This window comes from Pan troglodytes, chromosome 17 (assembly GCF_028858775.2).
Source record: "Pan troglodytes isolate AG18354 chromosome 17, NHGRI_mPanTro3-v2.0_pri, whole genome shotgun sequence".
NCBI classification, from domain to species: Eukaryota; Metazoa; Chordata; class Mammalia; order Primates; family Hominidae; genus Pan; species Pan troglodytes.
In genome coordinates this window covers 13,457,929-13,530,017 of record NC_072415.2, presented here as the reverse complement: position 1 = coordinate 13,530,017, position 72,089 = coordinate 13,457,929, and the positions used below count along the sequence as shown (strand labels likewise).

At 38.8% G+C, this 72,089-nt stretch overlaps 1 protein-coding gene across 8 annotated transcripts; it reads left to right on the top strand.

The window, feature by feature from the left end:
• Positions 1-24,721: 24,721 nt before the first annotated feature.
• On the top strand, positions 24,722-65,192 carry LOC129137936 (protein FRG1B-like). Of its 8 annotated transcripts, none has more exons than XR_010152150.1 (10): positions 24,722-24,895; positions 25,677-25,859; positions 27,061-27,130; positions 39,915-40,085; positions 41,358-41,483; positions 44,103-44,216; positions 49,790-49,881; positions 50,475-50,977; positions 58,800-62,798; positions 63,826-65,192. XR_010152150.1 is itself a non-coding variant. In XM_063796159.1 (6 exons), the coding sequence occupies exons 4-6, from the start codon at positions 41,418-41,420 to the stop codon at positions 49,901-49,903; spliced, it is 285 nt and encodes a 94-aa protein (XP_063652229.1). In that variant the 5' UTR covers positions 24,722-24,895; positions 25,677-25,859; positions 27,061-27,130; positions 41,358-41,417; the 3' UTR covers positions 49,904-50,458. The 8 variants fall into 8 exon arrangements, 2 of the variants coding, with proteins under 2 accessions (XP_063652229.1, XP_063652228.1); XR_010152148.1 differs by lacking the exon at positions 44,103-44,216 and adding an exon at positions 42,265-42,322 and having other exon boundaries at positions 63,897-65,192; XR_010152147.1 differs by lacking the exon at positions 44,103-44,216 and adding an exon at positions 42,265-42,322.
• Positions 65,193-72,089: the final 6,897 nt, after the last annotated feature.

The following is a 72,089-nucleotide window of genomic DNA, read 5'->3' as shown; positions in this document are numbered from 1 at the left end:
TTTTGGTCTGTTCTATTTCTTTTTTGTTCCATTTTGGTGGATTGCATCTTTCTAAGAATTTATCCATTTCTTCTAGGTTATCCAATTTATTGGCATATAATCGCTTAATTGTCCTTTATAATCATTTGTATTCCTGTACATTTCCTATAATGTCTCCATTTTCATTTCTGATTATATTTACTTGAGTTTCTCTTTTTTACTTAGTGTAGCTAAGGGTTTGTTATTTTTGTTTGTATTTCCAAAAATTCAACTCTAGCTTTTTTGATTTTTCTATTGTTTTCTATTTTATAGTTATTTTATTTATATTCTAATCTTTATTATTTACTTCATTATGCTAACTTTGGGTTTAGTTAGTTTCTCTTTTTCTAATTGTTTATTTTTAAAGTTAGGTTGTTCGAGTTAGATCTTTCTTATTTTTTAATGTAGGTATTTATCACTGCAACATTTCCCTCTTAGCACTTCTTTTGCTGCATCCTGTAAGTTTTGTTGAATTGTGTGTTCATTTTTATTTGTCTCAAGATATTTTTAAAATTCCCTTTTAATTTCTTCTTTTACCCAATGGTTGTTCAGGCATGTGTTGTTTAGTTTCTGCATTTTTGTAAATGTTTCTGTTTTCTTTGTTATTGACTTCTAATTTTATTCCATTGTGGAATGAGAAGATACTTGGCATTATATCAAACTTCTTAAATTTGTAGTATGCCTTGTGACCTAAGATTTGATCTATCTCAGAGAAGATTCTGTGTGCACTTGAGAAGAATGTATATTCTGCTGCTGTTGGATGGAAAGTTGTGTATCTGTCAGTGTTTAATATATTGTGTTGTTCAAGTCAGCTGTTTCCTCTTTTTTTATTCCTGCCTAGATATTCTATCCATTATTGAATTTGGGGTACTGAAGTTGGCTACTATTATTTTAGTGTTACTGATTTCTCCCCTTAGCTTTGTTGATATTAACTTTATATATTTAGGTGTTCTAATGTTGGGTGGATATATATTTTCAATCTTCCCATTGAAGTGAACTTTTATCATTATATAACGACCTTCCTAGTCTCTAGTGACAGTTTTTGATTTCAAGTCTATTTTTTCTGATCTAAATATAGATACCCTTGCTCTTTTTTGTTTACCATTTGCATAGAGTATTTTTTCCCATCCCTTCACTTTGAGCCTCTATGTATCTTTATATCTAAAGTGACTCCCTTATAAATATGTACTGATGAGTATCTTTTATGCATTGTGCCACTCTATGTCTTTTAATTAGATAGTTTAATCCTTTCACATTTAAAGTCATTGTTGATGGGTAAGGAGTAACTTGCGTTTCGTTAATTGTTTTTCATATGTTTTGCAGTTCTTTTTTTTTCCTCTCTTGCTGTCTTCTTAGTTTGGTTATTTCTTGTAGTGGTTTGGTTTCATTTATTTTTCTTCACATTCTGTGTAGCTCCTATAAGCTTTTAATTTGTGGTTGCAAATTTACATCTTCTATAAACAGATGTCTTAATGTTATCAGCTTTTTTGGAATCATTTTCTTTCTCTTCCCTCTTCAGACATATTTGCAAATACTCTGTTTTTCAAGACACAAGTAAATAGGGCTCTGGTTAGAAATTTATCAATACAAAAAAAAGATCCTCTGAGTCTTTTGATAAGTTAGAAAATAAGGATAGACTGCGGTAGAATGTCATGTATTTCAAGTTCTGTCATCTATGTTACTCTGCAATATATTTTCTGTATTAGTCAGTTATATATTTATAAGGTAAATCCGTAAAGCATACATTCTAGAATGCCCTAACTGAAGTCCTTAAGAGATATGCTCCTTAAAGCCTTCTTGGCACTCCTGAAGTGTTAAATATTTCCATTGAAGAAGGTTGTATATGGCTTCTGAGATGAAGTCTAGACAGGTTAAGGTTATTTTTTGCTCCTTTTGCCCACACAGCACCCACTGTCCCCTCCCTTTGTTATTAGCCATTATCTGATACCCTAGATGAAGCCACCTTCTATCCTTCAGTTTTGGCGTGGTGGCTGATTTCACTCCCAGTTTCAGGAATAAGCACAGGACAGCTACTAACAAGTATGTTGTTCACTCAAGGAAGAAACCCAGCTAAGGGAGAAAGGGGGGTTGAAATCCAGCCTGCATGCTCTTCTCCAAGCCACATGCCCTGATACAGGGCTGCATCTAACTGGAGAAAGGGGAGCCATTTTCTAATACTTGCAAAGGCACTGTGTGGACAGTGGAAACCCTGTATGTGCTCGTGATACAGGCCTGGCCAATGAATATACTTCTAATCCTGGCACAGATGAAACTAGAAATGGACATGAAATCCAAGCCTCACACCCAAAGTCAATCTCTAGTCTCTTATTGAAACTATTAGAAGTGTTTCTGTTTTTTCTTTATTCTGGGGCTGTGGAACTAAGGAAATGTAAACTGGAGGAGTGATGATGGCCACATTGCAGCACAAAGGGAAAACTTGTCTGAGAATAAAATCAATGGGGAAGAAAAAGCAAGGAAGCTGAGAGGAACCAAGTCCTGAGTCCCTACGTTCAGCCATTCTGAAGCTACACCCTGGATTTTTCCATTATACGAGTCCACAAATTAATATATATTTTTTTGGCTTAGGCCAGTTTGAGTTTGAATTCTATTATTTATAACCAAAGGAGTCCTACCATATTATCTTAGCCGGATTTTCATAAACACGGTATATGTTGAGCAACAAACTTCCTAAATGTTTCAAGTTCATTCCAAACAGTGTGGGGAAAAAAGAAAGAAGAGGAAGAAAATAGTTACTTATCATCCACAGTAGTCAAGGAAGCTGCAGAAGCATCAAGCAAAAGCAGCAGAAGTTAGCTTTGTACTGCCACAAACCCTGCTCTGAAGTAATCCGCCTAGTGGCCCACAGCAGAAGCTGCATTTCTAAAATCTTTAAAAAGACAGAAAAGGAATCACCACTTACCCTGGGAAACCTAACAGGGGAGCAGGCCACATGGGAATATGTCCCATTGGTTTGAGGTCGATAAGTCCATTTTCAAAGCTTTAGTAATTCCAGAAACAAGAACATATTTATTTTGCTTTGATCACACAATGCCTAGTTATATTAAAAGTAAGGAGACATTCAATAAATACCTTTTATGGAAATAAAAACAGACAATTTAGGAGAAAATTATCGATGCATTATTTTCAAAGGTAAAGAACAAAGAAATTATTCTGAACACACAAAACTATTTTATCAAGTATCATGGTAAATTATCATTACATACTAGGTCATTTAATAAATTTCCAGAGATGATTGGAAAGAGTTTCCACAATAGATTTTGTTTCACCCCAGGAAGAATTTTCACAAAAAGTTAGTTACTTATCTCCATTGTTACTAGTACCAAACTAATCCTATCATTCTGAGTCAAATTACAAATAACGTCCACAGTTTTCTCCAGTGAGATCAGAGGAGATGCCTAAGTGGAGTGTGTTTTAATGTGAGGGGATAATTGGTTTATATTTTTCACTGAAAATAACAAATTCTAGACAGCTTAAGCAAAATAGGAATTCGATGGAAGGATATTGAATAGTTCACAAAATCATTGAAGATGCTGGAGAAGCAAGGTAAGAACTGAGGGAAACTCAGCACAGCCAAGTTCATTCGACGGAAGCAGATCTTGGGATGCCACCACTAGGATGTTGCCATTTGACACTTGTCACCATGTAGCTGGGCTCTGCTGAACCTAGGCACTTGCTACCACATTCCTGGACCTGCATCTCATCTCTGCTCAATTTCTCAGAATCATCTCTGATTATTTCAGGTATTTTGCATCATTTCATCGGGTTCCAAGTTCTAATAAAGAGACATCAGTTGGCTGGGCCTAGATATGTGCCCACACGTGAGTGGCCAAGAAACTGGAAAAAGGATCATGCCCTCCTTTCAGCTTTTGTAATGGAAGGTGGGGCCTGTCCTCGTATTTCGCTTGGGGTTCAAAAAACTAGGAAGAGTGTTTTGTTGAAATGAAACACAAAACTATAGCTATCCATTTATAGCACCTTATTTGTACAGGAAGAAACCATGAGACAAAATGTATAAAAGTGCATGGGAAGTCTAAACATATGAGGGGGTTTCTGAGGAGAGAAAGATCATACTTGATTGGTGCTGTGGTTTCACTGTGCCTCCTCCGAGATTCAGCGTTGACAATGTGATAGTGTTGAGGTGGAGCCTACAGGAAGTGATTAGGCCATCAGGACTCCTACCTCAGGAATGGGTTTAGGAGCCCTCATGAAAGGGCTCCATGGAGGGCGTTCATCCCTCTTGCCCTCCCGCCTTCCACCATGTGAGGACACAGTGTTCCCTGTCTCTGGAAGATGCAGCATCAAAACGCCATCTTGAACGGAGAGAACAGCCCTTGCCAGACATCAGACCTGCCAATGCCTTGATCTTGGACTTCCTAGTCTCCAGAACTATGACAGATAAACGTCTGGTTTTCATAAATTGCCTAGTCTGTGTTATTTTGTTGTAAGAGTATAAATTGACTAAGACAATTGGGGATTAGAAAAAGTTTTTTGAAGTGGCATTTGAGAAGGGCTTGATAGGTAAGATCTCTACAAATAGAAATAGAGAGATGGTTTGAAATCACCCAGGTGAAAGGAGTAACACAGCCATGTTCAGTCTGAATGCAAAATGGAGATGGTAAAAAGTACATAGGATTCCACCACCAGTGGGAGGACAGAATTGCAATGTGGCAGCAATCTGTAAATATAATACTTATCACTCATTCACATTTATTTAGAGTCTAATGTGTTCTAGGCTCAGAAATTAAGCAAAGAAAATCTAGATATGCATAAGTCCAAGACTTTGCCTTTGTGACAGTCAAAATAATGACCCCATAAAGATGTTCTAGTCCCTGGAATCTGTGACCATATTACTTTACATGGGGCAAAAGGGACTTTGGAGATGTGATTAACTCTTGAGTTGGGGGATTATCCTTGATTATCTTGGGGGCCAATCTAATTGCGTGTGTCTATAAAATCAGAGAATCTTTCCTAGCTACAGTCAGAAGGTGATATGGCTACAGAACAATGGCCACAGACATCCCACATTACTGGCTTTGAAGATGGAGGGATTGTCCCATGATCCAAGGAATAGGGACAGCATCTAAAAGTTGGAAAAGGAAATTGATTCTCTCTAGAGCCTCCAGAAAGCAATACAGCCCTGACAACACCTTGACTTAAGCCCAGTAAGACCACAGTCAGAGGTTTGCCCTACAGAACTATAGGTCATAAGTCTTTGATTTAAGCCACAAAGTTGTGGTAATTTGTTATGGCAGTAATACAAAATTAATATTAAGAACTTTATTATTTGGAAGATAGGCAGGCCAGAAAATCCAAATTATAATATAATTCGATTAAAACCTATGGAGATTTGGGCTAGGTGTTTTAGAAAAGAATTGAGTATTAAGACTAACAGAAGAAATGTTCTAAAATTTACACACTAAGCACATCACATTTTTCTAATGATCACGTTGATAGAGCAACTTAGAATCCATGGTTTTAACAAACCAACAGGCTTATATACATATATATAAATATTATATATATATATAATATATGGAATAGCCCCATGGGCACGGGCAGCCCTGGGTCAAAGGGCAGCATTGTACTAGCAGCCCACACCCCACCTCACCCGCCTACCCTGAGCTGACTTGTCTGCTAAATGATAAATAAACTTGTCAACCTGTCTGGTTTAACTTAGAAGGGCCTGGATGCAACAAGCCTGAGGGCTGTGACTGGGGGAAGAGAGAGCACAGACGGAGCTCCTCCTCCTTCTGCCACTGCCCACCAACTGAAAACCACCAACTGAAGTTTGCTTAGATTCTCAACCTACACCTTGTTCCCAACAAAACACATGCAATACTTTGGCCCCCACTACAATCTCTGGAATAAAATATTCTATGGATCTGCTTTTTGAGGTGCAACTTATCTTACTAAATTCCAAGAAGCTTATGTAAGAGAAAACCACCAGATAATACAAAATTTTCAATGTGATCATCATTGCTACTTTTAACTAGAAATTATCCAGTAAATGTATTGTGAACTGCTTTGTGACTATGGTGATTTGTTTAGTCTTTCTGATCCTTGGTTTGATTATCTGAAATATATGAGTATCACCAATTTTATAAAGTTGCTCTAAAAATTAAATGAAAGAAAAATAATCCTCCTACTCCATATATTGAACACTTACAAAATTATAGGCATTGTGTCCAGGTTTTTATATACTTACCTGATAGAAGTCTCCTAACAACCCTCTCTTTTAAATTACAAGCATTTTGCCATGGTTTTTACACATGTACGTTATGGAAGCCTCGTAACAATCACATCTTTTATAGATCAGCAAACTGAGGCTCAGACAAGTTAAAACCACATTCACCATCAAATCATAATGAGGGATGGAACTGGGATTCAAATCCGGTTCTCTCTGATGCCAAAAATGGTGCAATTTAACGAGGACCAAGTTACACCCAGAACATGGAGGGATTAAAATATGTGGATTCCCTTTTCTGCCCCCTCATGTGGGAATTTCAATAGCTTTCACTGCCTCAGAGCAATCCTAAACTCCCTCCCAGGTTGCCTTGCAATGGCCCCCTTATTCATGGGGATGATTAGGAATCTGCATTTTTGGACCACAAGCATCTATAAAGAGTTGTGTTGATCAAGAAATAAAATTTTCTAGGCCATAGGTTACTGTGAATTATCTAGCTTCTCTGCAAAAAATAAAGGGGCTATTCCATGTAAAAAAACACAGGACCCACTGAATCTGTGCAGAAAGACTTAGAACTATACTGCAGGAGCATCTTACTGACAGCTGCGCCTGAAGACCAGCCGAAACACACAAAGCAAGAGCACCTCCAATGACCAGGTGTGGTGCCTATTGCCTGTCATCCCAGCAGTGTGGGAGGCTAAGGTGGGTGAATCACTTGAAGCCAGGGGTTTGAGACCAGCTTGGGCAACACAGTGAGCCTTGTCCTACAAAAAAAATCATTTTTTATTATTCGAATCAAGAAGAGTACCTCTAACCCCTTGCCGTTGCTTTAGGGTAGATAGCTCTGGTCTAGAACTCAAGATATGAAACTGTGAGTCCCAGTGTAGCTACTTAAGTTTAAATACAAGAGCTGTCAGACATCTCCTCTAAAGCAACGAAATCTGTAGCATCCATTTTGTACTTTGAAAACTTAGTTTTTGGCCAGCCTCTAGGAAGAAGAAGAGGGCTCATAACTGGGCATATGGGTAGGGAGGAGAAAAGAAACCAGCTGGATGCAACAGAGAAAGACCAAGGGATGGAGACGCCAGGCAGAGCCAGTCCTCATGCTTGGGGCCTGGGCCCAGGAAAGGAACTAGGTGAAGAAGGGAGGAGCCCCAGGCTGTGGATGTCTCTGGGGGAACCTTGGTTCAGCAACGGCCAGAGGAGCTCCTGAGGCCAAGCAGTATCTGTCACCTCCCTACCTTTGGGGGTCTTCTGGTCGCCAGTGTGCTGCAAGTCATGGCTCCGGAATCAAATTGGGCTCAAATTGTGCGAGCTCCAACGCAGTGGAGCCTGGCCCTACTCCCACCTCCTCCTCATGGATCTCAAGCTGCAGAATGACTCTGCCTTCCGCACCCTAAGCTGGCCCTGCTTGGGGCTGGCATTGGGGTACAGGATGTTCTGGGCGTTTCTGCTCCTTTCTGCTGGTGCCTGTGCCTTTGCTGGCCAACGACTCATAGATAGCAGAGCCACAGGACGGCCCCGCAGAACCACTGCGCTGGCCTTGCCGGGGGCTGGCTTTGGTGCACATGCGACCGGTCATCGTGGTCCCCATGGGGCACCTCTGCTCTTCTCGAGGCAGCTTGGGCCTTCGCTTGCCCCTACGTCTGCAGAGCTGAGCACCTACTGCCTCTCCCCAGGAAAGGCAACCAAATGCCACCAACTTAAGGCACCCACTGAAGGCCACCAACTGAAGGCCGGTTGCCCTGCCAACCTGATCGTGTCCTGCTTAGGAAGAACCAATCAGGCCTTGAGTTCCCTCCACGCGCTGCCCTTCCATTTGTGACGTGTGAGTCCAGGCACTGGCTCACAAAGCCACACCCCCCAGCGACCCCGCCCCACCTTTCATTTATTGGTAGCTGGAAGCAAATTTCAGGTTTCCTCACTGTGAATTATGAATATGAATTATGATGCAATTACTATATCCTAATGTACCTCATGCACTATCTGACAGCCAAAGTCCCCTCTTGCCCCATGGCCTCTGAGTTTTTTGGAAACTAGAAAGAAGATACATTTCTGCAGGTGCTTTCAGAAAAAAACATTGCCACGATCTAAGTTTACTCTGTGATGTCAAGTCATATTTCATATGTCATACATATTCATATTTATATTCATAATTCAAAATGCACATATTCAATCAAATTAACAGGACTAAAAAGGATATTTTCTAAAATTTATACACTAAGTACATTATATTTTTCTAATGATCACTTTGATAGAGCAAACTTAGAATCTATGGTTTCAACAAATGAAGAGGCTTATGCAAGAGAAAACCACCACCTAACACAAGATTTTCAATGTGACCATCATTGCTACTTTTCACTAGCAATTGTCCAGTCAATATATTGTGAACTGCTTTGTGACTATGGTGATTTATTTAAACTTAGTGATCCTTTGATTATCTCAAAAATATGAATAATACCAATTTTATAAACTTGTTCTAAAAATTAAATGAAAGAAAAATAATCCTCCTTCTCCATATATTGAAAACCTACAAAATTAGTAACATTGTGTCCAGATATTACACACTTACCTTACTGAAGCCTCATCACAACCCCATCTTTTAAATTACAGGGATTATTCCCAGATTTTTAAACATTTACCTTATGCAAGTCTCAAAACAATCCCATCTTTTATAGATGAGCAAACTGAGGCTCAGACGAGTTAAAAACACTTTCACCATCAAATCATAATGAGTGATGGAACTGGGATTCAAATCCAGTTCTCTCTGACACCAAAGGTGTTGCAATATAATGAAGACCAAGTTATATCCAGCACATGGAGGGATCAAAACATGTGGATTACCTTTCTCCACCCTCTTACATGTGAATCTCAATGGCTTTCACTGCCTCAGAACAATCCTAAACTCCCTCCCAGGTTGCCTTGCAGAGGATCCCTTCATTTTGGCGACGATTAGGAATCCGCATTTTTGGACCACAGGCATCTATAAAGAGTTGTGTTGATCAAGAAACAAAATTGTCTAGGCCATAAGTTACTGTGAATTGTCTAGCTTCTCTGCAAAAAATAAATGGGCTATTCTCTTTGTTTTTTACTATTCCACTATTGACAATAGCCTAGAATCAACCTAAGTGTCCAAGAAGACTTGGTTTAACCCTGAGGATTACTAATGTTTTCACTGTGGTCATTGTGGTAGATTATATTATCATTCTCCCATTATCTGGTCTTCCTACTGCAGTGACCCTATCTCCTAGAAGATTATACATTTCTGTCCTACTTAAGGAAGGGTCAGATTTAGATATGTGACCTGTTTGGCCACTGAAATGCAGGTAGAAGTGGCATGTGTAACTTGTAAGCAGAAAATTTCCTTTTTCAAGGATCTGGGAGCCATCCCTTTCAAATGTAATCCTCCAGAAAGATAATACCTTATTTCCCAGTCTCCATGAGAGAGTAAGAGCCTAATCTTGCTCCAAGTTGTAAAAATTACCTTATATCATAAAGATAAAAGAAAGTTTACTTTTCCTTTGAGAAAAGACAGTTAGCAAAGACAGGTGGCCTATGATCGCCCCCTTACCCTCACTTTCAAAAACTCCACGGCCCTTTGTATCAGGGAGCTGAGTTCAGACTAGGTCTGGCCTCTCTCCTGTATTGCAATAGCTTGAATAATATCTTCCTTACTTATTTAACTTTTTCCAGTGCAATTTTTTCTTTGACTCTTTCCTCCCTCTCTAAAACTTACATTGAAATTTTAGTAGGATTCAAGGCAGCCAATCTCGACCCTTGAATATGTAAAAAGAACCCTTTAAGATTAAAAAACCCATGTTATCTTCCATAAATTATTTCTCCAGACTATTGCCTTATTAAAAGTTTCTAGTTCTTATTTTTGCATTGAAAAGGAGAATGATGATTTTCAAATAAGTTCCTACTCACTTTTAATTTCTACTATCACAGTTTTAATGCTTTTCATGGCAATAGATTCCTCTGGTTCCACAGGAAGGCCAGAACAAGGAAGTACAGAAACATCTCAATATATCTCAAAAAGCTATTTAACAGGGACAGTGTCATTTAGTATCTTTAACATCTTTATCAAACGGATGCTATTTTTATCCCCCTTTTACAGGATATTAAAACTTACATACTGTAAATAACCAGCTGAAAGTCATATAGCATGGAAAATACAATAAGCATACAAAGAAGCAATGGCATTAGAAGTGGAGAAGGGTGAAGGATTAAAAGGCTAAACTTAGTTTGGTTAAGAAAAAAGAAAACTAGGAGGTGGCAAACTCTTGTTGCAAAGGGGAAGGATTTGGGCAGAGCAAGGTAGTGGAGTCGATCTCTCCAGTAATCATACCCCTATGGACACATCTATATGAACAACTATCCACATATGAAATTACCTTTACAAGAGCTAACGAACCCTGAATATATGAGTGAGTCTATGAAGCCCCTTTGGACTGCAAAGAGGAGTAAAACCATGCTTGGACAGTAAGGGAAACAGTACTCTGTGACTGTGATACTTCTCCCCCTGGACATAATGGTATTATATGCACAAAGTCCTCCTGAACTCACAGTTCTTACACTGAATAAAGAGAGCAGAAGTTGAATATTTTTTCCACCATACTGAGTGCCTTCACAGTAGACTCACTCCTGCATCAGCCTACAAGCAGCACCATGAGTGTCAACAGAGCTGAACCACCAGAGGCATGCTAGGGACATAGAGAAGGGATTGGGTTAGCGATACTTACTATATGAAACTTAGCAGTGGCTAGCCATTCCTACCAGAGGAAACATTATACCAGACAGGTTGTTTATGGGCACCACGTTGTGGGAAACATGATACACAGACTGTCCAGATTTGATGGCCTGACTTGTTCTCCCCCAACAGACAGCAGCCTTTCTGTGGATCACCCATGGGCCCATCCAGTTACATTGTATCAGTGGTGAAGCCCTATTGCAAGACTTATGTCTAACCTTTGCTTTGGGCACCTCCTAATGCTAAAATGGAATATCCGCACAGAATTTCTAAACAATCCCACTGAGAAACAGTCAAAAACAAACCCAGACTGAGAAGATTGAAATAAATATTTAATTCATCAATGTGTAGACAGAGATGTACATCTACAAAAAATAAGAATAGCCTAGGAAAAACCGCCTCACCAAATGGAGAAAACAAGGTGTCAGCAACTGAACCTAAAGACATGCAAATGAATGATGTGGCAGACAAAAAAATTCAAATAGCTGTTTTTTTAAAAAAAAAATCTGTGCACTTCAACAAAGTACAGAGAAACAATATGGAAATTTATGAGAAATTCAACAAAGAATTTAAAATAATGGGAAAAAATTATACCAAATCATACCAAAGAAATGTTAAAGAACAGTCTTCAAACTGAAAGAAGAGGGCACTAATTTGTAATACAAAAAATTGGAAGGTATAAATCTGCAGGTAAAAATAAATATTCAGACAAATTCAGGATGCTCTAATATAGTAATAATTGAATGCAAACCACTTACATGTTTTTAGTAAGAAGGTTAAAATACAAAACAAAAATAATAACAACTACAATAATTTGTTAAGAGATAAGTGATATAAAAGATGTAAATTAAGACATCAAAAATGCAAAATGTGGGGGAGTGATTGAGTTAAAGAGCAGAGTTATTACTTTTCCCCATTTCTTATTATCAAAATTAAGTTGTTATCCATTCAAAATTACCTATTGAAACTATAAAATATTCTTCGCATTGCCAAAAGGCAAACATTTTTATTAGATACACTAAAAATAAAAGAACAAGAAACAAAAACACACAGAGAAAATCACTTAATTACAAAGGAAGACAACAAAGGGACAAAAAGGTACAAAAATTCTAAAAGACAACAAGAAAACAGTATATGGCAGTACAAGTCCTTATCTATCAATAATTACCTTGAATGTACATAGATTAAATTATCCAGTAAGAAGACAGAGAATGGGTAAATGGATTAAAAACAAGATCTAACTATATTCTTTCTACAAGAGACTCCCATCACCCATAAATACACACATAAATTGAAAGTGATCAGATGGAAAAATATATTTTATGACAATGGAAATCAAAAGAATGCAGAAGTAGTTATATTTATATCAAATAAAATAGACTTCGAGTAAAAAAACTGTAAACACAGACAAACAAGGCCATTATGTAATAATAAAGGGGTCAGTACAACAAGAGAATACAATAATTGTAAATATATAATGCCCTCAACATTGGAGAACCTAAATATATAAAGCAAACATTAAAGATCTAAAAGGAGAGACCAAAAACTGTACAATAATAGTAAGAAACCTCGACATCCCATTTTCAGCAATGAACAGATCATTGAGAGAGAATGTCAACAAAGAAACATTTAAACTGCACTCTAGATCAAAAGAATTTAACAGTTTTTTACATAACATTTCATCCAACAATTGCATAATTCACAGTCTTTTCACCTGCATATGGAATATTGTCCATGATAGATATGTTAGAGCACAAAACAAGTCTTAGCTAATCAAAAAATCAAATCATACCACTTGTTTTTTTTGACCATATGGACTAAAGCTAGACGTAAACAACAGGAAGAACTTCAGAAATTGTTCAAATACATACAAATTAAACAACATATCCCTAAACAACCAAATGGTCAATGAAAAAAATTTAATTTTAAAACGTCTTAAGACAAATAAAAATGAAATCAGAACATATGAAAACTTATGAAATACAGCAAAACAGTTCTTAGAGGGACGTTTATAGCAATACATTTTGACATCAATAAAGAAGAAAGATAATGAACAAAGCATCTAACAATGTATTTCAAGGAACTATAAAATCAAGAACAAACTAAGACCCAAATTAGCAAAAGAATATAAAGATCAGAGCACAAATATACAAAATGAAGACAAAAAATACAAATGAGTAATTAAATGAAGGAATCTTTTTTGAAAAGGTAAAATTGACAAATGTTTTGTCAGACTAAGAAAAAAAGAGAAAATTCACATAAAATCAGAGATGAAAAAGGATATACTATGATAGACTCTAGAGAAATATAAGGAATCGTGAGTAAGAACTACAAACAATTATACGTCAATAAATTGAAAAACTTAGAAGAAATACGTATGCTCTGGACATATAACCCATCAAAATTGAAGAAAGAAGAAGTAGAAAATGTGAACACACCAGTGACAAATAATGAGATTGAAGGAGTGATTTAGGCTCTCAGTCAAGAAAAATACAAAAGACTTCACACAGTAGCTCACATCTGTAATCTCACAGTTTAGGAGCCCAAGGCAGGAGAATCACTAGAGGCCAGGAGTTCAAGATTAGCCTGGGGAACACAATGAGACTGCATCTCTAAAAATAAAAATAAAAATTCCCCAGGTATAGTGGTATGTACTTGTACTCAGGAGGCTGAGGCAGGAGGATCACATAAGACCAGGAGTTTGAGGCTGCAGTCAGCTATGACTGCACCACTGTATGCCAGCCTCAGTGATAGAGTGAGACTCTGTCTCTAAAAAAATAGAAGAAGAAAGAAAAGTTCACGACTTGGTGGTTTTTGCTGACAAATTCTACAAAACATTTTAAAAACTTATACAAATTATTTACAAACTATTTCAAAAAAATGAAAAGGAGGGAACTCTTCAAAAACTCCAGGCCAATATCATTGATAAACATAGATGCAAACATTCAAAACCAGCAGTTCTAGCAATGATAATTCAAAAGCACATTAAAAAGATTATTCACCATAATCAAGTGGTATTTACCTGGGGAGGTAAGGATAGTCTAATACATGTAAATCAATAAAATGTGATACATCGCATTAAACAAAGAAGGATAAAAAACATATAATCATTTCAATAGATGCAGAAAAAGCATTTGACAAAATTAGACATCCTTTTATGATCAAACTTTTTAACAAATTAGTTATAAAAGAACATAATAAAATAAAGACCATATGTGATAACCCACAGACAACATTATACTGAATGGTGAAAACTTTAAAGCTTTGCCTCTAGGATCTGGAACAAGACAAGGATGTTCACTTTAATCACTTTTTTCAACATAGTACTGGAAGTCCTAGTCATAACAATTATGTAAGAGAAAGAAATAAAAGGCATCCAAATTGGAAAAAAACATCAAATTGTCCCTCTTTGCAGATGACATGATCATATATGTAAAAAACCCTAAATACACCAATGAGAATCAGAAATAGTAAATGAATACAATAAGGTTTCAGGATACAAAAGCTACATAAAAAATCAGTAACATCTCTACACCAATAGCAGACTATCTGAAAAAGGAATCAAGAAAATAATCCCATTTAAAATAGCTATAAAAAAATACCTATAAGTTAATTAAGCCACAGAAAGATGAAAATTATTAAACATTGATAAAAGCAATTTAAAAAATTAAAATAAATAGAAAGATATCCCATGTTCATGGACTAGAAGAATTAATATTGTTGAAATGACCATACTACTCAAATCAATCTATAAATCCAATATAATCTCTATCAAATTTCCAACTTCATTCTTCACAGATATTAAAAAATATCTTAAAATCCATGTGAAACTACAAAACACCCCAAATAGCCAAATAAATCTTAAGCAAAAAGAGCAATGCTAGAGGTATTACACTATCTAATTTCAAAATATATTACAAAGCTATCCTAACTAAAACAGCATGGTATTGGCATAAAAACAGGCATGTAGACCAGTGGAACAAAAATAGAGAGCTCAGGCATAAATCCACATATTTACATGCAACTTATTTTTGACAAAGGTGCAAACATTCATTTGGGAAAAGACAGTCTTTTCAACAAATGGTGCTGGGAAAAGTGCATATCCACATACAAAAGAATGAAAGTAGACCCCTATCTCTCATCATATAAAAAATCAACTCAAAATAAATTAAATATTTAAATGTAAGACCCCAAACTTATGAAACTAGTAGAAGAAAACATAGGTGAAATGTTATATGTCATTGGTCTGGGCAAGGACTTTTTAGAAAAGACATCAAAAGACATGCACAACAAAAGCAAAAATAAACAAATGGGATTACACCAAATAAAAACTTCTGCACTGCATAGGAAACAATCATGAGAGTGAAGAGACAACCTACAAAATGGGAGAAAATATCTGCAAACTATTCACTTCATAAGGGGTTAATACCCCAAATTTATAGAAAACTCAAACAACTCAATAGCAAAAATACAAATAATTGGATTAGAAAATAGTCAAGATAGCTGAATAGACATTTCTCCAAATAAGACAAAAAAATCACCAACAGGTATATGAAAAAATGCTCACCATCACTAATAATCAGAGAAATGCAAGCCAAATCCGCAGTGAGATATCATCTCACCCTGCTTAGAATGCTTTTTATGAAAAAGTCAAAAAATAACAAATGCTGGCAAGGATGTGAAGAAATGGGAATGTTCATACACTGTTGGTGGAAATGTAAATTAGAGCAATTGTTATGGAATACAATATAACTTCCAAAAACATTAAAAATAGACTTATCACATAATCCAGCAATCCCACTACTGGGTATATATTCAAAGAATATTAAATCAGTATGTCAAAGAGATTTCTGGACTCTCATGTTTATTACAGCAATATTCACAATAGCCTAGAATCAACCTAAGTGTCCATCAATGAATGAATGGAGAAAGAAAATGTGGCATATATGCTGTATTTGGTCATTCTTGCATTGCAAGAATAAAGAAATACCTGAGATTTGATAATTTATAAGAAGAGAGACATAATTGGCTCCTGGTTCCATGGGCTGTACAGGGAGCATAATGCCAACATCTGCTTGACTAGTCAGGAAGCTTGGGAACTCATTCACTATCATGAGGATAGCACCAAGCCATGAGGGATCCACCTCCATGACCCAAACACCCCCTACCAGGCCCCATCTCTAACAGTGGGGATTACAATATAACATGAGATATGGGTCAGGACAAATATCCAAACTATATCATATGCACATTTGGCCATAATAAAGGGTAAAATCGTGTCACTTGTGACAACATGAATGAGCATAGACGACATTGTGGTAAGTGAAATAAGCTAACCACGGTAAGACAAATATCACATGATCTCATTTATATGTGAAATCTAAAAACACTGATCTAATAAAGAGTAGAAGAGTGGTTACCAGACTGGGAAAGATAGGGAGGAGAGGTTTTAACAATGTGTCATGTATCAAAATACCACATTGTACCCCATCAACATGTGAAATTATCATGTATCCACTTAATAAAAGCAAAGAAAAAAGAAAATGGAAGAGTCAAGATACTGAGGCACTGGAAGAGATAGAAGAGAAGGTGAATTGGCAGTAAGGAAGAGAGAGTCTGAAAGAGCATGTCACAGAGTGGAACATTAAAGTTTATAACATTAGAAATCAATTTTTAAGTGATTGAAAAGTTAAGTTTATAGCCATGAAAGTGAGTAGCTCAACTGAAGTGAAAGTAAAAGTCAATGAAAGATTAAATTAGAAAATATATTGCTTGGCATTTAGTAGTTACTTCAGAAATATTAATAAATCTTAAGAAAATTAAGAACACCAAAGCATTCATAGTGGGCCATTATCATAATACGAATTTATGTGGTAATATTTTATTCTTTCCAGTGAAGGGAGTAATTCAGCAGTCTTGATTACAGGTTAGAAAATGATTTCTCCAGGTGTGACCCACTGACCACATTCGTTGTATTTGAATTGCTTGAGCAATTTGTTTCAGGAGGAAATGGAAAGATTTTAAGATGGACCAACGAAATTACCACTGAGTGTCTTTAATGGAAATCTCAGCCTTGTCTAGAATAACCTGAGTTATCTGTTTCTATGGGGTCTCTGTGCCTTTTGTTTTCTTTGTTATTTGCAATTCTGTTAGTTGTAGATTACTGATAGTAATGCAAATATTCATGTTTATAGACAGGCAAATGATTGATTTTGGTGGAAGTATAATTAATTTTCCTTTTCCCACCTTCCATCAAGAATTCAGTTTTGAACCTATCAAGCAAATTTATTTCAGAGTTCCTTAGTGCCTAGATATGTGTGGCTCTTTTAATTTTCCATAAAACTCAGTATAACATCTTACTGGCTCCCTCATTAAACAAATGAGTTAAACAAAAATCTTAGACAAGTGTTCATTTTATATTTGTAAGTCATAATTTACCCTATTTTAAGCAATTTTCCTTTATCATTCCTAAAAATACAGATTCCTATGCCCCATGCTAGACCTATTGAATCAAAATCTCAGGCCTAAGGCACAAGAATTTACATTGTTAGTAAGCTTTTCAAGTGATTTTTAGGCATACTAAATTGTATTAACCATTACCATTCTAATTCTTTAAACTTGAATTATTGTATTTATAATTCCATCTTCATCAAAGTAAACTTTTGGTTAGGAAAAACGGTAGAAATCCCCTTATTCAATCAGATTGGGACCAGTAATAAACAGATTAATCACAAATTTAAGTTAATTGGAGGAATCATAAGAAGTATTAGATGTAAGTCCTTAAAACTTAACTTTAATTTAAAAGACATGTGTAAATAAATTTGCCAGAATTTTGATGACAAGGTCAAACCCTTGCACGGATTCAGAGTGGAGTTTCTTGTGGAAACTATGCCAATGATATGTTGTCATTGATTTCTTGTTCACTTTCTGTGAAGACAACTGGGGTAAAGCAATCTGAAATCCTAGATTACACAATTTTTCCCATTTGTTTCTAGTTGTCTTGCCAACAGTTAAGCTGACAGCAACTGTTGAGTTTCTCATTTTTCCAACATATTTAGTTTATTTCTCAGAGAAACAACAATACTACTCTTGTTATACTCATTTTCTCAGTTTACGTAATATTTATTTATTTATTTATTTATTTATTTTGAGATGGAGTCTCGCTCTGTCACCCAGGCTGGAGGGCAGTAGTGCGATGTCTGCTCACTGCAAGCTCCGCCTCCCGGGTTCTTGCCATTCTCCTGCCTCAGCCTCCCCAGTAGCTGGGAGTACAGGCACCCGCCACCACGCACAGCTATTTTTTTTGTATTTTCAGTAGAGACGGGGTTTCACCGAGTTAGCCAGGATGGTCTCAATCTCCTGACCTAGTGATCCGCCTGTCTCAGCCTCTCAACATCATATTTAATTAAATTGCATAACTACCAGAACAAGAACAAATGGTGTAAACATATTTAGGAATGAACACAGCTTCCTCTTAGAAACTGTACAATTTCTGTGATGGAAGGAGAAATGTACGGGCATTAAAAGTAGCTCAAAGGCTTTCCGTTTGCAGTGGACATCAGTCAATAAGTTGTACAGGGGTACAAGAAAGTGCTGATTGTAAATCAGTTAAGTGGAGGTCAGTTAAGGCAGCATCCACTGTATCTTAATTTGTAAAGTGAATGTTCTAAAACTGGGTTCACTTTTGCTATAAAGGACAAGATGAAAAATATTTTAGGCTTTGCAAACCATTCGGTCTCTATAGCAACCATTCAACTCTACCATTGTAGCAGGAAAGCACCATAGATCCATGGATGTGCTCCAATAAAACTTTATTAAAACAGGCAGCTGGCCTGAGGGCCATGTATATATCTTGCTGTTTTCATACAATTTTCTAAGTTAGTAGTTCCCTGCCTTTTTAATAATCAAGGATTACTTTTAATCCTCTCCTCTGATTTTATGTTTCAAAAGCCTTAAGAAAAACCCACAAAATATATTTATTTTGTAATTTTGGGGGGCTTCTTATTTTACTAATAAGTAATCAATGATATATAAAGGTTACCCATTAGGTCAGTATGAAATAATCAACATTATTAACTCTAATGACTTAGTACTGGATAGAAATAAAAAGTATTCAACTATATACATATAACTTTAAACCTGTATAGATTTTTCTGGTGTAAATATATAACTTTTCGAGATTTTTCAAGTATTAAGTACAACTTTTAGGAATCCTCACACCTGGCTCCCTATGATGACATTCAAGAATTCCTTAGGATTCTGGGAATCTTAGAATGAAAGTCACTGCTCTGTAGGAATGAATGAATGAATGAATGAATAAGAAAGGGAAGGAAGAAGAAAGAGCATGTCTACTAAATGTAAATTAATCATCAAGGAATGTTTATTAATAAATTTGTCAACTTTAGGTTGCCAAATCTAACAAGAGACCAACATGGCATTCATGGTGATCACACCTCTAGTCAAATTTTATTTTAGTTCATTGGCTATACTATTAATATCCTGTAATACTCAAAAATTTTGTCTTAATTCTGTGAATAATTCACTTATTAATCACCCTATACACTACTTAATGAATGGAATGGTGCTTGGAATAAAGATAATTATAGGGCTAAAAGGGTTTTCTCTAGAGGCAGGTTATAGGATTTTTTTGTCTGACTGGAATAAAACAAAATTAATCAATATTTTCTGCAACCAATGGCTTTTGACTTAGTCGTCTATTAATATCTATTAATCACTATAACCTCAGTCCTATTTCCTCCATTCTTCTTTTTGCTATCATAAAAACTGGTCCATTTTTTTCCTGTTAGATCTATATGTTTCACCTCTTTTCTTTTCATCCAAACAACTGGTCATCAACTTAGTACAGATAATGCAATTGATCCAAACCCTACAGAACTCACTGTTTCAATTTACATAACTTACATAACTGTCAAGCTGAAATCACTCTCAAATTTTTTAATTCAAAATTTTAATTTCATTTAATCATATTTATTTATTCATTAATTAATTTATTTTGAAAATAATTTTAACTTGTATTTTACATTCAGGGGTACATGTGCCAGTTTGTTACATGGGTATATCTCATATTGCTGAGTTTTGGGGTATGAATGATCCCATCATCCAGATGCTGATTTGGTATGGTTTGACTCTGTGTCCCCACAAAAATCTCATGTTGAATTGTAATTCCCAAAGTAGGGGGAATGACCTGGTGGGAGGTTATTAGCTCATAAGGGCAGATTTCCCCCTTGCTGTTCTTAGGTGGTAAGTGAGTTCTCATGAGATCTGATGGTTTAAACATATGGCACATCCCCCCTGGCTCACTTGCTCTCCTGCCACCATGGTAGAACGTGCCTTGCTTCCCCCTTCACCTTCTGCCATGATTATAAGTTTCCTGAAGCCTCCCAGCCATGCTTCCTGTACAGCCTGTGGAACTGTGAGTCAGTTAAACCTCTTTTCTTTATAAATTACCCAGCCTCAGGTAGTTCTATATAGCAGTGTGAGAACAGATTAATACATGAGCATAGTACCCAATAGTTTGTCAAACTTTGCCTTCCTCCTTCTCCCTCTAGTAGTCCTGGTGTTTATTCTTTCCGTCTTTATGTCCATGAGTACCCAGTGTTTAGTTCCCACTTATAGGTGAGATCATGTGGTATTTCATTTTGTATTCCTGCATTAATTTACTTTGGATAATGGCCTTCAGCTGCATCCAAGTTGCTTCAAAGGACATGATTTTGTTATTTTTATGGCTGCATAGTATTCCATGGTGTGTGAAATGGTTTGGAAGGTGGCCCCTATAAATCTCATGGTGAAATGTAATCCTCAGTGTTGGAGGTGGGGCCTGGTAGGAGGTGTTTGGGTCATGGGGGTGGATCTCTCATGGCCTGATGCCATCCTTGTGATAGTGAATTCTTTCAAGATCTGGTTGTGTAAGGGTGTGTGGTAATTACCCCCACTCCCATTCTCTCTTGCTCCTGCTCTGGCCATGTGATGTACCTACTCCCTCTTGGCCTTCCATCATGAGTAAAAGCTCCCTGGAGACTCCACAGGCGCCAGGCAGATGCCGTCACCATGCTTCCTGTACAGCCTGCAGAGCTATGAGCCAATTAAATCTCTTTTCCTTATAAATTACCCAGTCTCAGGTATTTCTTCATAGCAATGCAAGAATGGCCTAATAATACTGTGTGGATGTACCACATTTTATTGATCCAATCCACTGTTGATGGGCACCTAGGCTGACTCCATGTCTTTGCTATTGTGAATAGTGTTGCGATGAACATGCAAGTGCATATGTCTTTTTGGTAGAATAACTGACTTTCTTTGGGTCATATACCAGTAATGGAGTTGTTGGCTTGAAAAGAATTTCTATTTTAAATTCTCTGAGAAATTTCCAAACTGCTTTCAACAGTGGTTGAACTAATTTACATTCGCACCAATTATGTGTAAATGTTCCCTTTTCTCCACAGCCTCCCAAGATCTGCTGTTTTTCGATTTTTTAATAGTAGCTATTCTGACTGGTGTAGGATGGTATCTCGTTTTGGTTTTGATTTGCATTTCTCTGATGATTAGTGATGTTAAGCCTAATCTTTGCCACCAGAAAACTGGGAAAATACAGTGTCGCTTGTCAAAATAAATTGTTTTACTTTGCTTTAAAAATAATCAATTGAGTAGTATATTTCTTCCAGCAAAATTAAGAAGTAAACATTTAGAAATGTACAGTACCTTGCTGTTAAGTCTTCACATAAGTATACCAATCGAACATAAAGGCCACCTTAAACTTTCATTTGAAATGAAAGACAATTTTTAAGAGGTTAAGGGCTAGTAAATTGTTAAAGTCCTGAAGTTAAATTAGCTCAAGTAAATATAAAGACTTTCCTTTAATTAAAGCCTTTTAAATGAACACTTTAAAGCATAGTTGGTTTCTCCCTCAAATCTTGTCCAAAGCCACTGTTTACAACTCAGTATATCAAAGAAGGTTTCAGACATGATTGTGAAGCTCCCTCAACTTACAATGTGCTATTTGCAACCTTAGATGCTATCATTCTGGCTTTTCTACCTTTCAGCAACAATAAGCACACCCTTCCTATTTCTCCCCCACCCTGACTTACCCCTCTTTGCATTTAATAGATAATTTTTCTCAGAGTGTTCTTACACATCTTCAACTGTAAATATGACAAAAGCACACAGTATAGTACATGTGCCACATGTATAAATGTTGTATCTAGTCATGCAATTTTCCTTTTAAAAAAGAAATATTTTATTTTCTAAAAGCAAAGACTCTAGGAATCTTTTCTAGCTGCCAGTCATAAAAACATAAATTTCTGGTTAGATTCCCAAATTTCCCTGACCATAAGAACCACTTGTGGTATTTGTCAAACACATGTATTCTGAGTTCCATCCGTGATCTCCTGAATCAGAATCAGCAGGAGAGAGGCCTGGGAATACACATTTTAAACAAACGTCCACAGTGATTACGATTAGTCAAGCTTGAAAAAAATTTCACTAGGATCATTATGACTGAATAACCTCACAAACATAGGAAAGTTACTGGAGAAAAATATGAGCAGAATTTCAGAATTCTGCCTTTGCTGAAAGTGTTTGTTCCCTCCTCCTCTACTCATCAAGACCTGACTGCTTATGTAACTCCCCCAAACCACCAACACCTGGGAGGAGTTGAAAATGATTTTAATGAAGAAGAAAAGCTGATGTTTAATTTCAAAACTGACGGTGACAATAGAAGGGAGAGGCATGAATTTATCTTGATTCTAACACAAAGCATTGTATTTGAGTCAACAAACAAAATTGGTTTCATTTTTATTTTTTGTAAGTTTTCACCAAACTCTATGCATATATAGAGGCTAGGCAAGAAAGAAAGAAATCCAGAAATATGGCATATGCCATCCTTTATTTATTTCCCCATGCGACCAGCCAACAGCTTCTTCACCTTGTCCCTGCTTCAAGCTGACTTGGTGTCTACTTCTCTATCAGAAATGGAGCTTCCCTAAAGACTGCCTCAATGTCAGTTACCCAGAGGCCTTTTTTCCATCTTGTGTTCCTAAACTTCTATGATATTAAATGATATTACCCTTTCTGGAAATTCTCCTTAGCTTTGATTTTATAATTTTACTCTAACTGTTTCATTCCTTCTTTTATAGCCTTTCTTTTCTCTATCCCTTTACTGCAGACATGTTGTACAGCTTTGTTCTTGACCTTCTGATCTCTCCACATTCATTCCCTCAGAGCATGTATCCATTTTCTTGGTGTCGGCCTTCCTGACTATCTGATTATTACCATCATATAACGATGTTGGTGATGAGCATAGCTAACATATCCTAGGCATTTTCCATGTAGTTTATCATAAGCACCCTATATAATTTGTACCATTTAATTCTTCAACCCTAAATGATACTATTACGAACCACATTGTATGAGATGAGGAAACAGATTTTCATCAAAACCATGGAAAGCCAACGTGAGGAGCCCCTGTGTGTCTCCTTTGTTAATGCCTCTGGGCATCATGGCATGTGGATTGCCCTAGAATGGGGATTAGGAAGCGCAGCACTGTGAAAACACCAGAAAATACGTTATGATAGCGGGTAAGGACGCTCATCTCCGCCCATTGAGATGGTTTTGTTTCTGAGTCAGGTTTGAGATGAGCCAATCCTGACTCCGTGGTGCCACCAGGGATCACGAATTTAATAAGATCTTCGTGGATGCTTGGAACCCAACTGGTCTCTGTTTTCTACTTTAGGGAAAGAGCCACAGCTTAAATGGGGTGGTTTTGGTGTCACATACGCTATCAATAATACCCACCGTTTTGGTGTCACATACGCTATCAATAATACCCACCGTTTTGGTGTCACATACGCTATCAATAATACCCACCGTTTTGGTGTCACATACGCGATTAATAATACCCACCGCTGCAGAGGAATCACCGTGGACTACTGCTCGTTTCATCCCATGCTCTTGCGATGGATCCCTCTCACCTGTTTACTGATTTCATTCAAATTCTTCAGCGACCACAGGACCCCGACTTGCCTTCTCTAGCCTGGTTCCCATCACGCTGCTTTACAGGCCTGGCCTGCTCGCGGCTCCTCACACCAGCACTGCGCATCTCCCTCCATGCCTCTGCCCTGTTTCCTCCATCAGACAGGACTAGCTTCCTCCATCTCTATCGGGCAAAAGCCTGCCCAGCGTTCAAGACCCTCCTCAGATGCCGGCTCCACGATTAGGCTTCCTCCTGACCCCTGACCCTGTGACACGCGCCACCATAACTCTCCACCTCGGCCCACATTCCCACAGCACTCGCGACGTCCGCGGCCCTCAAGATGGCGCTTCATTCCATTTTAGGGTATTTCCTGCTTGTTTCCTGCACACACAGTCGCGCGAGGCACACCTGTGCACGAGTGGCCCGCGCTCCCAGACGCGCCGCCACAGGCCGGCGAGGGCAGCCTGAGCCGCTTCCCGCCCCCACGGGACCGTCGCCAGCCCGCAGCTCTAGCGGGAGGCAGTTCCACAGCGTGCCCGGCAGCCCTGCCACCGTCAGCACCGGCGCCTCCGGCGGGCTTTCCCCACCTCTTGGAGGCACGAATCCTCAGGGGCTCCTCGAGAGGGCGCCAGGGAGCAGATGCGTGCGGACACCTTTCGGCCCTCTGCAGCCGCCGTAGCTCCCCGGCAGAAACCCGGAAGTGGAAATCTCAGCCATTCAGCTTTTGGGTGAAGACGGAGGCGGGTTCTGGGCAGACCTACGTTGTCAGGGAGTGTTTACTTCGCCTCCACTTCTGTTCCTCCTCGCCCTGGTGCTGCTCCAGGTCACATACTCTTCCTGAGCCGGCTTCAGCCTCTCCGCGCAGAAGTCTCCCGGAGTCATGGCCTAGTACTCTTATGTGAAGTCTACCAAGCTTGTGCTCAAGGGAACCGAGGTGAAGAGCTGGGTCCTGCAGCTCCGGCGGGAGCCTCCTCAGTTCTTTTCGGATGCACTCCACCCCCGCGAATCCGGTGGAAGCCGTGATGCGGAGAGCCGGCTTCGTGGCCTCCCAGGCTTCTTTTGCTCTGACCCTGTCTGGGCTGGACGGAGGCCGGACCGCGGTTCCTGGCGCCTGTGCAGAGAGGGGCAGCCTCCTGCGCGGACGACCCTGGAAACAGGATAGACGGGCGGGTGACCCGTGGCCCCGTACTCACGAGTTTGGGTCCCCTGAGGCATCTCTCCAGGCCTCTGCCTGGTGGGTCTGCCTTAGTCTGATCTTGTAGTTCATTATAATAACTTCCTTTATTAGGGATTATTCTTTTCTCCATTGTCTCTTCCTGGAAAAATTATTGATTAATTTTTTTCTAAGCTAATATGTAGAGTGAAACCAGGATGAATCACACAGTGGTTGAGGTGTATATGGACTTTGATAGGGATATGGGCTGGAACCTGCACTCTGTCATTTACTAATTTTGTAATTTGTGGCAAATTGGTTAATATGTCTGAACTTCCATTTACTCATTAAGAGATCAAGTATCTTTGAACCTCCGTTTACACATTTATACTTTCAGACCATTTTTTATACCTTTAGAAGACTGTGAGGATTAAATGAGAGAACATAAATGCAGTAAATAAATTGAGCCAAATGTGAGGAGGAGGTTGTAGTGGTAATTTATTAGCTCTTTAGGAGAAAAATACCTGTGCATTCATATCCCCGCTTCTTTTTTAACTGGCAGATTTGCCTGAGGTTAACTGTACATACAAATATTGAGCATTTCCTCCTGGCCTCCGTGATAAACAGAAGTTTTGATATTGTTAGGCGAGATGGAAAGAAAGTATCAAGGAGTGAGCTGAAGCCACTGCCCTTGAGAACCCTCTCGAGGAGTCTGGCCTCATGAAGATGCCAGAATAAATGGCAGGTATATCTTGAATGAATGTGAGATTTTTACTCTGTGAATTTCCTGTGAGGAGTGGTGAGTTATCTTCTGAAAACTTTATGATGAAAATGCAGACAAGAGTGTCTTAAGATTATCGTAATAATCATAATTAATGCTTATATAGCACTTTCAATGCGCCAAGAAATTGTTGTAGGCATTTTGCACATTAACTTTTTTCAAATCCCTCTTGGGTTTTTATTTTTTTATTGCGATGCAATTCATAATTATAAAATTCACCCTTTTGTACAGTCAGTGGTTTTTAGTATATATCCAAGAGGTTCACCACTGTCTAGTTGCTCAGCATTTTTTTCATCTCAGAAGGAAATCTCTTCCTACCCATTAAAGCTGTCACATCCCATCTTCCCCCTCTCCTAGTCCTTGGCAACCACTAGTCTGCTATCTATGTGAAATTGCCTATTCTGAATATTTCCTAAGAAATCATGTAACATGTGGCCTTTTGTATCTGGCTTCTTTCACTTACAACATTCTTGAGGTCCATCATTGTTGTAGCACTTGTTCCTTTTTATGGCTGCGTAGTGTAGTCCATTGTATGGATGTAATATTTTGTTCATCCATTCATCAGTTGATGAACATTTCGATTGTTTCCCCTTTTTGACTATTGTGACTAATGCTAGTGTGAATATTCTTATGTAAGTATTTTTGTGGGTGTATGTTTTCATTTCCCTTGGGTATACATAGTTAGGCGTAAAATTGCTGGGTCATATGGTAACTCTTTAACTTTTTGAGGAACCCCAAACTGTTTCCTGTAGATGCTGCACCATTTTACATTTCCACCAGCAATGTGTGAAGATACATATTACCTCTTAATCCTCACAATAGCCTTAAGAGTTAAGTTGTTATCCTAATTTTTTAAGTGGGGAAACTGACTCACAGAGAGATTCAGTACCTTTTCCAAAAATTGCAGAGCTAAGAAGTGGCAGAATCGGGATTTAAAATCTGGCGGTGTGGCTCTACAATCTGCTTTGAACTTTAACATAATATGTACAAAGCCTGAAGCAAATTCTCAGTACTGTATTTAAGAGGGCATAGCAATGTAAGTCTTCCTAAATCAATAATTTATAAATGAAACAACTTAAAAGACTTCCAAGTTTCAATCTTATGATATTTATTTATCACACAAATCAATGTACTTAAACTCATCTATATAAATTATTTCCTGTAGTAAGAAGAAAGAGAGCAAAGATAAGAAGAGAAAAAGAGAAGAAGATGAAGAAACCCAGCTTGATATGTTGGTGAGTCAGTTTTCAGTGCTTTATTCTGAAAAAAGTTAACATTTCTTGAGATCTCATTGAAAATATTTTCCTAGTTAGAAATTTATGATGTATTCATATTTGTCTTAAAGTGCTTAAATATTACCTACAGTTGTAAATTCCATTTATTCTTTAGCCCAGTAGATGCTACTGACGCCTTTACTTCATTATCAGAACAGAGCACAGGAGAGAAGAATTACAACTCTCTGACTTAGTAGGCACCATTAGACTGCTTAATAGCCGGAGATTCTGATACATAATTTTAAAGGCTTAATGTAAATGTTATTCAACCAAATATATTTTACAAGCTATTTTCTTTGAACATGTGTACATTTTAGTTGTAGAAGTCAGTTGTCTCTTAAACGAGGTATCTTCACAGGAAAAATCATTATTTTGTGAACTCTGAAATGAATGAAAAATTTAAATACAATATCAGGGTAGCCTGTAAATGATACTAGAAATAAACTGACCCAAACACACTTAACCAGCCTGTTTTCCGTTTAGCTGTTTCCATACTTTTTTTTCTCTTTTAAAACTTGGCAAGTTGCATTTTGAATCTTCATAAATTATGGTAGCTTAAAAAATATATAAAATATGGAATGGTGTAAAGCTAATGTTCTGGAAGAATCATTGCTTTTGAAATGGCAAATCAACAATTCTAAAATTAGGGTAAATATCTAGGGTAGACATGTAGATGTGGAATTGCTGTGTCAAAGGATAGGTGAATGTTTAACTATATAAGAAACTGCCAAAATTTTTCTAAAGTGGTTGTGCTATTTTATCCTCCCACCAAGAATGAATTAGTTCTCCAGTTACATCCTTGCCAAGAGTTTATGGTGTTATCAGTCTTTTCTCCCAGTCTGAGTTTTACCTTTTCAGTTTCTTAATGGTGGTTTTTGGATGGACAGCTTTTTTTTTTTTTTTTTTTTTTTTTTTGAGATGGAGTCTCGCTCTGTCACCCAGGCTGGAGGGCAGTGGCGCGATCTTCGTTCACTGCTAGGTCCACCTCCCAGGTTCACGCCATTCTCCTGCCTTAGCCTCCCAAGTAGCTGGGACTACAGGCACTTGCCACCACGCCCAGCTAATTTTTTGAGTTTTTAGTAGTGACAGGGTTTCACCATGTTAGCCAGGATGGTCAGAAGCTTTTAATTTTTATAAAGCTTAGTTTATTTTTTTCTTTTATGGTTACTGCCTTATCTCTTTCATCTAAGAGATCTTTGCTTACCCCAAAGTCAGGAAAATATTCTACAGTGTATTTTAGAGGCATCATAGTTTTAGTTTTTACATTAAATCTGTCATTAATCTCAAATTAATTTTTGGCATGGTGTGAGTTTGGTTTCAAGATTTACTTTTTTTTTTTTTTATCATCTTGATGGCCATTTGTGCCAGCACCACTGGTGTTTCCTTTTTCCATTAATCCAGTTTCATATCTTCATAAAAAGTCAATTAACTTTCTATGTATTGGTCTATTTCTGGACTCTGTTCTATCGATTGTCTGTTTTTCTTTTGGTATATTTCTCTTGATTGCTATAATTTCATGAAGTCTTGAGATCAGGTAGTGTGTGTCCTCCAACTTTGTACTTACTATTAATTTATTAATTTCTACAGTGAAGCCTGTTGGATTTTCTCGGAGAGTTGTATTGAGTCCAGATCATTTGGGGGATAATCAACATCTTAATATTGGGCCTCAATATTTCATAAATTTCAATGTAGCAGTCTTGCATGCCTGTTTAAAAATTTATTCTTAAGTATTTTATACTTTTACATTACTGTCAGTAGAACTTTTGAATTTGACTTTCCAGTTGTTTGCTGTCAGTATGTAGATATACAATTGATTTTTGTATAGTGACTTTATAGTCTGATAAGTCTGTTTCACTTATTACTTCTAGTGGTTTGTTTATATAGAAAACTAAGAAATTTGCAATTATGTTTCCTGTGACTATCACTTTACTTCTTTCTTTCTAATCTTTATGTCTTGTCTTGCTTTTTATTGGTTTATTTTACTGTCCAGGACTTCCATAGTGTTGAACAGAAGTCACGAGAATGGGCATAATTGCATTGTTTCCAAGCTTAGGCAGAAAGCTTTCAGTAGTGCACCATATGGTATGATGTCTGTATGATCTACAGAGAAAACCTTTATCAAAATGAGGACATTCCTTTTAAATTTTGTTTCTTGGCAGTTTTTATCATAACGATGTTTAAAGCTGTCAAATGTCTCTTTCTGTATCTGTTGAGATGATTATACAACTTTCTTCATTCTGCCAATGAATTACATTGGTTTCATTTTCAACTTTTAAACTAACTTTACATCCCTGAGATAAACCCCACTTGGTTGTGGGGCATTGTCCTTTGGAATATTGCTAGAGTTGATTTCTAGGTTTTTTTTTTTTAAGATTTCTATATTGGTGTTGATGGAGATATTGGACTTTTGTATCCTTTTCTTGTAATGTCTTTGTTTGATTTTGGTGTCAAGGTGATATTGGGTGTCATAAAATTAGATGGGAAGTGCTGTCTTCTTCCCTGTTTTCGGAAATAGCTGTGTAAGATAGGTATGATTTCTTCTTTACATGTTTGATAGGATTTACCAGTGAAGTCATCTGAACCTAGAGGGTTTTGTTTGGTTTGGTTTTAGTTTTTTGTGGGAGAATTAAGACTTTTTAAGAGATATTTTCAGATTTTTCTGTTGTCAGTTTTGGTAATTTTTGCCTTTTAGGAAAATTTCATTTCATCCAAGTTGTTGGATTTATTGGCATAAAATTTTTCAGAATATTCCTTTAATATCCTTTTAATGTCTGTAGAATCTAATCTGCATTGCAGTCTCTTCATATTGGTAATTTGTGTTTTTTCTATTTTTTCCTGGATCAGTCAGTCTAGCTGGATGTTTATCAATTCTTTATAAGATCACTTATTTTAGATCATTAATGATCTTTTAGTACAGGGTTATTCACTCTTTTAGCTTCCCTGGGCCACAGTGGAAGGAGAAGAATTGTCTTGGGCCACACATAGAATACATTAACGATAAGTTGATGAGCCAAAAAAAAAAAAAAAAAAGGAAAAAAATCTCATAATGTTTCAAGAAAGTTTATGAATTTGTGTTGGGCTGCATTCAAACCTGTCCTGGGCCACATGCAGCCCTCAGGTTGGACAAGCCTGTTTCAGTATTACTTATTTTCTCTTTTTTTCATTTTTTATTTCATTTATTTTCAGTCTTTTTTTGTCCTCCCTTTAACTTATTTTCAGTTTACTTTGCTCTTGTTTTATTGCTTCTTAAGAAGAGAGTTAGATCTCTTCATTCCACATTAGTTTTAGTTATAGTCAACACATTTTGCTTTCATTTTCATTCCATTCAAAATATCATCTAGTTTTCCTTGTGATTTTTCTTTTCATGGACACTTGAGTTATTTAAAAGTGTATTGTTTTTTAATTTCTACTACATAGAGATATTATAGGTATGTTATTGTTGCTGATTTCTAATTCATTTATAGTATAGTTGGAGAACATACATTCTTAGTGAATTTCCATGTACACTTAAAAAGAATGTGTATTCTGTAGATGTTGGTTCAGGGTTGTTTTTTATTTTTATTTTTTATTTTTTTGGAGATGAGGTCGCAATCTGTTGCCCAGCAGGCAGGAGTGCAGTGGAACGATCTCGGCTTACTGCAGCCTCCGCCTCCCAGGTTCAAGTGATTCTCCTGCCTCAGCCTCTGGAGGAGCTGGAATTACAGGCACCTGCCACCACGCCTGGCTAATTTTTTAAATATTTTTAATAGAGGCGGGGTTTCACCACGCCGGCCAAACTGGTTTCAAACTCCTGATCTCAGGCGATCCGCCCGCCTCGGCCTCCCAAAGTGCTGGGATTACGGGTGTGAGCCGTGGCGCCCGGTGGTTCAGTGTTCTTTAGATGTCAGTTAGATCAACTGGTGGAGCTTGTGACTATGCACATCTTCTGTGTCCTTACTGATGTTTTACTCATCCTACAATGTATTGAGAGTTATGTTAAAATCTCCAACTGTAATTCTAGATCTGTCTACTTGAGCAGTTTTTGCTTAAAGTATTTTGAAGCTGTCATGTGTACGCATTTAGGATTGTTAAGTCTTCCTTATAAATTCAGTCTTTCATTTTCATAACATTTTAACCTTTATTTCTGTTAAATATCTTGATGCCTAGTTATATTATTTGACCACCCTTTTGCTCCTGTCAAGCCTGGGCCTTTGTTAGTTTGTGCTTATTTATTAGGTTTTTGCCTGTAGACTTAGATAGTGACTCTTACTCTAGGAAAGGTTCATCCTCATGGCCCTCAGCCACATGTTCTAGGTATACTTGATGAGTTCTCTCCACTCTGCTATGTCCCAAATTTGTGTGCTCTCTGGCATCTCCAGTCAGCCCTCAGAAGTGCCAGCCACTCTGCAGAGGCCTTGTGGAGCCTGCCTGCTGTATGCACTCCCCCCAGCCCTTGGCCCCAGACCTGCAGAGAACTTTTGCATTCTCTTTTGAGGCCTCACCTGTATGTAGTTCCCTCTTCTCCAGTACCTTATTCTATAAACTCCAAACATGTTAGCACTGCAAGACTCTCAGCTTAGTGGCAGTGACATTGCCTCATTTTTGGAGGTCTCTACCTCTCTCTGTGTGGTCGAGAAACTGCCATTGGGCAGAAAACAGAAGTGTGTGTGAGATTTACCTCCTGTGTTTTCCTGTTCTCAAATATCACAGTCCTGTTCTGCCTGTGTTCCAATCCCCGAAAACAGTTTTCTCAAATATTCTATCCAGCTTCAGTTTTCTCATTGGTCATGGTGGGAAGGCAAGTCCATCTTGGCTGGAAGAGGAAGTCCTTCTGCATCTTTTTCTCCTTGTCCTTCCACCTTCTTTTGCATTGTGGATTTTCTAAACTTGCCGTATAAGTAAGCATGTGCCTATTTGTGAAGGGAAAGAAAAAACCCTTTTAATTTTTTAAAGCTGTTCTGTTGGTTACTCACAAGGATCTGAAGGGATTGGTAAATAGGATGAAAGAAATTCTGTCTTTCACTTGGAGAATACCGTGTGTGACATTAATAAAAATGAGCATGTCTGTAAGCAAAGAGTTTCACTGAGCTCTGCTAGATTCAGAAGCAATTGAACTTACAACATCGTAGTTTGCAAAACACAGATTTGATTTACCCAGGAACTAAAGCTGAGTAAGCTATGGGTTAACAGAAGGTCTGTGAAGGGTACTTAGACTACAGTAAGATTGGGGAAGAAAATTCCATTTCCAAATCTAAGGTATATCATTCCTTTGTGCCAAGCACATAATGAAGGTAGAGGTTTAAGGGGGCCCTTAGCACAGAAGCACTGGGTTAGTCAGAAGGTGAGGTGAGCTGTCACACAGCCTTGATGCTAGAATGAGGGTGCCCTGGGAGTATCTTATCAGCCATGACACTGGTGCATCGGGCCGGTTTTTTTGTTTGTTTGTTTGTTTGTTTTTTGTTTTTTTTTTGTTTTTTTTTTGAGACAGGCTGTTGCTTTGTTGCTCAGGCTGGAGTGCAGTGACATGATCATGGCTCAGCGCACCCTCGACCTCGTAGGCTCAAGCAATCCTCTCACCTCGAACTCCCGAGTAGCTGGGACCACTGTCTTGTACCACCATACACAGCTAATTTCTTAATTTTTTTGTAGAGATAGGGGTCTCCTTTTGTTGCCTAGGCTGATTTTGAACTCCTGGGCTTAAGTGGTTGTCCTGCTTCCACCTCTCAAAGTGCTGGATTACAGGCATGCCAGACATATGGAAACATTCTCAACTATCTGAAAATACGTGAAAAGCTTTGTTATGCATTGTGAGACAATACAGTGGGAATATTTCACCATCTGCCTAAGGTTTAAAAGGAAATAACTTTAAGCATGTGTCTAAATAGCAAGTAATGTTTTAGAGCGGATTCTCTTAAATTCAGCTTGGGCGTCTGCAGCATATACACAGCTTGAGCTGTAACCTGACATAGAGACAGGCAACTTCAGTGCCCACTGTTCTTAGGATCCACTGCTTTTTCACAGCTAAAACCCCTGAGTGGCACTGTTAAGTATTATGTTATGTTACTTTAGTCGTTAAACGTATAAGCATACCTCCAAAGGTTGAATGTAGGCCACTTGCAGAAAGTAGGCAGAATGCTCACATTTAATTCTTGATAATACTGTGTTTAGCTTTCTTATTCTTTGAAATCTCATTGAGAAGAAATACTGGCATCTGTTCAAAGTAATTTGTTTTTCAGTTGACAATATTATAAGTAATGTTATTGTATCATTTCCCTACTTGGACAGAGTGTGAAAATTTTGAGGAGCTTGTCTGCCAGAAATTTCTTCTTCATTTACAAAACATTAATGAGATATTATATTTAAATAATTTTATTTAATATTAAGTGTACTTGGTGAACGTGGCATAGAACATACAAAATAAAACTAATTTAAAATTATTAACTATTACATTTATAAGAAAGACTTGCTAATCATAACACTGTTGATAATGATTTGGAATAAAGCATTATTTCTTTTCCTGAAAACAATTGTAGCTATAACTCAATCATCTAAATTGCTTATTAGTTTTATTTCTTTTTAATTGTCTATTTTGATTAATTTTCTTTTTCTCCATTGGCTTCGTGTGTTTGTGGAGGTAAAATATACAGAATATAGAATTTGCCAGTTTTTCTATTTTTACGTGTACACTTCAGTGGCATTTAAATACATGCACCATTTTACCTTCCCACCAGCATTGCACAGGGTTTCAGTTTCTCCACATCCTGCCCAACATTTGTTTTTCTGGTTTTCTTGATTTCTGTTTTTTATTTGTTTTGATAATAGCATTCTAATGGGTGTGAAGTGGTATTGCATTATGGTTTTGATTTATATTTCCCTAGTGACTAGTGATGTTGAGCGTCTTTTCGAGTGCTTATTGGCCATTTGTATATCATCTTGGTGCAATGTCCGTATATATCCTTTGCCCAGTTTTGAATTGTGGTATTTGTCTTTTTGGAGTTCTCTATATAGTCTGGATATTAATTCCTTATAATGTATGTAGTTTACACATATTTTCTCCATTCTCTGGGTTGCCTTTTATTCTGTTGACAGTGGTTCTTGATGCACAAAAGTTTTTAATTCTGATGAAGTCCAGTTTGTCTGTGTTTTCTTTTGTTGCCTGTGCCTTTGATGTTCTATATAAGAAATCATTGCCAAATTCATTGTCGTGAAGCTTTTCCCATTTTCTTCTAAAAGTTTTCTAACTTTAGCTCTTACATTTAGGTCTTTGGTCTATTTTAAGTTACTTTTTGTATTTGGTGTTACATAAGGGTCCAACTTCATTTTAGCTAAAATTTTATGTATTTTAAAATTGATTATGAAAAGCATGTTTAGTTGAATAGAAAATTTTGTGCAGTGGAATTAACTGAATCTTTAAAACCTTTTTATTATGGAAATATTCAAACTAATCCATACATATAAGAATATAATGAGTCCCCCCTGTGCCCAGGCCCCAGCATTAATTATCAATATTTTGCCAATTTCGTTTCATTTACATACACACCCCCACACACGTTTTTTCCTAGAAAATTTTAAGTAAAATCACAGATATTACATCATTTTATCCATAAGTACATAAATGTACATTTCTTTTTTTTTTTTTATTATTATACTTTAAGTTTTAGGGTACATGTGCACATTGAGCAGGTTAATTACATACGTATACATGTGACATGCTGGTGTGCTGCAACCACTAACTCGTCATCTAGCATTAGGTATATCTCCCAATGCTATCCCTCCCCCCTCCCCCCACCCAACAACAGTCCCCAGAGTGTGATGTTCCCCTTCCTGTGTCCATGTGATCTCATTGTTCAATTCCCACCTATGAGTGAGAATATGCGGTGTTTGGTTTTTTGTTCTTGCGATAGTTTACTGAGAATGATGATTTCCAATTTCATCCATGTCCCTACAAAGGACATGTACTCATCATTTTTTATGGCTGCATAGTATTCCATGGTGTATATGTGCCACATTTTCTTAATCCAGTCTATCATTGTTGGACATTTGGGTTGGTTCCAAGTCTTTGCTATTGCGAATAATGCCGCAATAAACATACGTGTGCATGTGTCTTTATAGCAGCATGATTTATAGTCCTTTGGGTATATACCCAGTAATGGGATGGCTGGGTCAAATGGCATTTCTAGTTCTAGATCCCTGAGGAATCGCCACACTGACTTCCACAATGGTTGAACTAGTTTACAGTCCCACCAACAGTGTAAAAGTGTTCCTATTTCTCCACATCCTCTCCAGCACCTGTTGTTTCCTGACTTTTTAATGATCGCCATTCTAACTGGTGTGAGATGGTATCTCATTGTGGTTTTGATTTGCATTTCTCTGATGGCCAGTGATGGTGAGCATTTTTTCATGTGTTTTTTGGCTGCATAAATGTCTTCTTTTGAGAAGTGGCTGTTCATGTCCTTTGCCCACTTTTTGATGGGGTTGTTGGTTTTTTCTTGTAAATTTGTTTGTGTTCACTGTAGATTCTGGATATTAGCCCTTTGTCAGATGAGTAGGTTGCGAAAATTTTCTCCCATTTTGTAGGTTGCTTGTTCACTCTGATGGTAGTTTCTTTTGCTGTGCAGAAGCTCTTTAGTTTAATTAGATCCCATTTGTCAATTTTGTCTTTTGTTGCCATTGCTTTTGGTGTTTTAGACATGAAGTCCTTGCCCATGCCTATGTCCTGAATGGTAATGCCTAGGTTTTCTTCTAGGGTTTTTATGGTTTTGGGTCTAACGTTTAAGTCTTTAATCCATCTTGAATTGATTTTTGTATAAGGTGTAAGGAAGGGATCCAGTTTCAGCTTGCTACATATGGCTGGCCAGTTTTCCCAGCACCATTTATTAAATAGGGAATCCTTTCCCCATTGCTTGTTTTTGTCAGGTTTGTCAAAGATCAGATAGTTGTAGATATGTGGCGTTATTTCTGAGGGCTCTGTTCTGTTCCATTGATCTATATCTCTGTTTTGGTACCAGTACCATGCTGTTTTGGTTACTGTAGCCTTGTAGTATAGTTTGAAGTCAGGTAGTGTGATACCTCCAGCTTTGTTCTTTTGGCTTAGGATTGAGTTGGTGATGCGGGCTCTCTTTTGGTTCCATATGAACTTTAAAGTAGTTTTTTCCAATTCTGTGAAGAAAGGCATTGGTAGCTTGATGGGGATGGCATTGAATCTGTAAATTACCTTGGGCAGTATGGCCATTTTCACGATATTGATTCTTCCTACCCATGGGGATGGAATGTTCTTCCATTTGTTTGTATCCTCTTTTATTTCCTTGAGCAGCGATTTGTAGTTCTCCTTGAAGAGGTCCTTCACATCCCTTGTAAGTTGGATTCCTAGGTATTTTATTCTCTTTGAAGCAATTGTGAGTGGTAGTTCACTCATGATTTGGCTCTCTGTTTGTCTGTTGTTGGTGTACAAGAATGCTTGTGATTTTTGTGCATTGATTTTGTATCCTGAGACTTTGCTGAAGTTGCTTATCAGTTTAAGGAGATTTTGGGTTGAGACGATGGGGTTTTCTAGATAAACAATCATGTCGTCTGCAAACAGGGACAATTTGACTTCCTCTTTTCCTAATTGAATACCCTTTATTTCCTTCTCCTGCCTAATTGCCCTGGCCAGAACTTCCAACACTATGTTGAATAGGAGTGGTGAGAGAGGGCATCCCTGTCTTGTGCCAGTTTTCAAAGGGAATGCTTCCAGTTTTTGCCCATTCAGTATGATATTGGCTGTGGGTTTGTCATAGATAGCTCTTAGTATTTTGAAATATGTCCCATCAATACCTAATTTATTGAGAGTTTTTAGCATGAAGGGTTGTTGAATTTTGTCAAAGGCCTTTTCTGCATCTATTGAGATAATCATGTGGTTTTTGTCTTCGGCTCTGTTTATATGCTGGATTACATTTATTGATTTGCATATATTGAACCAGCCTTGCATCCCAGGGATGAAGCCCACTTGATCATGGTGGGTAAGCTTTTTGATGTGCTGCTGGATTCATTTTGCCAGTATTTTATTGAGGATTTTTGCATCAATGTTCATCAAGGATATTGGTCTAAAATTCTCTTTTTTGGTTGTGTCTCTGCCCGGCTTTGGTATCAAAATGATGCTGGCCTCATAAAATGAGTTAGAGAGGATTCCCTCTTTTTCTATTGATTGGAATAGTTTCAGAAGGAATGGTACCAGTTCCTCCTTCTACCTCTGGTAGAATTCCACTGTGAATCCATCTGGTCCTGGACTCTTTTTGGTTGGTAAGGTATTGATTATTGCCACAATTTCAGATCCTGTTATTGGTCTATTCAGAGATTCAACTTCTTCCTGGTTTAGTCTTGGGAGAGTGTATGTGTCAAGAATTTATCCATTTCTTCTAGATTTTCTAGTTGATTTGCGTAGAGGTGTTCATAGTATTCACTGATGGTAGTTTGTATTTCTGTGGGATCAGTGGTGATATCCCCTTTATCATTTTTATTGCATCTATTTGATTCTTCTCTCTTTTTTTCTTTATTAGTCTTGCTAGCGGTCTATCAATTTTGTTGATCCTTCCAAAAAACCAGCCCCTGGATTCATTAATTTTTGAAGGGTTTTTTGTGTCTCTATTTCCTTGAGTTCTGCTCTGATTTTAGTTATTTCTTGCCTTCTGCTAGCTTTTGAATGTGTTTGCTCTTGCTTTTCTAGTTCTTTTAATTGTGATTTTAGGGTGTGAATTTTGGATCTTTCCTGCTTTCTCTTGTGAGCATTTAGTGCTATAAATTTCCCTCTACACACTGCTTTGAATGCATCCCAGAGATTCTGGTATGTTGTGTCTTTGTTCTCATTGGTTTCAAAGAACATCTTTATTTCTGCCTTCATTTCGTTATGTTCCCAGTAGTCATTTAGGAGCAGGTTGTTCAGTTTCCATGTAGTTGAGTGGTTTTGAGTGAGATTCTTAATCCTGAGTTCTAGTTTGATTGCACTGTGGTCTGAGAGATAGTTTGTTATAATTTCTGTTCTTTTACATTTGCTGAGGAGAACTTTACTTCCAAGTATGTGGTCAATTTTGGAATACATGTGGTGTGGTGCTGAAAAAAATGTATATTCTGTTGATTTGGGGTGGAGAGTTCTGAGATGTCTATTAGGTCCACTTGGTGCAGAGCTGAGTTCAATTCCTGGGTATCCTTGTTGACTTTCTGTCTCGTTGATCTGTCTAATGTTGACAGTGGGGTGTTAAAGTCTCCCATTATTAATGTGTGGGAGTCTAAGTCTCTTTGTAGGTCACTCAGGACTTGCTTTATGAATCTCGGTGCTCCTGTATTGGGTGCATATATATTTAGGATAGTTAGCTCTTCTTGTTGAATTGATCCCTTTACCATTATGTAATGGCCTTCTTTGTCTCTTTTGATCTTTGTTGGTTTAAAGTCTGTTTTATCAGAGACTAGGATTGCAACCCCTGCCTTTTTTTGTTTTCCATTTGCTTGGTAGATCTTCCTCCATCCTTTTATGTTGAGCCTATGTGTGTCTCTGCACGTGAGGTGGGTTTCCTGAATATAGCACACTGATGGGTCTTGACTCTTTATCCAATTTGCCAGTCTGTGTCTTTTAATTGGAGAATTTAGTCCATTTACATTTAAAGTTAATAGTGTTATGTGTGAATTTGATCCTGTCATTATGATGTTAGCTGGTTATTTTGCTCGTTAGTTGATGCTGTTTGTTCCTAGTCTCGATGGTCGTTACATTTTGGCATGATTTTGCAGCAGCTGGTACTGGTTGTTCCTTTCCATGTTTAGCACTTCCTTCAGAAGCTCTTTTAGGGCAGGCCTGGTGGTGACAAAATCTCTCAGCATTTGCTTGTCTGTAAAGTATTTTATTTCTCCTTCACTTATGAAGCTTAGTTTGGCTGGATATGAAATTCTGGGTTGAAAATTCCTTTCTTTAAGAATGTTGAATATTGGCCTCCACTCTCTTCTGGCTTGCAGGGTTTCTGCCTAGAAATCCACTGTTAGTCTGATGGGCTTCCCTTTGAGGGTAACCCGACCTTTCTCTCTGACTGCCCTTAACATTTTTTCCTTCATTTCAGCTTTGGTGAATCTGACAATTATGTGTCTTGGAGTTGTTCTTCTCGAGGAGTATCTTTGTGGCATTCTCTGTATTTCCTGAATCTGAACGTTGGCCTGCCTTGCCAGATTCGGGAAATTCTCCTGGATAATATCCTGCAGAGTGTTTTCCAACTTGGTTCCATTCTCCCCATCACTTTCAGGTACACCAGTCAGACGTAGATTTGGTCTTTTCACATAGTCCCATATTTCTTGGAGGCTTTGCTCGTTTCTTTTTATTCTTTTTTCTCTAAACTTTCCTTCTCGCTTCATTTCATTCATTTCATCTTCCATTGCTGATACCCTTTCTTCCAGTTGATCGCTTTGGCTCCTGAGGCTTCTGCATTCTTCACGTAGTTCTCGAGCCTTGGTTTTCAGCTCCATCAGCTCCTTTAAGCACTTCTCTATATTGGTTATTCTAACTGGGAGGCACCCTCCAGCAGGTGCACACTGACACGTCACACTGCAGGGTACTCCAACAGACCTACAGCTGAGGGTCCTGTCTGTTAGAAGGAAAACTAACAAACAGAAAGGACATCCACACACCAAAAACCCTTCTGTACATGACCATCATCAAAGACCAAAAGTAGATAAAACCACAAAGATGGGGAAAAAACAGAACAGAAAAACTGGAAACTCTAAAAATCAGAGCGCCTCTCCTCCTCCAAAGGAACGCAGCTCCTCACCAGCAATGAAACAAAGCTGGACGGAGAATGACTTTGACGAGCTGAGAGAAGAAGGCTTCAGATGATCAAATTACTCTGAGCTACGGGAGGACATTCAAACCAAAGGCAAAGAAGTTGAAAACTTTGAAAAAAATATATGTACATTTCTTAACGTGGTATGTCTTTCTCTCATCACCTCTTTTGTTTTTTTACTTTTATACATTATACTATGTCATTATCGGACCTTGTAAAATTAACAAGAATTCCTTAATATGTCATATCCAGTTAATGATTGACTCATTTCTACTCTAGTTAAGGTACAATTTAGGAGGAGGTTTGAGAATATTTTTTAACATTAAGATATAAACTTTTATAACAAGTGCTAAAATAATTGTTGCTAGAGTCTAACATTTATATTGGCAAATTGGACATTAGTATACATAGACATAGATTCTGCTCATTTTGCTTTCAATCTAAAATCATAGTTAAGATTACTGGCTGGGCGCGGTGGCTCACACCTGTAATCCCAGCACTTTGGGAGGCCGAGGCGGGTGGATCACGAGGTCAGGAGTTCAAGACCAGCCTGGCCAATGTGGTGAAACCCCGTCTCTACTAAAAATACAAAAAAAATTATTTGGGCATGGTGGCAGGCTCTTGTAACCCCAGCTACTCAGGAAGCTGAGGCAGAGAATTGTTTGAACCCAGGAGGTGGAGGTTGCAGTGAGCCAAGATCGCGTCACTGCCCTTCAGCCTGGGCGACAGAGCGAGACTCCATCTCAAAAAAAAAAAAAAAAAAAATTACTATGCTAGAAAGTCTTCCTGTAGAGGCATATTTAAGAAGCATTATCATAGGCATTGCCTCTGGAAAGCAGGCATGAATAGATGGCTGGGGTCTATCATGAGAGAGACCGTTCTCCATATATCACTTTGTACCTTCACATGTTGCCTTTTGTTTTGTTTTGGTCTTTTTCTGAGACAGGACCTTGCTCTGTCACTCAGGCTAGAGTGCAGTGGCATGATCATAGCTCACTATAACCTTGAACTCCTGGGCTCAAGTGATCCTCTTTCATAGCTCCCCGAGTAGCTGGGATTACAGGCATGCACCCCCATGCCTGGCTGTATGTTGCTATTGTGTATTTTAAAAACCTAATCCTGACTGTCCTTGTAGTCGCATGAATCTGTGCACATACATGCAAACAAGTACATGTACAACTGGTGAAATCTGAATAAGCTTCATGGATTATATCAATGTCAGTTTCCTGATTCTAACAATGTATGATACTTATGCAAGATGTTATCACTGAGACAAAGTGAGTAAAGGATATGTGAGATCTTCGTAGTATTTCTTACGACTGCAAAATAAAAAGTTTTTAAAACTAAGTTATAATAACGAAGAACTCTGTGTCAAAACTAAAATATAAAGTTGAAATATCAATTTTATTTTTTAGGAATCTGGTGAACAGTAACAAACTTTGGTGAAATTTCAGGAACCATAGCCATTGAAATGGATGAGGGAACCTATATACATGCACTCGACAATGGTCTTTTTACCCTGGGAGCTCCACACAAAGAAGGTTTGTGTCTGGAACGGAAGATCCTGCCACAAGTGTAGATTTTAGGACATTCATTCACTTAGGCCAAACTCTAACTAGTCTCAAACATTTTCCAAAGGAATGGAACCATTGCATTTGACTCTTCCATTTTTTAAAATTCCTTAATATTTACCAGCCATTGGCAAGTCCCTCTTTCTAATATAAGCATTTGAAAACATTCCGTATAGTTCCAGAAGAGTATCTTTGGAAATCAAAACAATATGAATAATTAAAATAGTAAGTGGAAAGAAAAAAGAAAACCTATTTGAGTCGAACATATTTGAATTTCTTTTTTATTCAGACCTATTACCAAAACTAACCTGGGTGCATTTAACAGTTTGAAGTTTCCACAGTTTCTTTAGCCCATTAGAGGAAGCACTAATGAGATATGAAGTAATTAGAAGATAAAAAGCAGTATCATTTTGTCAGCAAGGCCATCCATTGAATAAATGAAGGCATTTAGCTTTTTTAAATAAGTGCTTATTTCTGACTGTATTTTAAAATATAAAGAGAAGCTATCTCAAAAGTTATTAAATAAGCATTATATCACCCTGTCTTACTCAGTGTATAAAATTAGCACTGTAGTTAAAAGAAGATAAAATAGATCTTGATTCCAAAGATACAGTATTACAGTGACATCAGTGTATCTGAATATTCTTACATTTAATTGCAGAAGAAAATAGCCACATTTTTAAAAGCAAAATAATGTCTTTATATTTATAGCATATGTCAAATTTATTTTCAAATGTTTTTTCTCCAATAGTTGATGAGGGCCCTAGTCCTCCAGAGCAGTTTATGGCTGTCAAATTATCTGATTCCAGGTGAACTTATATTGTAATATAATTAGTAACCAGTTATTTTAAAAATTTAATTGTATTCATTAAAAATTTTAGTATCTGTCTTAAGCCCATGGTAATTTTGATATAAAAAATGAAATAGCTTTTTTGAAAAGTAGATTTTGTGATCTACTTTTAGTGGATTTCCTATCAATATATAATGCTAGGCTGGAAAAAAGATATGTAAGGTAAAAGATGAAGATTAATAATTTCATACACCAAATAAGATAGATTAAAAAATAAATCAAATAGTACAAAACCTGGTTCACTGTTGCTATGATATTTTAACTCACTGTTTGGAAGTCCACAGACAAACAGGAAGACTAAAAAAAAAGGAATATTGTTGAAACCAGCAGAGAATGTTACAGCATCATAACGACCAAAAGAATATTTTTACTCAATATTTTTACAGTCATTTTATAAAGTAACCTTTTTTATTCTCACCTTGTGCAGAAGTATAAAATGATTCTTTGGGTAAAAGATACTGAAAGTGAATTTACATATTTTAGTAATTGGTTACATCAACATGATAATGATTTCTGTTATATAATCATTAATGTATAAAGGAGTACAAGTCAATTCTGGCATCCGAGGAGATTCTTGGTAAGGTAAAAGAAATCATAATTTAAAAAAATCACATTAAGATGATTATTTCTATACTTTCTTTGAAAGTCTGATAAGTAGGGTGAAAAAGAATAAAAGCAGAGGAAGAAAAATTCAATAGTTTTAAACGGCTTTACAATTATAAACAAAGAAGGATTATAAAGAAAACTAACAAATGAGAAAATATTTGCAACAATGTTAATAGGCAGTGAGTTCTTACTCTTCATATGCATCTTGTATAGAAGTCATAGCACTGAAGACCCCAGTAGAAAAATTGCGAACAATCAGATCTGAATAGAAAAATGGACAAGGGGCATTACCAGATAATCTAAAAACTAAAAAGGAAAGGAAAAGAAAACAATTGTTATGCTAGTTAACCACTAAAATGCAAATTAATAGGATACTGTTTTTTTCGTATCAGGTTTTCAAGTATTTTTTTAGAGTCATAACGTTTAAAAAAAAAATCCATGATACAAAACATACTCTGTTAATTTGAGGTAAGAATGTAAATGGAAGCAGCATTTTCTGGAAAACTGTTTGATGACATAAAGTTTTAGTAATTTATTATTGAAGTTTATAACTAAAGAGGTATAATTGAAGCATGATGAATTTTGAAAATATTATGTAATATATAAGGTACAATGTTTATATTAAAAAAGCAAAATATAAAACTAAATTTAAAACTGTACTGTCCAATATGGCAACAACTAGTCACATGTAGCTTTTTTTTTTTTTGAAGGCACAGAGTCTCAATCTGTCACCCAGGCTGGAGGGCAGTGGTGTGATCATAGCTCACTATAACCTCAAATTTCTGAGCTCAAGCACTCCTCCTGCGTCAGCCTCCCAAGTAGCTGGTATTATATGTGCACACCACCATGCCCAGCTAACTTTTCACATTTTTTGTAAAGATGGGGTCTCACTATGTTGTCCAGGCTGATCTTGAACTTCTTGCCTCAAGCACTTCTCCCATTGGCTTCCCAAAGCACAGAGATTACAGGAGTGAGTCACCACTCAGCCACATGCATCTTTTGAACACTTGGAATATGTCCAGTCTGGAATTTTAGATATGTACACACCCACACACATACACATGTCCTGTTTTGATGTCCTATAATTAATTTTCTCTCAGTTTTTAACTTTTATCTATCTTATTAATGTACAGAATCGCCCTGAAACCTGGCTATGGAAAATATCTTAGTATAAATTCAGATGAACTTGTTGTTGGCGTTCAGATGCAATTGGACCAAGAGAACAATGGGAAGCAGTCTTTCAAAATGTGAGTGCTGTTATTGTTTATAAAAACTTCCTGTCAGTTTAACACAAAGTCTGTAGCAGTCAATAATAATATATTTAAAAAGAAAAAGTAGGATGCAATAGTATAATACATTAAATTGGAATAAATCAGTAAGAACACAGAGCCTTAAAGAGATCTCAAAATATAGTGCAACAAAAATAGCTTTAGTACTTTTGCCCACAATTATTTCTGTATACCCTTAGTGCCCGATATGGATCTCATTTCCATTGAAGAACCAGTCAATTTTAGGTCACAGAGTAGGAAAACAGAATCGTTCCTAAGTATCTTCTTTGTAGCAGAAGTCATGGATGCTTTCAGAAACTTTAGAGACTGTAAGCGAACAGTAGAGCTAGCTAAGACCAAGTTGTGACAATTTGCTTATAAAATATAAATAATAATAGTTCATTGAAGTAAATTATCTCTAAAAGACTTTCAGTTCATAAGCTTAAAATAGTGTATGAAAAGATAGTTTTAATATAAGAAGAAAAAAGATAATATACTAATTCTTAATTTTAGTAAGTAGACAGTTGTAGTGTATGGATGTTTTGTTAAATCTTTGTTGATACAGAATACATAATTTCCTTTTTCTGTTTGTGTGAGAAGTAAAGATTGAACAAAAATATGTGAGTGCTAAACTGTCTTTAAAAAGTAGATAACTATATCAAAAACAGTAAGGACCAGTGGGCACCATGCAGAACAAGCAAGTAGAAGATAAGCTCAGCCTTTGAGTAGCAGCTTTGGTAGTATACAACAATGAACTGAAAATAGGAACTCAGCAGTGTTTTCTAAGATGACAGATTAAACAAACATCCCACCAGAAAGAGGTAATCACTTAGACTAATTTCCTCATCCCCTAGGATAAAATCTTAAGTCAGTGACTTGAAAACTATTTTGACCCAATCCATTGAGAAATGCATTTTTACATTGCAGCCCAGCACACACATATGTATAACTGAAGCAAGAGTTGTACTTAACAATACTTACTTATCCGTGTGTTATGCATCTTGATATTTCTTATTCTCTTTTTAGCCTTCCTCTGTGTGTCTGTGTGTATTCTTTTCCCCCCCACCCACCCGATACCATTCAGGAAACACTACATTGATTTCATTACCTGCTAATGTGTTGCAACCCCTTTGAGATGATCCTACTAGTTATGATGAATCCTTCTAATAAAAGTTACACCAGTATAAAATGCCAATATTTCATAAGGCCAGGATGATGACTTAGATAGTACTAATATTACAACACTTTAGGAAAGTTCATTTCATTTTATTTTTGGGAAGGAAACTAAGTTTCAAAAATTTAAATTTAAATGAAAGAGGGTCTTAAAACTCTATTGCAAAAAGGACTCAGCTGAATAATCTGTGGCACAGGTTTAAATCGCCTTGGACCACACCACCATGTTCCAGGGCTCACCGGGAGCCATCGAGATGAGAGACCACCCAGCCCTTGTGACTTGACTAAGAAATTAAATCCATATTATCAGCACGTTTTTAACTGGATGTGATATAAGGTTAACATATTTTGTAATCATTGTATTTATAGATATTTTATCTAAATGTTATTGTATTCCAAGTTTTCCAAAAGAATCAACCAAATACAAGTTATAAATAAACATTATATTTGTTATGGGAGTTAAGCTAACCAAATTTATAACCCAGATTTAGATACACAAGAAAATCAGTTTTTAAAGTTTTGTTTAATAGAAAGCAGTGTAATACATCAAACATTAAACAACGAAAAATGTGTATGAATATTTATTTTCACACACAAAAGTCCCTCAGACATTGATTCTTAAATTCAAAACACCAAAGGCATTGTATATGCCTTTTCATGTTTTCTAATTGTGAAGAAAATAAATTTTACTTAAAATGCTAATATTTGAATAAAGTATGCATTCATAATTATGTTCTTGTCTTTAAAGTTAATTTTTCAAACAGAACTAAATCAGTTTTATCTTCAGTAGATCTTTTAGAAAGGAAGCAATCCTACCTCATCTAATTAGAGTTTAGTCCTACTAGGAAGATACACTACAAATATTTATTGTGGCAATCTTTGAATAGCAAAATGAAAGGTGATTTTGGTTTCCTTTTCTATATGTTCTTGTATTATATTTTTCAGGTTTTTCTCTAAGTTCTTTTCTGTGATTTTTAAATCAGGGAGGAAAAATTCATTCAGTCTAAACACTTAATGTTTCTTCTACAAGAAGTATCCTCATGGCGATTTTGTTATTTTGTTTCACTTAGGGGAAAATGGCTTTGTTGGCCTCAAATAGCTGCTTTATTAGATGCAATGAAGCAGGGGACATAGAAGCAAAAAGTAAAACAGCAGGAGAAGAAGAAATGATGAAGGTAATGATGACATTTTATACAGATGACTGCATTCACACGTGATGTGACTGTATCTCTTTAAAATGTTAAGTCATCATTTACTGTCACTTTAAAGATTTACTTAATAGCTTTTTATAATGTGGTGTTTCAAATAGACTCATTTTTAATTACAAATCCCATAGCTGATGGCTTGTTTATACAATGTGATAGAGAAATCAGCGCATCTAGGAGCTACCTTGCCATTATCTCCATGGATTAGTATGTTTTACTGGTAGTTCCACATGCTCTTTTTATGCTTTCATTTTCTTGTTTTCTTGCTTGTATTTTAAAATCTAAATTTTAAAATAGATAACATGTACACGTGGTCCAACATTTTTAAATAAAAGCATACGAAGATGAAGACATATGCCTGCCATGCATCTTGCTCACCTGTGTCCCAGCTCCTGTTCCTCTTTCCCTTTGTTTTGTTTTTTTATAGCCTCCTAAAATTTCTTTATAAACATATGAATATATTTATAATTTTCAACTGTCTTACACTAAAGACAGCCTCCTCTATAGTTTTCTTGACTTTGATTTTTTTTTCTTTAAAATTTTATCTTGGAGAGTTTTCTACTATTAGTTTGAATGCAGAAAGTTTTCTCTTTTTCTTGCTTCTCCTCTCTTTCTCTCTCTCTCTTTTTTAACAGCCACATAATATTCCATTTTAGGGATGTACCTTTATTTATTTAGTCTTTTATAGATGGAAATTTAGGCTGTTTCCAGTCTTTTGCTCTTATAAACAGTGCTGCAGTACATAACATTGAATATGCATCAATTTGTAGATGTGCGTGTGGACCTGAAGATAAATTTCAAGAAGCAGAATTACCAGGTCGGGGTATACGCGTTTGTATTTATGTAATGCTTGAGCTTCTGTGATGATAATCACTCTATGAAACATTAAAAATCATAGCAGAACTTCTGGGGCCTTAGCCCTTACATTTTAAAAATATTTTTAGTAATAGTACCCATCTTCTTTGCATTAGGAGAAACATGAATCACATAAAACATGTTTTTTATTTTATTTTTAAAATTTGTGTGCATCACTAAGCTGGAAAAAAAAGTTCCTTATTCCAGGCTAAATTCCTTCATCTGTAGTCAGACGCATTATCCATTGCACCAGTGGCCTGTGCCCTCCCTAATCCTACTATTTGTTTTACATCATTGTAAAAGTTACACAGACATCTTCATATCAAGGTGAAATTCTAAATAATACTGTTAATATAACCTAGATAAATCAGGTAGTTAACTGGAATTTGATGAAAACATTTAAGGCTTAATTTTTTAGACTCACAAAAGCCACTGATCTTTAATGATAAACATATATCAGGATGTGTCTAAAGAATAACTCCCCCCTTCTTGACACATGGCTTTTCTGTGTCTTGGCATTCCATCGCAGTACTGAGCATCCTGAACCTTGTTTTGTTTGTCTCTTTTGGGAATCACAGGTTGCATCCAGTCTGACCCAGATTTGCTCTGTCAGGCATTGTGGGGGCCAGAGTGGAAGGCTCTAAGAGAGGGGGCAAATGCCTTTTCTAAAATGCCCTTCATTCTTATAATCAGAGCATAAAAATTTATGTTACATTTTTCTCTACTACCAGTGTAATTTAAAAGCATCTATCAATTCTCTGTATGTGCTTCATGTTAGATTTCCGGTCATATGTTTGATTTTCTTTTTAGAATAGTCTTGATTTCAGATAATTTCAAATCTAAAGCTCAAACAATTTCAATCTAAAACGTAGGTATTTTCTTACAGTTAGAGAAGTGAAGTGTTATATTTTTTCGTTGCATGCATCCAGCACGTGCGTTGCAGTCTTGAATTTCCATAATGCTCCTGTGAGGTGGATGTGAGCTCAGCCTTACAGACAGTAAGACAGCCTCTGACCCTCCTTACATCCTCGTGGTTTTTGTCAGTCAGTTCATGGAAATCACAGTGATTTCAAGGTGTGGTAAGACAGGATGTGTACCCAGGCCCAGCTGACTCCAGAGGCCAGTCTCAGTATTTCATAGCACAATTGCTTCTCAGGAAACAGGTCATGGAGGAAATGCAGATGGGTTTGTGACTTAGATTTAATTTTATTTATTTATATTTTATTGTATCATGTTTAAATTATTTTTCATCTGGATATCATCACAAAAGTGTTATTGAAGGCAACAATTGCAAATATATGTGCAGTGCTTTGCACTTATACAAAGATACAAAGATACTTACACAAAGATTGCATTTTTCACTATTTAAAGCAATTTTCAGATGAAATACAAAGTTTTCTGGGTCTCTTTGGTTAGTCAAGTACTTGGAAGCTCTGAACAGTGATTATTTAGGACTCTTTTCGTACCATTTAATTGCAGGCTCTCCTAATCTCTGTCAGCCCTTCACCTTTATGACCTTGCCTTATCTACCAGAACACAGATCCCTCTTACTAAAGGTAGCATTGTGCTACAGGCCCTAGCAGGGAATGTTTTCAGGTCTGGGACCCCTCTAATCAAAACTGTCACAAAGATGTCATTGGCACAAACACGTTATTTGTCATCACTTTCTAAGCAGCCCTGGAACTAGACTCTGGCCACAGAGATCCCTTAGGAGACATGAGTCCTTACCATTGCCAATTGCCTGTTCTGTGGGTGATCCTAATTGTTGAATGCAGATCAATTAACTTATGACATGTGATAGTAAGCATCTATCCAAACTTAGGAGGATATAAGAAGCTAGTAAAAGAGGTGGGTTCCAATTAATTAAAAACAAGTTGTGTAATGTTAAAAGTTTTAATACTTTGGTAATAGTCTGTGCAATCTAAAATAGCTATTAAGCTTTCAATCTGATCAAATGAACACTTGTCTGCTAGGGATAATTTGATCCTAGTGTATTGACTTGGAGGACAAAATTAAATTAGTTAATGATTGCTTTACTGCCTAACAGGATCTGATGTGTAAAATGTTTCTGAAATAATTTTTTCTGTAGTGTTTCTGACACAAGGGCTGTGGAGGAAGCATGTGATAGCACTTACTCATATAGATTATATATATGAAGTAAAAACACATAGCCAGAACCTGTCTTTTTCTGAATATAGTTGCTCAGTTAATTTTTTCTTCTGCATAAGAAATCATCTCGAATGTTCTTATGTGATACGTAAAGTGGGGAAGGTGGAAGATAAACGTATAACCCATTGGATTCTCTTTTCCAATATCTAGATTAGATCCTGTGCTGAAAGAGAAACCAAGAAAAAAGATGACATTCCAGAAGAAGACAAAGGAAATGTAAAACAATGTGAAATCAATTATGTGTATGTATGCTTTTCCTTTTAGACCTACAGATTTAACAGTGAAGTGCTTCTCAAAGTGCTTTCAAAATAAATTACCTAATTAGCTGGGGATGGTGGTGCATGCATGTAGGCCCAGCTACTCGGGAGGCTGAGACAGGAGGATTGTTTGAGCCCAGGAGTTCAAGGCTGCAGTGAGCTCTGATCACCACTGCATTCCAGCCTGGGTGACAGAGCAAGACCCCGTCTGAAAAAATGAAAACTGATGGACAAGAAGAGGCAACACAATGTATCCTTTGGGACAGAGCACTGAGCTAAATGCTTTTCTTTTCTTGAGGGTTCAGTTTTCCTAATCATCCTACCAGCTCCCAAAACTAGTCAGTCGGGTTAGTCAATCTCTCTATTCATTCATACAATAGGAGTGATGCCAGTCAAAGGCTGTGCTATGGCCAGGACACAGGGGACTCCAGCCAGCATGCCCTAATAGAAATGGGGCCTTGTGCTACCCAGTCAATGAGTGGCCCTCCCCTTGAGAGGTCATGAAGGTCATCTTTGTTGTTCAAAAGCTCCAGCTTATTTAAAAAAATATAATTAGACTTTTTTTTTTCTCCCCCAAGACGGAGTCTCGCTCTGTCCCCCAGACTGGAGTGCAGTGCCATGATCTCAGCTCATCGCAACCTCCACCTCCCAGGTTCATGTGATTCTCCTGCCTCAGCCTCCCGAGTAGCTGGGACTACAGGCACATGCCACTACGCTCGGCTAATTTTTGTATCTTTAGTAGAGACGGGGTTTCACCATGTTGGCCAGGCTGTTCTCGAACTCCTGACCTCGAGTGATCTGCCTGCCTTGGCCTCCCAAAGTGCTGGGATTGCAGGCATGAGCCACTGTTCCTGGCCTACAATTAGACTTTTTTAATAAGTGAAAAAGAAATTAACAGTATTTATAAATTTAATAGTAAATATGTATAATCAGAGTTTGAGGTTTTTTCAATGAAGGCATTTTCTTTGCATAAAGAAATTTCAGAGCTTCCAAGACCACAAACTTAAAATAAGTAAAGAAGCAGTAAAATTCTTAAAAAGACACAGAAAGATGGATTTTTGCATGAGACGCTTCTGGACAGGTAGCTATTTATTTACTTATTTCCACTATTTTCAGTAGCCAATAGAAATGGCATATAGAAAACCTACATTCTCTTAAATTACTGTAGTTTTCACATTTTTGTCTTTATTTCTAATTTATGAGTGTGGCAATATTACCTAGAGAGGACATCATGAGTTTGGGAAAAGACTTTCAAGAAAGAATATCTAAAAATTATAACCGATTCTAAGCATATACTTTAAGAAATTCAGGTTTGACTGTATCTACTTCATAAATTTATCATTATCTTTTTATAACTATTAGAACCAGAGTTAGAAAGAAGCAGTTTGACTAATATAAAAATTATGTGGATTCTGTTAGAGTAGTTCAGGTTCCTTAAAATAAGCATAGATCAACTAAAAAACTAAGTATAAAAGCTAAACAAGTGAAATTGAAGCAGTTTTATTGTAAGATTTGGAAGAGTGCAGGATGTTTATCATAGCACATTATTAATATTTATTACTATTCCTATGTAGATAAGTGATGTCCTAGATTTACAACATAGAAAAACAGGTAGAGACGTTTAGCTGTGAGTGTACAAGTATAAATCAATTAAGTGCCAGATTTTGATAATCACCAGCAGCTCATTCAAGTCCTATGTTGGAAAGTTACTCGTACCCTTTTTTTACATTACTTGATAAAGGCAATGTTTAATTACATATTTCCTGTTAACTAGCTGGTAGAGTTCATACCTAAAGTCAGTAAATAACATTAAGAACTTTTTCCAGCTGAGCAAATGAGTATGTATCTAGTTGTAAGAAATCAAGAAGAGGATATAAAATATAATCAGGATGTGGAGTCTAAAATGGAATAAGCTCTATGTCCTGTAACTTTTTTCACTTGTAATAATACTGCATTCTCACCCTGTTAAATGGAAATTTAGAGCACCCTTAAATTCCAGAATAATTAAAATTGCTATTTGGATTGAAAAAGCCCTTAGGCAACATTTATTGAATATTAGGAAATAACTTTTATAAGATTGGAATCCATTTTTTATAGAAACCAAATTTAAAAGTATACATATTTTAATATAAGTGTTGTGGTAATACACTAACCAAAATTGAACACACAGTTTTAACGCTTTTTATATTTAGTAGCAGTTGAATATATATGACATGTTTTACATAGATTAATTTTACTATTTTTCTTTATTTAAACAAGAGAACCAAATTGAAAGCTGACAGATACTGCAAATGACTGGGATTTTTGTTTCTGCCTTATCTTTTTGTGTGTTTTTTTCTGAATAAAATATTCAGAAGAAATGCTTTTACAGAGTTCTTGAGTTGTTGTGAACTTATTGTTTAGCTGGTAGCTAGTTTAACCAGGATTAAACAAGTTTAATCAGGATTCTTCATGGATGTACTTTTTAGCTAACTACAGTTTTTCACATGGAAATGAAACTTACAGTAAACACTTAACGTACCACAGAATTTTTTTCTGGATTTCTGGTCCTGAAGCATGAAGTGTACTAGAAACCAATTCTTCCTGCGCTACTTGTGGAATCTTTCTTACTGGATCATAATCTTACTTTACTTTATATAATAGATGCTTAATCAGTGCCTTTAATAGGAAGTTAGAAACTCCCAATCCAATCAACAAGGCTTTGATTCTACCTCCTAAGTACTACCCAGATCACAGACAATCCAAATATCAGAACTAGGGGGCTGGGCAGAGAGGACAAATCATCTATTAGGGAGTGGGACAGAAAGTGGAAACATTACAAAGGAGCAAGTAGGCTCAGAACAGAGGGGAGAGTAATACTGGGGAAATTCCCTACTGAGGACAGGTTTGCCACAGTGGATATGTATGTGATGCTTTTGTCCTCATGGGCTGGAATGGAAGCTGATAAAGAAGTTCAGATGCTACGTGTTGCTTAGGTCTGCTTTGTTGAAGCCTCTTTCAGAGTTCCTAAACACAATATTCCCGTGGCATCTAATCCCAGTGAGTGCTCCAAATCCAGGCTGTGTATCAGATGCCACGGGAAATTCTGCCTCACGACTGAGGTTGGTTCAAGCATCTGGATGATGTCAAAAGTCCACGTTGTGTGCTGGCCTAACCTGAAAGACCCTATCTAGTTCTAGCCTTTAAATTCCTTCTGTCACCAAATCTAGAGTTACATGGCATCTGTACAAGCTAGGTAGCTGAGGCATGGGATCAGCTCTATAAAGGAGCTTTTGGAGCTTTTGTTGTAGGTCTAGCTCCAACTTGGCACTCCAGTTCCAATAGCTGGACTTTCTCTCATCGTGTGTTCTGATCCTTGGATTGGGAACAAAGTAACCACTCTGATCTCACAAAGCAGTGGTTCCAGTTCCCAACTGGTGACTATTTTGCCTCCCAGGGGACATTTTCGTTTTTACAACTGGAATACGGTCTTGAAGAGTAGAAGCTAGGGATGCTGTGAAGCATGTGGCAGAATCCTGTTCCGCCCAGAATGCTAACAGTGCCAAGGTTATGGAGCCTTCCCACCCGAGGGCTTGGTCTATTCCTTGTTTTTGCCAGCTCCCTAACCCTTAAACACAACAGTTCAAATCTATATGCATAAGCATCTCCTAGGGACCTGCACGTTTCCAATATTGACTACTGAGACCCATCCGTAGAGATGCAGGCTTAGGAGGTCTAGGATTGGGCTCAAAATTTGCATTTTAACAAGTACTCCAGGTCATTCTGAAGCAAGTGATACAAACCACAGGATGAGGAACACCACCTTCAAGAGACTGAATCTTGCTTCCCAACACTAGCTTGGTATCTGAGACCATCTGCCTGCTGACTGGCTTTCCTGACACAAACATTCTGCATGTAGGCACAGTGTGTTCCTGGACTCCATGTCAACCCGTTCACCCTCATGTTCCCTTGGTTCCTGTCCCCAGTCCAGCAAGCAGAACTGATTACAGATCTTGACAACAGAAGATACAGATTTAAAATAACTTGCCTGTTCCCGTGGACTTTATCCACTAGTGAAGGAGGACAACTGGACAAGGGGAGAGGGTAGGTGGGGGCTCCTTCCCTATTCCTCCTATTCCACTTTGTACAAACCCCAGCTAGACCACTGGGAGAGCAACGGGGGTTAAGAATGACTGCATCTAAATATTGTCATCTGGTTCACTCTTTTTCCATCTTGTACACAAGGATATCATGAGTTTTGTTTAAATTACTGAGAATTTCGTCTGCTCAGTGTTTGTTTTGTCTGCAGCCATTCCCAGAATTCTAGGGCAAGACCAGCTTATTTGCCAACGGGGTGAACAGGAAAGAACCCAAGTAGGAATTGCCTTTTTAAAAAAATCCCTTCCCACCCTCTTAATTACATAATGCATGCATTTTTATAGCTTTTTTGCTCATTCCATTACCTGAGGTCAGCCACTGATATTTAACCCATCCTTAGCCTCGGAGGAGGGCAGAGGAGCACTCGTCATATTGATTTCGCTAGCGGTGACATGATTTCCTCCTGTGCCACTCAAATTCTCTCCTTCTTTAACTTGATGCTCAGTAGGTTGTGTTTCACTCGTCTTTGCAGATTGTTAGGAAGATGAGAATCAGCTTTCATTTTTGATGTTGCTATAGAGAAGACTCCATGGTAATCTTTATTTGCACAATCAACTTTTTCTTTTCCCCCAGAAATTGCAAATTCTTATGTGAGAGACAGCTTTCTGGAGTCTGCAAGCATAGATTATCGTCCCTCTTTTGATGGTAAATTTCTTATATCCTCACCAACAATAAAATACTTACATATAATTTTGGCATGTCATATTGATTGCCAACTACAAGTAAGAATATTCCTTGATTTTAAATCTAGATTAATTATGAAAATTTGAGTAGCCACAAAAAATTATTGTGTACAAATTTATAGACCTCTTCTTAGGATTAAATGAGTTAATAATAACTAATATTTATTGTGTAGTTATGGTATGGCAGAAGCTTCCTATGTACTATTTCATTTTATACTTAAAAAGTTATTCCATGCAAAATGCTATAATTTCCCTATACCTCCAATTTGCACATGATAAAACTGGGCCTCGTAAAGTTTTCACCCCAGAGTTCTCTGCTTAGTAAGAAGTAGAAGGAAGTCTAAACCTAAGTCATCTGATTTCAGAGCCCATATAGTTAAAATGCTCTAAATGCAGCTTCCCATGGTGATGGTGACTATGAGAGCCTGTCACATATGATGTAGGACCCCAGTGCTTCCCTGTAACATGTGCAAGATTCCCGTGATGTCGGTGACTATGAAAGCCTGTCACATACGATGTAGGACAGTGCTTCCCTGTAACATGCGCAAGATTCCCATGATGATGGTGACTATGAGCCTTTCACATATGATGTAGGACAGTGCTTCCTCTGTAACATGCACAAGATTCCCGTGATGATGGTGACTATGAGAGCCTGTCACATATGATGTAGGGCCCCACTGCTTCCTCTGTAACATGCACAAGATTCCCGTGATGATGGTGACTATGAAAGCCTGTCACATACGATGTAGGACAGTGCTTCCCTGTAACATGCAGAAGATTCCCGTGATGATGGTGACTATGAGAGCCCATCACATATGATGTAGGACAGTGCTTCCCTGTAACATGTACAAGATTCCCGTGATGATGGTGAGTATGAGAGCCTGTCACATATGATGTAGGACAGTGCTTCCTCTGTAACATGCACAAGATTCACCCGTGGATCTTATTAAAATGGAAACTCATAGACCACACTTTGACTAGCTAAGATAGGAGCATTTAAATGGATGTCTTGGTGACAGTGCTAAGATGCTACTGTTCATGTGGGCACTGGCTCGCCATATTAACGAAGCTTAGGACCTCCAGTCCTGGCTGGAAAAGAAATACAGATACATAGGATGTGACTGTGCATATGGAATGTCTGTTGTGTTCTGGACATTGTACTAGACACTAGAGATAAAAAGTCAAATATCCCTTGCCTCTATCTGAAAGGAGCTTCCTACTCAGTGGCTTCTGACTGCAGTGTATATGTTCTCTTCTGTCCTGGGTGGGTGAGCTCTATCTCAATGTTGGTAACTGAACACTGCCCAATGGGTTTGATGAGGGAGATCATAGCTAGCTGTGCTCCCACAAAGCTATGACCATAGCATATCTCATGATGCCATTTCCCCCTTTTCAGAAGGGTCCCTCCAGTATCATACATGCTCCCCATGATTATAAATTCTTCCTCTTTGCACTAAATGTTCCTAAATCTTGCAAAGATAAAAACATAAACCACATTCTCGTCATATTAGTTATATAAATATATATGCACCCAATAGAGGAGCACCAACATTCATAAAGCAAGCCCTGAGTGACCTACAAAGAGACTTAGACTCCCACACATTAATAATGGGAGACTTTAACACCCCACTGTCAACATTAGACAGATCAACGAGACAGAAAGTCAACAAGGATACCCAGGAATTGAACTCAGCTCTGCACCAAGCGGACCTAATAGACATCTACAGAACTCTCCACCCCAAATCAACAGAATATACATTTTTTTCAGCACCACACCACACGTATTCCAAAATTGACCACATACTTGGAAGTAAAGTTCTCCTCAGCAAATGTAAAAGAACAGAAATTATAACAAACTATCTCTCAGACCACAGTGCAATCAAACTAGAACTCAGGATTAAGAATCTCACTCAAAACCACTCAACTACATGGAAACTGAACAACCTGCTCCTGAATGACTACTAGTTGCATAACGAAATGAGGGCAGAAATAAAGATGTTCTTTGAAACCAACGAGATCAAAGACACAACATACCAGAATCTCTGGGACGCATTCAAAGCAGTGTGTAGAGGGAAATTTATAGCACTAAATGCCCACAAGAGAAAGCAAGAAAGATCCAAAATCGACACCCTATCATCACAATTAAAAGAACTAGAAAAGCAAGAGCAAACACATTCAAAAGCTAGCAGAAGGCAAGAAATAACTAAAATCAGAGCAGAGCTGAAGGAAATAGAGACACAAAAACCCTTCAAAAAATTAATGAATCCAGGAGCTGGTTTTTTGAAAGGATCAACAAAATTGATAGACCGCTAGCAAGACTAATAAAGAAAAAAAGAGAAGAATCAAATAGACGCAATAAAAAATGATAAAGGGGATATCACCACCGATCCCACAGAAATACAAACTACCATCAGAGAATACTACAAACACCTCTACACAAATCAACTAGAAAATCTTGAAGAAATGGATAAATTCCTCGACACGTACCCTCTCCCAAGACTAAACCAGGAAGAAGTTGAATCTCTGAATATACCAATAACAGGATCTGAAATTGTGGCAATAATCAATAGCTTACCAATATTAGTTATATAGTAATGATAAAAGTTCCTTACTTTTCTTTCTTTTTTTTTTTTTTTGAGACGGAGTCTTGCTCTGTCACCCAGGCTGGAGTGCAGTGGCGCGATCTTGGTTCACTGCAAGCTCCGCCTCCCAGGTTGACAGCATTCTCCTGCCTCAGCCTCCCAAGTAGCTGGGACTACAGGCACCCGCCACCATGCCTGGCTAATTTTTTGTATTTTTAGTAGAGACAGGGTTTCACCGTGTTAGCCAGGATGGTCTTGATCTCCTGACTTTGTGATCCGCCCACCTCAGCCTCCCAAAGTGCTGGGATTACAGGTGTGAGTCACCGCGCCCAGCCCAAGTTCCTTACTTTTCATGTGTTTAATATTTTCTCCCAGTTTATAGAATATATTGATTAAGAATAAATTTTGGCCACGCATATCTATTAAAAACTTCATGATATACTTTGCTATTTTTAAATTTCTTATGCTCTTATAAAATGTGTGTTCTGGACTCTTGTTGGCTTCCATTTCTTCCCTCTGGCTTCTGTTAGTTTAGGCTATGAGCAGAGATGGACAAGGTGGCTACTGTAATGGATCAAGACTATGAGCATCTTGTGAAGTAGGATGTTAAATCTGTAAATATCAGAATGAATCCAAACTTATCAATTCAAAACTGCATTGTAAAACAGCTCAAAAAAGACTAAAAACACAGCTCTACACTTTAGGAGGCTGAGGCAGGCCGATTGCTTGAGCTCAGGAGTTGGAGACAAGTCTAGGAAACATGGAAAAACCCTGTCTGTACAAAAAAATATATTTTTAATTTGCTGGGTATGGTGGTATGAGCCTGTGGTCGCAGTTTTTCAGGAGGCTGAGGTGAGAGGATTGCTTGAGCCTAGAAGGTAGAGGCTGCAGTGAGCTCTGATCACGCCACTGCATTCCAGCCTAGGTGACAGAGTGAGACCCGTTTCAAAAACAAACAAACAAAAATAACTTAAAAAAACAGGTCTAAACGAAGGTGGCCAGAAAAGTAGCTCAACTTGTTCCTGTCTGGTTAAATACAAACATAAATGAACTACTTATATGCCCCAGTGGCTTCATAATGCTGAAAGCAAAGTCAATTGTTCTAGCAGGTTCTGGAAAACTTTATCATATCATGGGGTTCAATGAAAATATCAAATCATAAATGAAATAATCAAATCTGAAAGTGAATCTCGTTTCAAAGACCTCAGAAGCCACTGTGTCGGAAGCTCTTTTCAGATACAGACAAGTGATTATTTGACTCCTTATCTCTGTTGTCTAGCACAATGTCCAGAACACAACAGATATTCCATATGCACAGTCACATCCTATGTATGTGTATTTCTTTTCCAGCAAGGACTAGAGGTCCTAAGCTTTATTTATATGGTGAGCCAGTTCCCAAATGAGCAGGAGAATCTTAGCACAGTCACCTACACACTCATTTCAATGCTCTGGCCCCTTATCCAAGCTAGTCAAAGTGTGGTCTATGGTTTTGCATTTTAAGGAGATCCCCGGGCGAATCTTGTGGCTGTCAAAGGAGGAGAAGCACTGCCGAAAAGGTGAACTAATTTATCGAGGTAGGCTGGCTATTTATTTATTTATCTTGTTGATGGGAAGATTCAAATTGACATACACAATCACCCCCATAAAGATTTCAGGTAAAAAACAAACAAAGGTTTAGATATCAGATGTGTTTTACAATTACCACACCACTGTTTACTACAGCATCCAGTAGCACATTTCCAGTAGACTTAGGTGAAAATTTCTACCTCATGAGCCTTCTGTCAGTACTTTTAAACTTGGATACTCAATAAATAGTGGCCAAATTGAATCTCTTACAGGCATCTCACTCAAACTGCAGTCATACTTTCCAATAGGCCCCATAAAAATCCTCGTTCTGGAGCAATCTAATATATTTATCCACCTCTTTAGACACTTAGGTAAGTATAATAATACAAGTTTTGTGTGTGTGTGTGTATTGTGTACCTTGTGGCCTCTTGCCCAGTTTCTGCAACAACTGAAGCTGAGGCAAGTTTAATGTAAATAACGTCCAGCAATGTTAGAAATGTTGACTTTTATGTGTCCATCAGGAAAAAAGGATGAATATTGTAGAGGAAATTTTCATTCTGGAAAAAATGCATACTGTTTGAATATTACTTTCATGCTTTCCACAGATATTATACACAGATATTATATTCCAAGGGTTATGTTTCAAAGTCATCAAAAATAGAAAATACCTTTTATATTTCTAGCTGAAAATAATAACAGTAATTAGCCTACCTTTGGGGAAATGTGATAAAAATACTAATGACCATCACAACTGATTAAAAGCATAAAATGTGCAATGATTTAAACTACATGTTCTTTATATGAATTATATGCATAGAAATATAGACACATTTGATAAATTATATTTAAAGTCTGAGTGCTTTGGTAAATGATTCAGTCATCTGTAGATTGAAGGGATTACTTTTATCTGCCTTCATAGTGAGAATTAGATTTCTATTCTTTATAAAGCAGGGAATATAGATTGTGCATGGAGTAAAAGCATTCAATCATTATTAATAATGATGGTAGCGGCGCTGCAGAGGAGAAAGCCTGTCAGAGTAACGTATTCAGTTTTACATCATAATCAGAGTGTGTCGATCTCTGCTGAAGGCAGAATTAAAAAGCCCTTCAACATTTTTAAAATAATAGATGAAAAACATCTCATAGTCACTTTTAAAATTTGAATTGACGATTCCACATGACAGGAAAAGGACCAAGAACATCTTAAAGAAATACTTCACTATGGAAGTAATGTTTTAAGTGCAATTTCATCAAGGAGAAGTTTTTCCAGAAAGTCTTTTGACCTCAGGAAGAATCTCATTAGTTTACTCTGGTAAATAGTTTCTAGTAAAATGAGAAAGAGTTGACTTTTTAAAAACAATAAAAAATTTACACGGTTTAATCTAATGTTGTGATTTCGAAAGTGCTGCTTGTGCCCTCATAGTTATGCATGTGTATTTATACGCATTTTCTCGGCTCACTCAAACGCCAATAAAATACTTTACTATCCAGGCTCCTTAAAAGCCAAATTAATTTCTAAAAGTGAGGAGTGTATATATTCTGTGAGGTGTGTGCAGGTGTATGCATGATATGTGTGTGTGGTCTGTGTGTGTAGTAGGTACATGGGGTATGTATATGTGTGTGTGGAGTGTATTGTGGGTGTTATGTGTTTATACTGCGTGTAGTATGTGGGTGGTGCATGGTGTGTATATGTGCTGTGTTTGTGGTGTATGTGTGTTTGGTGTGTATGTGTACTATGTGTGGTGTGTGCATGTGATATGTGTGTGGTGTATGTGATGTGTGTGTTTTGTGTGTGTATGGTGCTGTGTGTGTGCGGTGTGTGTAGTGTTTGATGTGTGCTTGATGTGTTTGTAGAATGTGTGTGTGGTGTGGTGTATGTATGTGAGGTATGTGTTTGCTCTATGTGTGTGGCACTGTATGTACGTGTGCAGTGTGTGGGGAGTATGTGTGGTGTGTGTGGTGTGTGGGGAGTATGTATGGGGTGTGTGATGTGTGTGGTGCTGTATGTGTGTGGTGTAAGTGTAGTAGATTCATGTGTGTGGTGTGGGGGTGTGTGCACGTGTGCACATACTGTGTGGTGTGTGTGATGTCTGTGGGGGGTGTGTGTGCACATGGTGTGTACACAGTGTGTGGTGTCAGAGGTGTGCATGTGTGCACATGGTGTGTGTACAGTGTGTGGGGTGTGTGCATGTATACATGGTGTGGGTGCAGTGTGGTGTCTGTGTGTGGTGTCTGGGGTGTGTGTGCAAGTGCACATGGTGTGTGTGCATGGTGTGTGCATGTATACATGGTGTGGTGTGTGCAGTGTGTGGTGTCTGTGCAGGGTGTGTGTGCATGTGTACATGGTGTGTGTGCAGTGTGTGTGTATACATGGTGTGCTGTGTGCAGTGTGTGTGGTGTCTGGGTGGTGTCTGTGGGGTGTGTGCATGTGTACATGGTGTGTGTGCAGTGTGTGGTGTGTGTGTACGTGTGCACATGGTGTGTGTGCAGTGTTGGGGGGTGTGCAGTGCGTGTGGTGTCTTGGTTGTGTGTGCAGTGTGGTGTCTGAGGGGTGTGTGTGTGCACGTGCATGGTGTGTGGTGTGTGTGCATGTGTACATGGTGTGTGTGCCGTGTGTGTGGCTTCTGCATGTGGGGTGTGCATGTGCACATGACGTGGTGTGTGCAATGTGGTGTGTATGTGGGTGTGTGCGTGTGCACATGGCGTGTGTGTAGTGTGGTGTCTGCTGTGTGCAGTGTGTGGTGTCTGGGGTGTGCATGTGCACATGGCGTGTGTGGTGTGTGTGGTGTATGGGGTGTGTGTGTGTACACGGTGTGTGTGTGCAGTGTGTGTGGTGTCTGGGGTGCATGTGTGCACATGGAGTGGTGTGTGTAGTGTGTGTGATGTCTGGGGTGTGCATATGCACATGGTGTGTGTGCAGTGTGTGTGGTGTCTGTGTGGGGTGTGTGCATGCGCACATGGTGTGTGTACTGTGTGTGGTGTATGTGTGTGGGGTGTGTGTGTGCACATGGTGTGTGTGCAGTGTGTTTGTGTGCAGTGTGTGCAGGTGCATATGGTGTGTGTGCAGTGTGTGTGGTGTCTGTGGTGTGTGTGTGCACATGGTGTGTATGCAGTGTGTGTGGTGTGTGTGGGGTGTGTGCACATAGTGTGTGTGCAGTGTGTGTGGTGTCCATGTGTGGTGTGTGTGGTGTCTGTATGGGGCCTGTGCATGTGCACATGGTGTGCGTACTGTGTGTGGTGTATGTGTGTGGGGTGTGTGTGTGCACATGGTGTGTGTGCAGTGTGTTTGTGTGCAGTGTGTGCATGTGCATATGGTGTGTGTGCAGTGTGTGTGGTGTCTGTGTGTGTGTGCACATGGTGTGTATGCAGTGTGTGTGGGGTGTGTGCACATAGTGTGTGTGCAGTGTGTGTGGTGTCTATATGTGGCGTGTGTGCAGTGTGTGTGGTGTCTGTATGGGGTGTATGCATGTGCACATGGTGTGTGTGCAGTAGGTATGTTTGTGGGGTGTAGGCAGTGGGTGTGAGGGGTGTGTGTGCATGTGCACATGGTGTGTGTGCTGTTTGTGTGGTGTCTGTGTGTGGGGTGTGTGTGCATGTGCACACAGTGTGGTGTGTGCAGTGTGTGTGTTATGAGTGACTGCTTCTCTTAGCATGTGGACATCAGTCTTCCAGACCAGCTTTCTCCACGTGTCTGGGAACATAAGAAACAAGTTTCTGCAATAATTGTTACACAGCTTTTCCAGAGAGGGACCAAATCTCTGTCGTGAGTGGGTATCTGCATCATTTCGCGGGAGGGAATGTGACGTCCTGGCTTGGCTCACACCCTCTGTGGGTTTAGGCACAGGTTCCTGCTGGATCCCTCACTGTGGCCAGAGAGGGAGGGCTCTGCTTCACCACAGGGCACCAGAAGAGGACTGGTGCGCGGGAAGACCAGGTAATCATAATGCGATTAATAATAGCAGTAATCATACTGTTTTATACATTGTATATGTCATAAGGATTTTAACTTTCATGTAACATAATTGCTGTAAAAGTTTCCCCAGTTTGTTTTGTGCTATTTACCTGGTGTTAAAATGTATAAGAATTTACATTTTAGGTACGTTAGGTTTATTCCTTTTTATATGGTTTCTGTTTGAAATTTTTATTTTAGAAGACATTCATTCTCAAGGTCATAAAACACACACACACATCTAATTTTCTTTTCTCTCTCTCTCTCTCTCTTTTATATTTAATACTGGAATTAACTTTTATGTAAGATGTAGGACCATGATGCAATTCTGTCATTTTATATTCTCAAATCATTACCCAATATTTTAATACCACAAATGGAACAATCGCTCTGTTTTGTGGGTTTAAAATGTTACCCTGTCACTAGATAAAATTACACTCAATTTCTGTGTTTTTAATTCTCTTTCATTAATGTGTTTATTTTTGTGCCATTTCAAATTTGTTTAATTTTGGATAGTGATAATAATCTTAAATATCTTATAGTAAATTTTATAATAATGGCTCTCATTGTATGTGTGTGTTCAATATATGGATTTAAAATCACATGTTCTTGTTCGAAAATATTTTTCTTGGAATTTTTATTGGAATTTGAGCATATTTTTAAATGATTTACAGCAAACTAAAAAGTTAATATTATCGAGTCCTGTCATCCAGAATGTGACATGCAAATTCCTCAGACCTCTTTTAATGCCATTTAGTCAGAATTAATATGTTAAATCAATATAAATTAGTATAAATGAGTATAATTAATGATTAAAATAAATTAATGTGTTTGGCTCCACGTTTCTGTCTTCTGCCTTCTATCACTGATGTTTTATTCCTATCCTTGATGTTTTCTATAGTTTCTTTTATTATGTCTTTTTCTGTCTTGTGATTTGAAAACTATATGACACATTGTAATGTTTAATTTTTCTAATTTTTTGCTTTTAATTTTAACTAATTTTATTTTTTAGAGAAGTGCAGGTTCACAGCTAAACGGAGCAGAGAGTAAAGACTTCTCATATGTCCCTTTCCCCACACACAGCCTCCGCACTACAGCTTCCTGCCTCACAGGAGCACACCTGTGACAACCAGGAACCTACCTTGATCCTTCATTATCACTCAAAGCTTACAGTGCACATTCACGTTTACTCTTCACGTTGTACGTTCTGAGTCTTGACAAAAGTATAATGGCAACAGGATGTTATTCACTGCTAACAGGAGATGAACTATCAAGCCACAAAAAAATACATGGAGGAAACTTAAATGCATATTGCTAAAAGAAGAAGCCAATCCGAAAAGTCTACGTACTGTTCGATTCCAATTATATGACGTTCTGGAAACGGTGAAACTATGGGATCAGTAGAAAGATCAGTGGTTGCCATGGACCAAGGGGAAGGAAGAGATGGATACACAGAGCACAGAGAATCTTCACGGCAGTAAAACCATTCTGTATGATACTATAATGGTAGATATATACATTTGTAAAAATCTATCGTAACTTTTAATCTTTTAAATTACATTTTTTTTTTGATGGAGTCTTGCTCTGTCGCAAGGCAGGAGTGCAGTGGCACGATCTCGGCTTACTGCAACCTCCGCCTCCCGGGTTCAAGCGAGTTTCCTGCCTCGGCCTCCCGAGTAGCTGGGACTACAGGTGCCTGCCACTGCGCCTGGCTAATTTTTGTATTTTTAGTAGAGACTGCGTTCACCATCTTGGCCAGGCTGGTCTTGAACTCCTGACCTTGTGATTCACCTGCCTTGGCCTCCCAAAGTGCTGGGATTACAGGTGTCAGACCGCACCTGGCCGTTTTTGTTTTAAGAACTGCAGACAAGCTGGGTGCAGTTGCTCAAGCCTGTAATGGCTGCATTTTGGGAGGCTGAAGTGGCTGGATTGCCTGAGCCCCAGAGTTCAAGACCAGGTGGGCAACATAGTGAGATCCCGTCTCTACAAAAAAAGTATTAAAAAACATAGCCAGGCATAGTGCTGCATGCCTGTAGTACCAGCTACTCAGGAGGCTGTGGTAGAAAAATCACTTGACCCAGCAGTTTGAGGCTGCAGTGAGCTATGATCATGCCACTGCACTCTGGCCTAGGCGACAGAGCGAAACCCCATCTCAAAACAAAGAACAACCAAAAACCTAGAAGCACACCTCAGAGATAGTGTGGGTTTGGTTCCAGATAACTGCAGTAAAGCAAATGTTACAAACAAAAACCTACAAGCACACCTCAGAGATAGTGTGGGTTTTGTTCCAGACCACTTCAATAAGGCAAATGTTACAATCAAGTTAGTTGCATAAACATTTTATTTCCCAGTGCTTATAAAAGTTATGCTTAAACTATATTGTAGTCTAATGAGTATTTAATAATTATTAATTAGTAATTAATAGAATGTCTAAAAAACTGTGTACATACCTTAAGTTAAAATACGTCAGTGCTAAAAAATGCTAATGAATATCTGAGCCTTACCAAGTCATAATCTTTTTGCTGGTGAGAGTCTTGCCTCTATATTGATGACTGCTGGCTAATCAGTGTGGGGGCTGCTGAAGGTTGGAAGCATGTGTCAATTTTTTAAAACAATGAAGTTTGTTCCTTTCACAGAAGATTTCCCTGTAGCATGTGATGCTGTTTGATAGCATTTTATCAACAGTAGAACTTCTTTCAAAATTGGAGTAAACCCTCTCAAACCCTGCTGCTGCTTTATCAACTAGGTTTATGGAATATTCTAAATCCTTTGTTGTCATTTCAACAATGTTGCTAGCATCTCCACCTGGATTATATTCCATCTCAAGAAAATATTTTCTTTGCTCGTCCCTAAGAAGCAACTCCCTATTTGTTCAAGTTTCATCATGAGTTTACAGCAATTTCATCTCACCTTAAGGCCCTAATTCTAATTCTAGTTATCTTGTGATTTCTACCACATCTGCAGGGACTTCCTCCACTGACATCCTGAGCCCTCAAAGTCATCCATGAGGGCTGGAATCAACTTCTTCCAAACTCCTGTTAATGTTAATATTTCATCCTCCTCCCATCAATCACAAAAGTCCTTAATGGCATTTAAGGATTGCTATTAAGGACATTTGTGATTCACGGGAGGAGGTTCAAATATCATGAAAGGATTAATGGTGAATCCTTTCCAAAAGGTTTTCAATTCAGTTTATCCAGATTCATCAAAGAAATCACTATCTATGACAGCTATACCTTTACAAAATGCAATTATTAATTAATAAAAACACTTGAAAGTCAAAACCACTCCTTGATCCACAGGCTGAAGGTAAATATTGTACTAGCAGCCATGAAAATAACATTAATTTCCAAGTACATCTCCATCTAAGCTTCTGGGTGGCTAGGTGAATTGTCAATAAGCAGCAATCTTTTTTTCTTTTCTTTCCTTTTATTTTTTCTTTTTCTTTCTTTTTTTTTCTTTTTTTTTTTTTTTTTTTTTGACGTAGTTTCACTCTTGTTGCCCAGGCTGGAGTACAGTGGTGCGGTCTCGGCTCACTGCAACCTCTGCCTCCAGGGTTCAAGCCATTCTTCTGCCTCAGCCTCCCGAGTAGCTGAAATTACAGGTACTACCACCATGCCTGGCTAATTTTTTTGTATTTTTATTAGAGATGGGGTTTCATCATTTTGGCCAGGCTGGTCTGGAACTCCTGACCTCAGGTGATCCTCAGCCTCCCAAAGTGCAGGGATTACAAGTATGAGCCACTATGCCTGGCCAACCAACAATCTTTTTAAAAGAATCGTTTTTTTTTTTTTTTTTTTTCTGAGCAGTAGGTCTCAATAGTGGGATTAAAATATTCAGTAAACCATGCTATTAACAGATGTGCTGTCACCCAGACAGTGATGTTCTATTTCTAGAGCACAGAAAGAATAGATTTTGCATAATTCTTAAGGGCCCTGAGATTTTCAGAGTGGTCAATGAGCACTGGCTGTAACTTGAAGTCACCAGCTGCAGTGGTCCTCAAAGAGAGTCAGCCCATCCTTTGAAGTTTTGAAGCCAAGCGTTGACTTCTCTCTAGCTATGAAAATTCTACATCTTCACTAAGCTTAATCATTTCTAGCTCTGGACTTAAAGTGAGAGACTTGCAAGTCTTCCTTTCATTTGAGTTCTTTGAGGCCACTGTGGTTACCAATTAGCACCCCTGGTGGGTGTCACCCTCCTCCCTCCTCTATGGAGTTCACCTACACCGGGGCGTGGGGAAAGGCGCTTCCTGCACCCCACATGCCCTGCGCTTCTGGGGCTCTCCCACAGGGGGCTTTCGTGAGCCAGGCAGCAAGGTCTCCTCCCTGTCCTCTTGGTGCTGTGGGCCCTGAAAGTTGTAGAGTGCGCCCCTCACTGTGGCAGGAGCAGTGGCGCTGAGCGTGCCCACGGGCCGCGGCTTGGGTCTCTCTCGTTTTCCGGGTGGTATGGCCGTAGACAATGGCAGTGGCGCCTGGCTGGCCCAAGAGCCCAGTCCAGCTGCACCTGCCTGATTCCAGGCGTCACCACCAACCCGGGGGCCGCGAGGCTGGGATCAGGCACCCCGGAGCCGCTTGCCTGTGGCCGGGCTGCTCTCCCCCTCTACGCCCAAGCACCACCATCGCCGCGCTGCGCTTTCCGCCGACCTCCCAGAGCGTTCCGATGTCGCCGGCGGCCAGACCATGCGCGAGACAGCCCAGGCGCCAGAGGCCTCCATCCCCTGCCAGGGCTCTGGACTCTCCAGGCAGCCACCCTCTCGCTGAGACTCCAGGCCTTCCCCAGGCTCTTGAGCTCCCGAGCTTCCAACACCTGGGGCCCGCTTAGGACGGGTGTGCTCCGAGGCGTCAGGGCCCGAGGCCCACGGTCCTGGGGTCCCCTCCGGTCCTCCGCCTTGCCGCGGAAAATTTATTTTGGATTCCTCGCCGCCCCTCCTGCAAGGCCCCCTCTTGCCCCACACACCCAGAGCCGCCAGGGCTGCCCAGGGGCGAACAGCCGGCCCAGCCCCATGGGCCCTTTTTCTCACAATGCTCACACCATCGTCGCTTGTTCTGACGAGGACCCACCATGGCCAAAGGGGCAAGAAGGCTCTGCTTTGCCCCGCCCTGTCACTAGAGCCCCGGCAGCCTCATCCCGGGAAAGAGGGGCTGACGGACACCCAGACACACCCCACCACTACCACGAGCAAACCCACCCTGACACACACACGGATGCACACGGGTGCATGCACGCAGACACACACACACACCACACCCGGGCACACACACACAGACACACAAAGACACAGACACAGAGCGCTTGAAGGGAGACCACCCCTCATATTGTGTTATGCCCAATTTCTGCCTCCAAAGAAAGAAGAAGTAAAATCTAAAAGGCTGAAATGAAATCCACAGGCAGACAGCCCTGCGCCACACCCTGGGCCTGGTAGTTAAAGATCGACCCCTGACCTACTCGGTTATGTTATCTATAGATTACAGACATTGTATAGAAAAGCACTGTGAAAATCCCTGTCCTGTTTTGTTCTGATCTAATTACCTGTGCATGCAGCCCCTAGTCACGTACCCTCTGCTTCCTCAATCAATCACGACCCTCTCACGTGGACCCCCTTAGAGTTGTAAGCCCTTAAGAGGGACAGGAACTGCTCACTCGGAGAGCTCGGTTTTTGGAGACATGAGTCTGCGGATGCTCCCAGCTGAATAAAGCCCCTCCTTCTACAACTCGGTGTCTGAGGGGTTCTGTCTGCAGCTCCTCCTGCTGCAGAAGGAGAGCAAGGGAGAGAGGGATGGAGAAATAGAACCAGAGGCAGAGAGAGAGACAGCGATAGAGAGAGAGAGAGAGAGACAGAAAAGGGGGGAGGAGAGAGAGAGGGGGGAAGAGAGAGCACCACAGTAGAGCGCGAGGTGGAGGGGGAAGTAGAGAAAGGGAGAGGGTGAGGGAGTTGTGGAGTGACAGCGACAGAGCCTTGGAGAGGGAGGCTCTGCTCAGGTAGACAGGGCACCTTTCAGCAGGCCGGGGTGGGGTGGAGGGTTCTTGGGCCGGGCTAGAACAGGGGGTCAGGGTCCCCCACCCAGGAAAACCAATGGAGCCCTGAGACGTGTTTTTTTTTCTTCGATTGGTTTGTTGCTTTGGGGGGGGGGTTTCGTAAGGTCCTTCCTTTGTTTGCTTCTTTCTGTCTCCTTGATGCGGTGGGCCCCGAGATTTGTAGAGTGTGCTCGTGTGTCTGGAGGGAGCCGTGGCGCCGAGCCTGTCCACGGGGCGAGGCCTGGGTCTCTCTCCTGTCCTCCGGACTGGAGTTTACACGAAGTCGGTGGCATTGGGAAACAGGGTGCACAGGGACGGATTTCCTCGTGGCTGGCGAAGAAAATGTCCTTCCTCTGGGGAAAGCAGCCCTTGGGTTCTGGAGCTGAGGTCTTGGCTGGGTTCTGTGGCACCCGCTGCTCCTGCTCGCCCCTTCCACCGGCTTGGACGGTTGCAGTGACGCTGAATGAATGAATACAATTGCCTGTGAGTCCGGGGAGCGTGAAGACACCCGGGACCTCAGGGAACCCGCGCCTGCACCCTCGGGGTCGGTCCCGTCCCGCCCGGGTTGGGTGGGGCTGCAGCGAGTCGGAAGAGGTGGGATGCTGCTGCCTGGCGGTGCTGCAGCGGCGGATCTTCAGGAGGAGGTCCTGGGCTTCGGCTGGGGCACGGGGGCGGTCAACGGGGAGCAGAGGCGGGGGGCAGTTGGGAAGCACGGAGACAAAAGGGGGAAAGAAGGAGGGAGCGGGAAGCCAAAAGCCTATGGTACCGCTATTACCAGGCGGAATCCCATCCAAGTACTAACCAGTCCCGACCCTGCTTAGCTTCAACGGATCAGAGGCGAGCGGGCGCGTTCAGGGTGGTGTGGCCTAGACGCCAGTAGCGGCGCCTGGCTGCCCCAAGAGCCCGGCCCAGCCAAGCCCGCATGACTCCAGGCGTCACCGCCACCCCGGGGCCGCGGGTCTCGGATCCGGGACCCCCAGAGGCGCTCGCCCGTGCCCCCGGGCAGCTGTCTCCCTCTACACCCGAGGACCGCCGGCCTCCCAGAGAGTCCCGCCGTCACCGGCGGCCAGGCCTGGCTCAGGACCAATGTGGCACCGCCCTGCTGTTGCTGGGGGGCGCCGCCGGAGGCCTCTGTCCCCTGCGCAGGCTTCCGGCTCTAGGGGCAGCCTCCTTTCCGCCCACGCTCCAGTCCTTCCGGGAGCTCCGGAGCTCCGGGGCTTCCACCACATCTGCCGGCTCAGGACGGGTCGTGCTCATCCCTTAACTTTTTAACTTTTTGTTGTTTCTATTTATATTTTATTGTGCTATGTCTTGAAATGTTGTTGTAGCTATTACTTTTGATTGGATATTATTTAGTATTCCTACTTTAAATAAGAGTAGTTTGCACACCACACAGCTATAGTGTTATAATATTCTGTTTTGTTTTGTATCCTATTAGCAGTGAGGATTTTTTTTACCTTTAGGTGATCATTTGTTACTCATTAATGTCCTTTTCTTCCTGATTGAAGTACTCCCTTTAGCATTCCTTTAGGACAGGTATGGTATTCATAAAATACTTCAGCTTTTGTTTGTCTGAAAAAGTCACTATTCTTTTTTTTTGGAAGAACATTTTCACTGTATATTCTATTCTAAGGTAAAAGTTTCTTTCCTTTAGTACTTTAAATATTTATTGCTTCTCTCTCCTGGCCAGTAGAGTTCCCACTGTAAAGTCTGCTGCCAGATGTGTTGGAGCTCCCCAGTAGGTTATTTGTTTCTTTTCTCTTTCTTCCTTAAGAACTTTTATCTTTGACCTTTGGAAGACTATTGAATGCTTTGAAGTAGTCTTTTTTGGGTTAAATCTGCTTAATGTTCTATAACATTTTTGTAGTTGGATATGGATGTCTTTCTCTAGGTTTGGAAAGTTCTCTGTTACTATCCCTTTGAATAAATTTTTCTACCACTGCCTCTTTCTCTGCATCTTCTTTAAAACCAATAACTCTTAGATCTGTCTTTGTGAGGCTATTTTCTAGATCCTCCCCTGCCTCTTTCTTTACAACTTCTTTAAAACAAATAACTCTTAGATCTGTCTTTGTGAGGCTATTTTCTAGATCCTGTCGGCATGATTTGTTGTTTTTATTCTTTTTCTTTTGTCTCTTCTATGTATTTTCAAAGAGCCTGTCTTCAAGCTCACTATTTCTTCTGCTTGATCCATTCTGCTATTACATGGCTGTAATGCATTCTTCAGCATGCCAATTGCATTTTTCAGCTCAGAATTTCTGCTTAATGTACTGTAACTATTTCAATCTCTTTGTTGAGTTTAGCTGATAAAATGTGGAATTTCCTTACTTTGTTATCTTAAATTTCTTTCAGTTTTTTTTAATACAGCTATTTTGAATTCTCTGTCTGAAACATCACATATCTCTTTTTCTCCAGGATTTGTCCCCAGTGACTTATTTAGTTCACTTGGTGAGGTCATGTTTTCCTGGATGGTGTTGATGCTAGTAGATGTTCTTCAGTGTCTGGACATTAAAATCTTGGGCATGCAGCACCATATGAGAAGTTTAAAAAATAAAATTTAAAGAGAGAAAAGGTGAGTATTTATTGTAGTCTTCACTGTCTGGGATTATTTGTAGCTGTCTTTCTTGGGAAGGCTTTTCACATATTTGAAAAGAGTTGGGTGTTGTGATCTAAGCCATATCTGCTTTATGGGGCACCTTATACCCAATAATGCTGTAATTCTTCCAGACTCAGAGAAGTACCACCTTGACAGCCTTCAACAAGATCCAGGAGAATTTTCTGGATTACTAGCCACAGACTCTTTCCCTACCCTTATTTTCCCTCAAAGATACAGAGTCTTTCTCTCTGTTCTAAGCCACCTAAAGCTGGGAGAAGAAAGACACAAGCACCTCTGGCCACCACCACTATGACTGCCCTGGATCAGACCTGAAGCTATCACAGCACAGGTCTTGCTCAAGTCCTGCTGCATGCACTTTCTGACGACTCCCTATGTTCACTCAAGGCCTTTGGTCTCTACAATTAGCAGGTGGCAAAGCCAGACAGGTCTGTGTTCTTTCCTTTAGGGCAGTGAGATCCCTCAGTCCCTGGCTGGGTCCAGAAGTGCTATTCAGAAGTCAGGGCTTTGGCCACTTTTTAATAGGGTTTTTTGTTTTTCTCTTGTAAATTTAAGTTCCTCATATTGAATATTAGATCTTTGTCAGATACATAGTTTGTAAATATTTTTTCCTCATTCTATAGGTTGTTCACTCTATTGATAATTTCTTT

What these genes read in the sequence shown, in the direction of transcription:
- LOC129137936 (XM_063796158.1), top strand. Translation starts at nt 24,948, where the DNA reads ATGCACTCCACCCCCGCGAATCCGGTGGAAGCCGTGATGCGGAGAGCC. An exon ending in TCTCTCCAGGCCTCTGCCTG is followed by an intron (nt 25,196 to 27,060) that starts GTGGGTCTGCCT and finishes TATTTCCTGTAG; the next exon opens with TAAGAAGAAAGAGAGCAAAG. An exon ending in AAACCCAGCTTGATATGTTG is followed by an intron (nt 27,131 to 39,914) that starts GTGAGTCAGTTT and finishes CCTCCTCCAAAG; the next exon opens with GAACGCAGCTCCTCACCAGC.